The 72,089-nt window shown below is 41.6% G+C and overlaps 1 long non-coding RNA gene across 2 annotated transcripts; it reads left to right on the top strand.

The window, feature by feature from the left end:
- The first annotated feature begins 8,910 nt into the window (after positions 1 to 8,910).
- Positions 8,911 to 30,654, top strand: LOC133378373 (uncharacterized). Of its 2 annotated transcripts, none has more exons than XR_009760984.1 (5): positions 8,911 to 9,090; positions 19,897 to 20,056; positions 22,061 to 22,151; positions 25,667 to 25,740; positions 30,583 to 30,654. It is a non-coding gene; the product is annotated as an uncharacterized LOC133378373 (long non-coding RNA). The 2 variants fall into 2 exon arrangements; XR_009760983.1 differs by lacking the exon at positions 8,911 to 9,090 and adding an exon at positions 18,452 to 18,502.
- Positions 30,655 to 72,089: the final 41,435 nt, after the last annotated feature.

Genomic DNA, 72,089 nt, shown 5'->3' on the forward strand with positions numbered 1-72,089 from the left:
GGTAATATTATTATTGTTGTGGTCCTCATTGGCTTTTATTGTATTTTTACTGTGAAGTTGTACGTCGCCTAGAGTGGCCGTTAATTCGGCCAGATAGGCGACTCACAAATAAAATTTTATTATTATTATTATTATTATTATTATTATTATTAAATTGGGATATCTTAAAGGATATCTGCAAGAAGGTGGACTATGTGGCCATTCAAATCCCATCTACTTTTATGACTGTACTTTTTAAATCATATATAGATAATATACAATGACCAAAAGTAAGTTTTGTTTTTTAAACGGTAAGGTATATTTCAAAAGTGAAAGGTATATAATATATATTATAAACTGGGGATGAAGAACCTGTGGCTCCAGATGTTGTTTAGTTCCCATCAGCCCCAGCCAGCATGACCAGTGGTCAGAAATTATGGGACCCGTAGTCCAACAACATCTGGAGGACCACAGGTTCCTGTGGTAAATATTTGAATGGAGGGACTCTTCAATAGCATAACAACAAATATTTCCTTGCCATATTCTCATGAAATATGCAAGGGCAATCCAGATACATTACAATCAATAGGATTTTTCCTTTGGTGCCCATGAAATGTGGGATACATCTGATAGTAACTTATTTCTCAGTATAGATGCGAGTTATAAAAATGTCCCTCTCCCATCTGTCAAAGCAAAGCAACAACTATTTCACAGTAACCACTGAATTCTCCAGGACCCTCATCCATTCATAATGAAAATGAATTCTTCTATCAAAGTAGAGCTATAAAATTGACAGAAGTGCAACTAATTTTGTTTTCATAATGTGGCAGTAATTTTAATTGATGTCATGGCAGACTTTAAGCTAGTCGTTCCCCAGTGTGTGAAGAAAGCCAGTGCAGTCAGGGTGCCATGGGAATCTTTTCACAACTCTGCAGTCTCACATCTTAATCTGATATTCATTTCATACCATTCATCACCAACAGTGCCAGAAGCTAAGTCAGATTCTTATGGATGAAAAGTCTCTGTGTGTACAGTACCTTTTAATGAATGGCATTTGCTTTTAATACATTTATACATGGTGAACATTATTTTAACAAATTGGTAATGCTATCACCTACAACCAAGCTATGTAAAATTCAGTTGAATGGGTACTGTATGGAAACACAGTATCAATTAGTTAATTGCATGCCACACACAAACTGTGATATATGCAGGAACATATATATGAAATGTAAGGCTCAGAAAAAATGTAGAAGGGCTGTATAGATGACCTTTCACTTTTCTTTATTTATCATTTTGTCATTGGGCTAAGTAAATATTTGCCCTTATTTGGGTTGGCAGCTTAGGACCATATGCGATGGTAATCACCAGCATACATAAGAAAAATGATTACATCTCCACCTTATCCATTTCGTATACTGTCCACACAAGAAGGGGAAAAATAACTAAACAGAGAACAATAAATTTTTTGTCTTTCCCCTCTTTCTAGTGGTGTATGTTGAAGGGTGCAATGCAGTGCTAAGAGCACTTATTTGGAATTAAGTGCCTTTGAAAACTATGCAACAGAAGCAGAATTTACAACAGTGACACTTTTAGACTTCAACTTTTAATAATGTCTTCAGTTTTACATCCAGTGGCTTGGATCTTAAGACAAATTAACTTTAGGAAGTTCACAGAAGGAAAGTGTCTTCTCCTGTCCAGCCTTGGTGCCCTCTGATTTTTGTTAATTCCTCCCTCTCCCAGTAACATCACATGCCCCATCCAACATTGTATAGAAAGGATCCCTGGCCCTCCAGTCTCATTCAAGAGGAGGCAGCTCTCCCTAAAACGTACAGGGCTCAAGGGTATAGAGGTAATGATGACTAGCACTTCAGACTGAGCCAGTGCAGTTGCAACATGATAGTTCTCTGTGTTTGTGACAAAGAGCAATCACGGAATTGACTACTATAGAATGCAATGCAATCAATGGATTTATAATTTAACAGGGCATGGATGACTGAGGCTAAATGTCAGTCCTCAAGGAGCAGTCACATTTTGCTAAATATGCAAAGCTGATAAAAAGCAGTCCTTGCCACTACCTGAGACTGTATGAGCAAGGCAGGCTCCAGGAGCATCTCCAGACAATCCCAGTCAAGAACAGGGGCACCCTCACCGACAAATCTCACAAGGCCCATTTCAGTTCTGTCTGGATTCATCTGCAGCCTGTTACCCATTATTCAATCTATAGTAACATCCAGCCGCCTTGTTCAACAGCTCCTGGATTTGATGAGAAAAGAACATTGAGCATAAGAACATAAGAGCTATGCTAGATCAGCCAAAGGACCACCTGAGCATCCTGTTCACAGAGTGGCCAACCAGATGCTGATGGGAAGCCTGCAAGCAAGACATGAGCACAATAGCCCTCTTCTCATTTGTGATTCCAGCAGATGGTATCAGAGGCATACTGCCTTCTCCACTGAGAGGATTTTCTATGTAGGGTTTTATCCAAGCTTCTCTTAACAAATTTCACAGTGGAACTGAATAAAAGCAACTTGTAAAAACAGAGCTGAAAGCAAGACACGTGAGAAGAATGGGCTGGCTTGGGCCCAAGAAGCAACTTGTAAGCCAACACACAGCTCAAGGAGCAATATGCATCAACCAATGCAGTAAGGAAAGTTGTAATCACTATAAAAGTCACATTAGCATCCTTCCCTCCTACTCTTAGCAGGTGGTTTTGGTGATGGCACCCTGACTATAAAATGCCTTCCCCAATGAGGCATGCCTGGCACCAACAATTTTTTTAAGGCACCAAGTACAATCCTCCTTACTTGCCCAAACATTTTAAAGTATTGCTGACTGTTTCTATTTGTTAGTTCATTTTATTGTAGGTGTTTTCTGTACACTGTATTTCTCTTTAACAATTTTTGTAAACTGCCGCGGAATCAAATTTAACACAGGACAAAGTATAAATGTTTTAATTAATTAAAGGTTTGCCCATGGCATCTCTTTCTGACTCTTTGCTCATGGCAAATGTTGTCTGACTTGCGAGCTGTAACTAGAATTCAGAATTTTTATACCAAAATCTATAATGCATACATGATATATTGGCTGGGGAGGAAGGCAGAGAGAGGCTGGGATTCCCAACAAGATTTGTAGACGTAGGTATTCATTGAAAGAGATAAGACAGTTGGAGCACACAACAGCCATATTCAGGGAAAGGGCTGTAACACAGAGAAAAATTATGGGGCACACTCATAAATAATGGATAACTCTGGATGTCAAGCATGAATAACAGAAGCCAAAGTTGGGGTGCTGGGTGAGAGCCTCAGATTTAAAAAAACAAGCTGAAATTTCATGGCTTCTATGTTACCAAATTGTAACTTGAACCAGAGCTGAACTGGCACAACGCCCTAACTGAACCTGATAAATATCTGAACCAAATATTTTACCAGTTTAGCTCTCTGATTATCAAAGAGTTTTGTAAAAAATCTGGAAAACCAGATTTGACCAATTACACCTGCAAAAGACTGCATCCAACTCTCATGTGAACTGTGCCATTGATTTTAATTGAAAGAAGATCTTGGCCATTAATGGGGTGGAAATGTAAGACCTCTGGTTAGCTAATGTGAAAGGTCTGCAGTAATAGCTACAGTATTCTTAACAGCCAACCACACTGCAAAACCTGTATCTGCCATTAGGGAAGGATTCACAGTTACTACATACAGAGGCTTGTAGCAGCTGATGCAAAAAGCCTGTACCAGATGTGTTGAAAAGTTTTCTGCTCCTGATGGAAAGGGTTCAGACTGGCCAATGTGAGAGACATATGGTCGTGGCCTCAAGGCTGTAAAGGATATTTACAGGACAAAAACGCACAAGAGCTGGAAAGTGCAGGAAACTTTGTTCTGATCTAAATAAAACCAGTTTTACATTCATTCTCGGGTTGCAGTTACAAAAGATGACCTTCCCCAGCGCTCTCGACTCTTCGAGAAGTTGTGAATCTGCATTGTTCAGCTTTCCCATTTTGCATATGGCCTTTGGCACACCACTCTGTTGGTCCCACTCCAGCTCAGATCCCAGTAACAAGAGCCTGATTGGACATCTGTCATCAATCATTATATGAATACATTGCTTACTGTGCGCAAGAAGTTTTCATTGTATAATTGTGGGCCAGCTCCATGTAATTTTTAAGGTAGTATTTCACACAGAGAGGGAAATAACCACTCTGAGAATAAGCACACACTTTTAGCAAGGCTCAAAGAAAAGAGTTTCTTGTCACCTAATCAAGCAGTAATACCTGAATCAAACTCAAAAAACATTTCTTGTTTGTCTCAAATGTAACATTTATGCAGGTTACAATTAACATTAAGGAAAGTTGCCAGAAATCCATCACCATATATTTCCTCTGAATTTCTGGAGGGTAAAGATGATAGAAAGGGCCTTGCTGGATCAGACCAATGGTCTATATCTTGTCAACGTTCTGTTTTCCCCTGCAGCCAAGCAGATGCCTCTGTGAAGCTCACAAACGGTACATAAGTCAGTAGACTTCACTTGCTGCCCCCAGCAGCTAGCCTTTGCCTCCCATCCCGGAGATGACATGTAGGCATCATGACTAATTGACAGCCTGTTCCTCCATTAGTTTTTCTAATCCTCTTCTAAAGCCATCTATGTTGAATTTCATAAATCTATTATGTCAGTGACCAGCATGGCAGAGTGAGGTGGCATGGCGTTTCTCACCTGGCACTCCCAATGCAGATGTCACTGAAAGTAATGGAGAAGGGGAGGGGTGAAGCTACCCTCCAGCCCCTCAGCACTGTAGCCAGGGTGGGGTAAATGGATGCACATACACACACACACTGATTTTTAATTTGCAACATGACAGACAATGACAGCCTCCATTTAAAGAATGACAGCTTGTTTTAAGAATAGGAGCAATATACAGATAGGGCCCTCTGAAAAATTCAGTGAATCAGGCAGGGTGAGTGCACAGCAAAAACCTCATCTGGAAGAGCCCTCTGAAGTCTGCTCACTCACAACGTTTCCTGACTGAGGGTGGATTTTTCATGATCATAATCACCCCATCAATGATCCTGAAAAAAACAGCCTGTGTAGTAACATGACCTTCAAGAGTTAAATGTTAGAATTTTGTATGATGGGCTAGTGTTAGACTCCACCCCATGGCCTTTCCTTTCCTTTCCTTTCCTTTCCTTTCCTTTTCTGTTTCAGTTTTAGTTGAGTTTTCTACCCAGCCAGCCAGGGCCAGCACCACAGGGCAGCCAGGTCAGGCCCTGGCTGAGGGCCCCTGAACGTACCCTCCTTAGGGTGGGTGGGTAGCGCTCTCTTCTGTGATCCATAGCAGCATTGGCTCCCAACACTGCTGCGGATCACAAAGAGGGAGCTCCCAGGCACCTCCCTACTACTACACAGGCCTGGCCCACATGCTCCACCTACCTTTCCTTTGAAGTAATTGCTGCTGCAGGTACATGCCTGCCATCAACTAAGATGGCGGCAGAGGCTTCCCTAAGGGGCTGCTGCACTTGCTGCCATCTTGGTTGATGACAGGCATGTACACACAGAGTGGCTAGCATTCACTTCAAAGGAAAGGTAGGTGGGGTGTGCGGGCGGGTGCCGGGGCCCAGGGCAGGCTAGTGCCCAAGGGTCCTGGCATACCTGGCGCTGGCCCTGCAGTCAGTAACAATGACACATGCTTGTAAGCAGTAAGAGTTTATTTATCCTGCAGTTATGATGATGAGTTACCCTAACAAGTTACCCTTTACTCTAAAGCTGCCCTAATACCCTTACTCTAAACTAATTTTTGATTCTTTTGTTTTTGAGTTCTTGGTGACAAAGGATGACAACAGCCCTAGAGGAATAGAAACACTGTTGTGCACACTACAATTAGCTGACTGGCTAGCCACATAGACTGTAACTCACGCCTAATTTCTGATTCTCCCAATGTATGCAGCTCAGCACGAGGCCTTTTCAGGGTTTCTGGGGGGGGGAATCACTCCAGCAACCAGTAAAAAAAATCCAATTGCTTTCCACAGTTAGTTTACAATCTCTTAGTTTTCCTTTATGTAGCAACCAGTTTTCCCAGGGTGAGGCTCATCCATTGCACTCTGACCCCTGCAATTTCCCTAAATATGTGAAACTCAGCTGCATAATTTGTGGTAGTTTTCCCTTGAATGTCCAACAGGTAGGAAAATCTAAAGGTCAGGAACAAGACTAGAAGGAGGGACTCTCAAGTTAATACCTTTTGGTATCCCCTTTTTCACTGGATCCTTAACATCCTTTTCTCTTATCAAACAAAAAATATACCAGCCATTTACTTCCTGGTGTTCATACAAAATTTTCTGTTAACTTGACGTTTACAGACAGTTATGTATGTTAACATATTCTGTGCATGTAGGAGGAAATGGAGGGGGAAGGTCACCATCTTTCACTTCCCCTGACCTGGCCCTCACATCCTCTCCACCAGCGGGGAAAGGGATAAGCTGGCACTATGCACCTCCCCCCATGCCCCACCTAGAAATATGTCTGCCCCACCTAACAAGGAAGGCTGGCTACAGGGCTGCTGCCCCTCCCCCTCTCAGTTATTGCCAGTGACCTCCTTGTTGGGAAGCGAGGTGAGCCACACCTCCCCACTCCACTCTGCCCCACTGTCTGCTACTGAATTATATGCTGTGTGCAGGAAAGCTGGTCATATGTTTTCTGCAACCTCAAATCCAAGCTGAAACTGTGTCCCCAACAATCATATTCATACATTTTCTATCACTCAGAGACATCCTGGAGTCTATTCTGCCATCTCCTCTGCTGGCCAATCCCAGCTGGGAACAGCACAGCCAATAACTAACTTCATTATGGCCAGGTCCCACCCCTCATCTTTGTTTGGGAGTGGGAGTTGAAACTTAGGAGGAGGAGCTTCAGATAGTTGTGTGAATCTCTGATCCTCTAGTTTTCCTTTTGAACACTGTAGGGTTGACCAGGAGTCACTCAGAAATGCAGTAAAAATTGCATAGGGTTTGGCCAGGATTATCAGCTGCTCACCCCAACCAGTCAGATGCATGCATTTTGATGAGGGCCAATCAGATGTGTACATTTGCCATCTCTGGCTGTTGGACTCATCCTCAGTGTTCCCTCACTTTTAGAGCAAAAAAGTTATCAAGGCAGGAGTAGCACATCAGTTTTGAGAGCCATCCAGAAGTCTGTTTTAGGCCTAATATAGCAGGGATCAGCAACAGCTGTGAATTTATTCTCTTCATTTTATTTTATTGTAAAAAGTTTTAAGCAGAGTAGAGTGGGAGGGGAAAGACTGAAAGGTAGTTTGAAAGACTAAGAAAGCAAGAGGTAAGGATACAGAAGACCTCTTGGAGGCCGGGCCTGGCAACCAAGAAGTCTTCTGTATCTGTAAAAGGTGTGCAGGGGGTAGGGACAATTCCACCTTGTGGTTTTTCTCATTACAGTGTTGCAAGAACACCTGCACTTGGCTGACTTTCTCTTCTCTTTAAGATACAGGATCAGTCTCAGGCCATGAACCTGGCAACCCTAGCGTAGAGACACACTTGCGGTTTACTGGCTGCAATGCACCTCCACCTGTTTTCTGAATGCTGGAGACACATGACGATGCTAGGCAAACTCCATCCCCTTTTACTCCAAGACCTGAGAAGTTGCAGCTCCAGTGCGCTTTACCTCGAAGTCAGCTTCACATAGTCATCAAAACTATCAACTCCACGTCTGTCCAATTAAAACGCTTTGCTGTAGGCTCAGGTAGACACAATGATGGCCCCAATGCTTTGCTGTGAGCGGTCCTAATCAGCAGTGGGGAAGGAAATGTGTCCAGCCCTGGGCAGAGTTGTTTCAAAATGCAGCCGGAGAAAATCGTTTGGTTGCTTTTAAAGCAACTAGTGTCTGCAGCCTAAGTTTTAACAAGTTTCAAAGAAGACAAAATCACGTTGGAGGCTCTTGATTTAAGCACTTGTGCTAAAAGGAATCCCCTCTCTCCTGTTTTGCCAAAGATCAGCCTAGCCTCTGGGCTCTGATTTTGAATTTAATCCCATGCACGTTTACTTTGACCTAAGCTCACTGGGTTCAACAGTGGTCACTCCAGAGGCTGTGTAATGTGATATGGATGTGTATGTGTTTTACCCAGACAACACTGAAGCAAGACTGGCCACTAGGGCTGTGTCCAGCTTTCCTTATCCACCCTATGGCCCTGATCTGTGAGCCCTGGGGAGGACCAATCCAACCTGTTCTGAAAAGGAGGCCACCCACCCTGCCCCAGATCCATCCCTGAAGCTATTTGGGGGCAAGGCTAAGGGTTTGTTCTAAATTAAAAATATGGTTGGGGGGAAGAGATGCTACATCTCCTTCTCCCCCCCCTTCCCAACTGAGAGCAGGCAGGCACAAACAGCAGCCACGTGCAGGATGGAATTGTTTTGCGTACCTGGTAAGCAGGACAGTTCCATCCTGCGTGTTGCTGGTTGCTGCTCCTTTGCAAGCAGCTTCTCTGCATGCAGGAAAGCCACCCATGAATGAGCAGCAACCGGCACAGCAGAAGATGAATCATAGAATAGTAGAGTTGGAAGAGGCCTATAAGGCCATCAAGTCCAACTAGGGTTGCCAGGTTCAGGGCCTGAGACTGATCCTGTATCTTTAGGAGAAGAGAAAGTCAGCCAAGTGCAGGTGTTCTTGCAACCCTGTAATGGGAAAAACCACAAGGTGGAATTCTCCCTTCCGCACAACTTTTAAAGATACAGAAGACCTCTTGGAGGCTGGGCCTGGCAAACAAGAGGTCTTCTGTATCTTTAACAGTTATATCCAACCCTTCCTCTCAGCAGGAGCTCAGAAGAGTGTTATCAAATCTCTCCTCAGTCTTCTCTTCTCAAAACTAAACATGCCCAGTTCTTTCAGTCTCCCCTCATAGGGCTTTGTTTCCAGTCCCCTGATCATCCTCGTTGCCCTCCTCTGAACTTGTTCCAATTTGCCTGCGTCCTCCTTAAAGTGCAGCTGATAAGCAAGAGTTCCCTACTGTGGGGTGCTGCTGAGAGGGGATTTGGCATGTGATGTGAGGCTTGGTGAGGCCTGGTGGGAAGAAAGAGAGGACAGGCAGGAAGGGCACCTTACCTTCCCCAGCAGGTACCTCCTTTTCCCATTTTCTCTCTTCCTTCCTGTGCATGTCTACCTGTCCTTTTTGCCTGACCCCCTCCCTCCTGATAGCACCAGATCACTCTGCTGTACCCAACCCATAGAGATCTGGGGCTATCTCAAGCCAACTTGGTCAAGGCCCAAATGCCCCCATAGAGGCCCAATTTGGCTTAGGCCTCAGGCCTCAGTACTACTGTCCACCTACTCTACCGCACAGGATTGCAATAAAGATTATAGATGATGTAATTAATTATAACAATGTAAAGACTTTTAAAACAAACAACACTGTTTAGTAGTCAGTGGGAGAAATGTACAATGGGTCCCGAGTTCAGATAATTGGTCCGTTGCCTGCTTTGGATGGGGTTGTATTCCCTCTGAAAGAGCAGGTCCGTGGTCTGGGGTGCTCCTGGATCCATCTTTGTCGCTAGAGGCTCAGGTGACCTCAGTGGCTAGGAGTGCTTTTTACCAGCTTCGGCAGGTGAGACAGCTGCGGCCGTTGCTGGACCGGGATAGCCTGACCACTGTTGTCCACGCACTGGTAATCTCCAGGCTGGATTACTGTAATGCACTGTATGTGGGCCTGCCTTTGTGGTGGGTCTGGAAGCTGCAGCTGGTGCAAGATGCAGCAGCGAGACTGCTCACTGGGGCAGGGTATTGCCAACATGTCACCCGGCTGCTGAAAGAATTGCACTGGCTGCCCATTTGCTACTAGGCCATGTTCAAGGTTCTAGCTTTAGTGTACAAAGCCCTATACTGCTTTTTTAAAAAAAGTTTATTTCTACCCTGCCTTTTGGTCAAAAGGCCCTCAAAGCAGCTTACAAAAAAACACAAATATAAAATACATCAATAAAAAAATACAATTTACAATTTACAGTAAGCAATACATAAATAAATAAATGCGGGTGAGAAGAAGGATGGGCACAGGAGACGTCCAAAGGAATGGATCTTGAGGGGAAACCAGCTGGGAAACAGGATACCTGAAAGACCGTCTTATCCCTTATATACCCAGCCGATCATTGCACTGTGTAGGTGAGGGCCTCCTGCAAATACCATCTTATCCGCAAAACATAGGAAACGGACCTTTAGTATGGCGGCACCTACCCTGTGGAATTCCCTACCCTTAAATATTAGGCAGGCGCCATTTCTGTTATCTTTTCGGCGCCTATTGAAGACCTTCCTCTTTCAACAAGCCTTTTAAGTTGAGACCTTATCCCAGTCTGCATCTGTGTTGGAATTGCTTTTTAATATGTTTTTAACCACTTCTTAAAAAAAAATGTTTTGAAAGCATTTAAAAAAAAATGTTTTTAAAGGTGTTTTGTTTTAATGTATTTTAAAGTCTGTTTTTATGATGTTTTAAAGTGTTTTTAGTGCATTTGTTTGCTGCCCTGGGCTCCTGCTGGAAGGAAGGGCAGGATATAAATCAAATAATAAATAAATAAATCATTTTCTTTTTCTGTTTCTGTGAATATGTGAAGTACAGCAATGCTTTGCATAATTTACATTAAAAAACTCCAAAAACAATAATGAAATGAAATAATGGCACTAACTATTCTGCAATAGAGCCCTCAGTGGATATGAGGAGTGTCTTAGTTTGCACAAGATAAAACAGTGGTAGGTGAAATTTATTGCATCCAAGGTTTGAAATAATACACTGACACAGCAAGCTGGGCTGAACTAAGGGCCACTTTATTAACACACCCCTTAAATTAAACCTGCCGAGGGGAAACACAGGTGTGGGAGCTGTCTATAAGCAAGCAGCTGAAATACAGCTATAGGGCGACCATCCGCTGTTGGGGCAAGGGCAAGCCATTCTGCTCACCCCTTCCCCCTTCCACACCCTATAAATGAGCAAGGGAGCCTTCCCACTTCACCATCTCCTGGGGCCCTACAACTCTGGGCAGATGAGGTAAATTGGCCCCAAAAGCAGCCCATATCCTGTCCCCAGGCCCTACAGCCCTGGCTTGCAGGCTTCTGGAGCCATCAAGCACCTCCAAAGGTGCCTAGGGGGGCTACCTAGCTGTCCTTAACTACTTCCCTGCCCCTTGCCACCACCAAAGGGGCACAAATCTCTATTTAGTCCCCCTTTAGCCCACTGCCAAGAACCACATGTCGCAGACTACTCTGCAGCTCAGACAGAAAAATGTCATTCCCTGCATCCAGTTTGGAGCCGGCATGGGCTTAACTACACCCTGATGCCCCACCCCAACACAGTCACCCCTCCTCCAGTGGCTGGGGCTTCAATCTCCGGCCACAAACATGCCCCACCCACCCAGGCTGCACTTGGGAAGGCAAAGCAGGAATTCTAGGAAATTCCTTGGTGTGCTGTTATGTTTTTAATTTACCATTGCCATCCATCCTTAAATGGAGTGATTTAAGCATAGCAGGCTGAATACATGCATCTTGGGCAGGCCAATTTTGTTTTTTCCAACAGCTAGAGTCATTGCTTAAGTAGCAACATATTGTAATCAGTCTGATTTTACATCAAACTGCAGTTTCAGATTTAACTGTTAATGCACCCAAAATAGAAATAGAGCACAACCTCCAGTTTGAAACACAAAAGGCTTTCTTCACCATAACATGACACTGACCAGTAAAAAGGCTTTGAAATTATTAAAAATAAATTTGACACAGATTTCTAGAATAAATAATGAGAGAAATATAATTTTCTAGTTTAGATTCTCTGTAGAAACAGTAGTAACACAGAAAAGAAGAAAAGTAAGAATAACACCAACAAGCATATAAAAATGTAATTCTCCATCTTTGGAGATGGCAGGTGTTGCCACCACTCACCATATGCTCAGAGGCACATGCTACCAAATTATTCCAAGCTACACAGGAAGTGGATTGGATTGTGAAAGACCAACCCAAATTGTGTTTGCATCACGGGGTTGGGGTGGGTTCTTAAGGAACCATGATTTGGTGACTCTGTTCCAACATGACAGGAAGTTCTCAGAAGGTGGTGCTGGTGAAAATATTGCTATACTCAATAACCTTTGTGCTATGAATTTCCCTAATAAACTATTTTATTCCCCCCCAAGCAATTTAACATCTAATTTAGGAGGAAGGATGAGATATACATTTAATAAATAAAATAAAATAGGGTGGGGATATGAGGCATGTCAGAAAATCCCCAAATGTGGGTCATTGTTTAATTTCTGAAGTGTAGAAAATGTAGCCCCATTATTCACTTTTCCATAGATAATATATTTTCTTAGGCTACCCTGTAATCACATGACAACAGCTATGGGGTCATGGGGGCAGCAGCAGCAGCAGGCCAGCACGTGGGGGAGGGGGAGGAAAGGCAGGCAGGTAAGCAGGCAAGGGAGGCAGGCAGGCAGGCAGGCAGGCAGGCAGCAGCAGTGGGATGAGGTGGGGGTGTGTGGTGGCAGGGGGCATCTTGGGCAAGCCAAGTTTGTTTTTTACCAACAGCTAGATTCATTGCTTAAGTAGCAACATATTGTAATCAGTCTGATTTTACATCAAACTGCAGTTTCAGATTCAACTGTTAATGCGCCCAAAATAGAAATAGAACATAACCTCCATGTTGAAACATAAAAGGCTATCTTCACCATCATATGACATTGACCAATAAAAAGGTTTTGAAAATAAAAACAAAATTGATACACATTTCTAGGATGAATAATGAGTGAAATATAGTTTTCTAGGTTAGATTATCTGTAGAAACAGTAGTAACACAAGAAGGAAGCAAAGTAAGAACACCAACAAACATACAAAAATGTAATTCTCCATCTTTGGAGATGCAGTCCTGATTGCATTCACTATAGCTGCCCAATTTCCCCGCTTTTTAAAATTTGATAGAAATATCTGTTAGCTATAGGTATGTTCTTAAACCGCAAGGGTTTTCTTTTGCCTATTAATGGATTTCCCTGCCTTTTAATCCAAGAGGTAGGAAATGGAATCCTGTGCAAGTTTGCCAAGAATGGATTGATCATTTGCATGCTTATTGAGTTCAGTGAGATTTACTCCCTGCAATCAAGCTTAGGAAAGGTGAAACTGACCACATGGGTGGAGGAGGATAAGGGGGAGGGTGGGAGAGCTGGAGTGGGGAGGGAAGGAGGGGGGAAGGAGGGGAAAGGAGAGATAGGAAGGAGAAGGAGGGGCAGGGCAGGTTTGATCATTTGCACGTTTATTGAGTTCAGTGTGATTTACTGCCATGTAATCATGCTTAGGAAAAGTGAAAAGTGACCACAGGGGCAGAGGATAAAAGGGGGAGGGAGGGCTGGAGGGAAGGAGGGGTGCAGGTTTGATCATTTGCATGCTTATTCAACAGGATTTACTCCTGTGCAGTCATGCTTAGCATATGTGAAACTGACGGGGAAGGTCAGAAGAGGGAAAAGGAATTGGGTGGGCGGACACTAGGCAGAGGGAAAGGCCCTTTCCTTTCCAAAAGGAAAACATTGTAAACAGTATCATTATTTTTTGGAATTTCTCCCCTCCTGTTTATTCTACAGCAGACACATATAGTCTCCCACTCAAATTTAAACCAAAGCTGTCCCTGACCACATCCACACCAGAAATTTAGTCCACTTTAAACAATCATGGCTTCCCCCAAAGAATCCTAGGAAGTGTAGTTTGTGAAGGGTGGTGAAAGATGTTAAGAGATGCCCACTTCCCCTCACAGAGCTACAATCCCAAGAATTCTCTGAAGAGTGTCTGGTTGTTAAGCTACTCTGGCCACTAGAGCTCTGTCAGGGGAATAGGAGTCCCTTAACAACTCTCAGTGCCCTTCACAAACTACACTTCACAGGATTCTTTGAAGAAGCCATGACTATTTAAAGTGGAATAAATATGTGCTGTGGCCCCCTGATTAGTTAAACCAAAGAGCTGTTAGTCTGGCTTTTAGAACACTGACAGTTGGTTCTTACCATGCTTGTGCTATCGTAGAATACAATGTTAATTTTCTTTAAAAAATGCATGGCTGCTTTTAAATTAATTTAACTTTTAAACTGCAGAAGATGAAGCTGGAGTATAAGGCAAGGTTAGTAATAGGATTCCATACATTCTGTGAACATGGCTGATTTTTAATTAATTTCAACAAATTATGAGACCACTGACAGAAAAGAGTCAAACAGCCAGTCTGGATTATTGTACTCTTGTTTTAGACTTTGAATTCTAGATTCTTTCTGAGTGTTATGTGTATTGCCATGAAAACTTAGAGGGTTATTAAACAAGCGTTTCTGAGTTCAGGACTATATGTCTTGTAAGATTTTGTTTTGAAATGAGCTTATGGGTAGCAGCTGAATGGCATGGGAGTTATTTTCAATTTAACATGGTGGAATGTGAAAAATCCATGCGGGCTATAGTATACAGCCATTCTCATGGCTGTATAATGAATAGGAATGTTTGAAACACCCATTGAAAGGCTCAAATGGAGACTTGAGTGTCTTTGGAAGCAACTGTCTGGCAGCAAATGACACATGGCAAGTCCCATTATACTGGGAAATTGTGGGCTGGACTAAAAGTCCCATAATTCATTGACAGGAAATGATGCCCCATGCACCATTGGCCCAATAGGATTCTTCAGCCATCTACTACATCATCCCTCATCCCCATGTTCTTTTTTGTTTCTCTTGAGGAGTGAGACAGGGTAGTGGCCATAGAAGAACTACTTTGTCCTTCTAGCATTTGCACCCTCCAAGCATTGTCAAATGCTCAAGAGTATTAAGCTTTCTCAACTTGTTGTGGGGCACAAATGATTTCTGAAGCAAGTGCAAGTGTGCTCACAGTTCTCTAGTGCTCTTGCTACAATTTCTGCCACATTATGATCCTGAGATCCCTGTTACACCAAGAAGCTGGGCAGCTTCAATGGGAGAGGGTGTGTAGAAGCAGTTGTGTTTTAACTGCTTGGGTCATCTCCATATTCTAGTGAGACGCCAGAGCTTTGATAGGAAAACCGACACACTCAGCTGAAAAATATGTAAGAACTGCCATTGACTTTGTTGATCTGTAATTATACCGCATCGTGATGTAAAGTTACTGTTGTGCATCTTTCTTAGCTCTCTGTTGTATTGCAATACATCATTAACCTCTTTTACAACATGTTATTTATTATGTTATGCAAATGTGATGACTCTTAGGAAAAGCCTTCAAGGATGTATATGTTAATATTTTTGTTTAGTGTTTCATTGAAAGAGCAGTTGTTGCTTCTTATTTTATATATAATTTGGGAAAATGCTGCCTGCTGTAAAAACAGATTCCCTCAGGAATTCCAGACCATTTAACCTTCTCACCTCTCTTCACCCGTTTTGTTTCATCAGATTTTAGTCAGCTCACAGTGAGCAAAGGCTTCATAGATTAAAACTGCAGTTTTTTAAACTTGATTTTGTACTTTCTCCCTCAAATGCATTATGTATTTGCACAGAAACTAATAAATAATGAACAACAAAAACCTTAAAAGAAGATGCAAGGGGTATAATGCCCAAAGGAAACTCTTGGAAAGGTTACAATGTGTTAGAGAGAGAGAAAGAGAGAGAGAACAATCTGTATGGTTAAAGAGCCACACAGCAAGATGCTATTAATGGAGTATCTATAATGATTATTTAGCCATTGGTTGCTTATTATGTCTGTGAGGCAGCTATTCACTATGTGTTGCTTTGGAGCCTATGAGGACATGTAATTCAGTGTCGATTATGCAAAAAAATGTGTATGCAAGAGTGTAGTGTAGGACATCAAACAAACCCCTCCACTCCTTGTTCTCCTGATTTCAATCATCCTCCCCCTCCTCCCTACCCTGGAATTATCGTTGGTACTGATTGTGAGAATAAAGACTAGTTACTTCAGTGAAACCATCATAAAGTCAATCATGCGTATAAAATTACTTAGTAATTCAGCCAGCTGGTCTCTATTTGGATTCACTTTAGTTCATTAGTTTACAGGGAGAACTCCCTTCACATTTAAGGAAAGAAAGAAAAAATACATAGAAACTGGTTGATAATTAATTGCAGATTTTCAAGGAAAAAATCAAATTACAAGATGACAGAGTGCATGTTTGGTTCTGCTTTTTATACACCTTTTGCATCCTTTCTGAATAAGATCTTGATTTGTATTTGTATTTGAGCAGTGTTTTGGCTATGTACACTGAAAATTTGCACTGAAAATTAAGGTTTTTTCCTTAACATAAAATTATTCTTACAGAGCCATTAATCCATACCACCACCAAAGAGTTGCCTTTCAGCAATTTAGAAACCATTTGGGCAAATGGCAAAATGCCCTTGACATTCTATAGCTGACAGATAATTAGGGGACACTAGATGTAAGCATGCATATAGCAGTTTGCATGTATTGAAAGATCTGCACAGCTATTGTTAATTAAAGTATCATTTAATGGAACCTGTGATAATAAATACACTATTTTTATTTGGACTTCTTTAATCAAAAAGTACATAAAGGCAGTGAAGCAGCCAGGGAGTTTATAGGTTTCTAATCCCTTAAAATTATATCCATATTGAGTTCAAATAGCAACTAGACCTTTTTCACTCAACTGGAGAAACCTATCTGAATGTTGAAATTAGGTGACAAAGCAGTACACAAACCTCTGCCTAATTAGCAGTGCAAGCCTGTGTGCGTTGTCTCAGAAGTCAGTCCCACTCTGTTCAATGGGACTTACTCTGAAGTAATTATGTATAGGATTGCAGCATAAGAGCATGAGCAACAACAGGCATTGACACTACTGTAGCTCAGTGATATTGTACTCTTACCATGTATACAAAATATATTGCAGGGCAATATGGAAAGTTTATCCAGTTTTTGTTATGCAAGTGTTCACATGCATTTACATAAAAGTACAGAAAGATTACAAAATTCAGGGGATGTTTCCCTTGCACTAACTCTATATTTTGCTCAAAACGTGTGGAGACCCTGGGGCTATATGTGGGTAAAACAAAATAGCCAGAATAAATGCCTCTTCATATGTTTACACTTCACTATGAACAAACCAGCATCTGACCTCAATAGATAAAGTGTGAAGCAACTCCAAGAAGGCCATTATCTGAATGGAGTCCCAAGGGGTAATCTGAAATGCTCACATTACATATTAGAACATGTGTTCAGTCAAAAGTATACAATGTGTATAAACAACTACAAAGTAGAGATCCGATCATGTGAAAGAGGCCTTTTCAGCATCAGTCCATTATTTACTTATTTATTCCAAAACTTGTACACTAGCTAGTCCAATACCAAAGTTTAAAGCAGCCCACATAAACAAACACACCCCAGCTGTGTAGTGTTGCCAGGTCACTCTGGAATGCTATCCCATTAGTTTTTCTGGAGCCCCTCCCCCCCCTCTGTCGCCAGTGCTACAGCCAATCAGCAATCAGGATTAATCTCATTTCAGGATGATTGGTTCCCACTGTCTGTTATTGTGGGAGGTCATTACAAGGAGAGTCAAGAGAAGTTGAGGGCAACTACAGTGAGTGAGAGAAGTTTACAGCAGCCTTTCCCAACCGGTGTGCCTCCAGATGTTGTTGGACCACAACTCCCATCAGCCTCAGACATTGGCAATGTTGGCTGAGGCTGATGGGAGTTGTGGTCCAACAACATCTGGAGGCACACTGGCTGGGAAAGGCTGGTTTACAGAGAGGAAAGGGGGGTGAAGAGTCAGGCTTCTTAATTCTTTAGGCAGAGGTTCCCAAGGTGTAGTCTGTGCCTCCTTTGCACCTCAGGCTTACCTAAAAAAAACAACAACACCTGTGTTGGGGCTTAGCTGGAGAGGGAGGGGAAGCATTGCAGCCCATTCCTGTGCATGCTTACTCTGAAGTAAGTCCTACTGAGTTCAGTGGGGACTAACTCCTAAGTAAATGTGGCTTGGATTGCAGCCTTACAGCCTATTCCTATGTGTGCTTACTCAGAAGTAAGTCCCACTGTGTTCAGTGGTGCTTACTACCAAGTAAATGTGTAAATAATAATAATAGTAAATAATAAAATGTAAGTAAATAATAACAGGAGAAAGATTGTCAGAAAACTCTGACAATGCAAATGAAATCCCATGCAACTGATCTGGAAGGTGGGGGGTCCACTCTAAAGTGATAGCTAGCAACCTTCTCAGATTGCTGCCTTACTCTTTTGGAGCAATCATTCCTATATTGGGATGCAACACTCATTCATCATTTCATAGCTCTTGATTTTCAACAGCATTCTTTTTAAAAAAACAAGTTAATACCTTCTTAGCCTTTAAAATGTTCTTAAAATCACTAGCAGCACACACTTTTATGTGCCTACTCAGCAGTAAGTTCCACTGAGTTCAATGGAGCTCACTCCATTGGACGACCAGGTGTGGCAGACCAATGGGATCTGCCCTGCATGGACAAATACACAAAGGATTTGTGTGTGAGTGAGCAAGCACATAGCTCTTGTCAACACAGATCCTAACCCAGCAGCAAAAAAAGTGAGGGTGGAGCTGTGTGGTTTTGTGAAGATTGTGGTTTTGTTCCAGCCCAAAGGAGGAGTGAGGGAGGGAAAGAAAGAAAGGAAAAGAGGTTGGGGTGTGTGTGAGACTGGATGTTTCTGTTGAGGATGGAGTCTTCCTTTCACCTGCTGATCTTAGGCTGGTAATGCTACATTCAGTGCCCAATCAGGCATTGTATGTGACCAGAAAACTCCATGTTTGCAGCTGGCCTTGAGCCCTTACTATGGACGGTGCAAACAGAAAATGGGGGTAAAAACAGCATGTTTAGCACAAAGATTTAAGATTTATAGGAATTCTGTTCAGATGTGCATGCTGGGATAAACTCAAGATATAGTTAAAAAATCAAGCACTGTATTCGTTTGTTGTGGTTATTTATCATAACTATAGCATTTTTTTCCTTTTTCACTTTTTTGAGCAAAAAGTATTGGAAATCCCCATTCAGCCCTGAAGGTCACATGATGCTGTTGGGCCAGTCACTATCTCTTAGCCTAACCTACATCACAGGCTTGTTGTGAAGATATAGAAGGAGATTATAAAACGGCTGCAAAGGGGCAGTTAGAGCTCATCTACACAGGATTTTACTGTGTGTCTGTTGCTACTCACATCCCCTTTTAATTCGCATGGTTCACATGACCTTACTGACAAACAGAAGCTATCCCGCAGTTTCCCTCCTGTAAATCCATACTAACCCAATTCTCTGATAATCTGAAAAGGGAAGGAAACGTCTTCACTCTGTATCTCTCGGACTTGCCCTTTACTCCGATGCTTTTAGGTGGGTGTGTCAATCGTTCCCCTCTACACACACCCACTCCCTCTTCCTCCGTTCATTAATTTCATTTCCTATGGGCTAAAGAGAAACTTCCTCTGCTCTCTCCCATTTTGCAAGCCCTTTTTATGTCGCTGCAAACGGTGCCTTATTTTTCGTTTTGCCCTAACTTGTGCACAAAACCATAACACTGTTCAAACAAAGATTTGTATTTCATCTGTATTGTACCAGTGAAAATATGAATAATTGCACTTCTGGGTTGGTTTTTTTTTAAAAAAAATGAAATGTACTGGTAGAACAAACTGAGCATGCTTGGTTGCCAGGTAACTGGAAGAAGTGGAAATGTTAAATTAGAGGGCATGGTCTTTAGATTGATTGTGTGTGACCAGAAAACTCCATGTTTGCAGCTGGCCTTGAGCCCTTACTATGGATGGTGCAAACAGAAAACGGGGGTAAAAACAGCATGTTTAGCACAAAGTTATGCTCCCATGTGGGTAAGCTCTACGTGTTTTTATCATAGGCGTTACATTATGCTTCCTTTAACCAAAGTGATGCATCTTTATAAAGGAAGGGATGTTTTCTCTCTCTACCCCCTACACCTCCTTAGTACATCTCCAGGCTTCAGCCAATCTGGCCGATCATTGTGGGTTTAGATGGATACAACTGGGACTCATGCATGCAAGTGCGCCTACTCCTAGGCTGGTGTGCACCAAGCAGCATCCTCTGCTCCTTCCTCACAAGAAAGCCTGGGCTATAAACCTGTACCTGTGAGTAAGCCCCATTAAACACAAAGACTTATTTCTTTGTTATGTGCATATGGGATTTTGTTAACATCCACCCACACTTACTATTTAGTAGAATCTTCAGACAATAACTTATAACTAGCACTTGATCTCAAATGGAGATTACAAGCAGACAGAAGCTATTGGCCAAGTATAGGGAAGGGGAAAACATCAGCTCTTTAGGACCCCAGGAGTTCCTGCAGTCCAAGCAACTCACTTACCAATCAGAGACTGAAAGCTTATTTTTATTGTATAATCTAAGAAGGGTGTATTAATCTTAGAAAGGGGTGTGTGGGGTGACTATCATGAAGAGACCCTTCACTTCTAAATTTGCCACTATACTACTAACAACAACACAGTAACTTGAACAGGTTAGGATAAGAAAAGAGTGGGCCGTGTGGATTATGTGGCTACAGACTTGAGATGTAAAGTGCCCAGGAGATAGAGCTGTGGTCTGGACAACCCAGACATGGGTGCAGCTTGAACACCTTATAGCAGTTTTGTGAAACCCGACCATGCAGAGGTGCTTTTCCAGTGAGAACCATACAGAATTGTGTATAATAAATGATTTGGGCCACATTGTGGAAGGGAATATGAATAAAAATGAATAAGGAAGTAATCCACAGTGCACATCCAGTCTGTATTCAGTAAAGTTCAGTGCACTCAGCTTCAGCAGCAGTGCATGTAATGGGACAGAGCCACCTTACCAAGCTGAGGGAGAGGTGAGGTCAGGGTAGTGAAGGTGGACTGATGAGAGTGATGGATTGGTGGCAGTGGTCCTGCTAGTGCACCTATGAAGCCCTGACCATGTTACCTCAGCCTAGCTTATCCAAGTAAGCAGCAACAATGCCACTGTTAGGAGGGCTTTACCCCATCACACATGCCACTATTGCTCAAATTATAAGGGAGGCAGCTGTAGCTCTTGTTTTTAGTTGCAGTTGAGAGGTGAAATAAGACACTGACACTTCAGCTTGGGTTGAACAAGGGCCACTTTATTAAATTACAACATACAAACCCAATTTAAAGTGACCTGCAGAGGGAAATTCTAGGTGCGGTACTATCTCTAAGCAAGTAACCTGCCGTACAGCTCTTGGGCGACCAACCCCTGCTGGGGGAAGGGCAAGCCCATCTGCTTACCCCTTACCCCTGCCACACCTTGTAGGTGAGTAGGGGGGCCTTCCCACATCATCCCCACCCGGGGTTGAATAACCCTTGGGTAGATGAGATAAGTTAGCCCCAGAGGCAGCCCATATCCTGTCCTCGAGCCGCAAAGCCTTGCTGGACAGGCCTCTGGAACCGCCAATCACCTTCAAAGCACCTAGCTGTCCTTAACTATTCACCTTCCTGCACCTTCCCGCACCAGTGCTATAACGAAAGTGCCCCATAGGGCATTAGCCTTCAATATATAAACGTGCCAAATCAGCCAAAACCACCTATTAACAACAACGCCCCCTAACCCAATTCCCTCCCACTCCCATAGTGTGGAGCAGGCAAAAAACCTGCCTGCCAACGAGGGTGGGCAGGATAAAAATTCCTACTCGGCCCCGAAGAGACCCCTAGGCACACCATAAAAGAGGGAGGGAGGGCAGGGTGGGCGTCACGATTGAAAGAGGAAGGTAGGAGGAGCCGCTGGGCTTAAATAAGCCCTCCAGCCTCCCCCCTCCCTTCACCAAGTCACGTTTGCATCACAGGCACGACGTGTGACTTTTGCCCCTTTTTAAAGATGGGGGCAGCAACTTCGCCCCCATCTGCAACTATGCCCCGCCCATCAGCTGCGCGGCAAGCGGGGTGTCTTAAGGCTAAAATTGGAGGGAGTCGGGCAGAGCTTGGAAAAGTTACTTTTTTGAACTACAACTCCCATCAGCCCAATCCAGTGGCCATGCTGGCTGGGGCTGGTAGGAGTTGTAGTTCAAAAAAGTAACTTCCAAGCTCTGGTCAGGGGGTGGAGGTTGTGGATTTCATTAAGCCCCTCTATTTTTCCCTTTACAGTTTGAACACTTCTGAACCTGTGCCCTTAGTTTCCCTTGGAGCAACTGAGTTGAAACGTCTTCTAAGGATCAGGGACAATTGACTATTTAAGGTTTATTTATATTATTTTTTCTCTAGCATATAGATGATTTATTTGTGGAATATATAATTAACTATAACTAGCAGAGATAATGAACACCATCAAGAAGAAAATGCATCTATTTAATCTACTTTCAAAAGAGTTGAAAAGGGGAAATGACTCCTAGTTTATGAAATCTTGTGTATGATTCTCTTTAAAATTTTCATTGGAAAGTTGAACTTTAGCCTAGCTATAACTTGGAATAGAAACACACTCATTGTTCTGTTTGTTCCAGTGCGTCTCCACCCCCCTCTTCTGAAAATGGGAGCACATGATGCTAGTCAAAGCCTCGCGCCTTTTTACGGTTAAACCTGGTAGGAGCAGCTTGAATGAGTTTTTTAAAAATTTAGCTTCAAAGAGATTTTGCAACTGATTGGCAGATCAACCATTCCCCCTCCACATATGGCTAATAGAAATCCTTTGATCCGGCAACTAGTGTGTTGACAGCCTTGGGCTACAATCCAATACATGTGTACTCAGAGGTAAGCTCCATTGGGTTCAATGGGACTCACTTTCAGGTAAGTGTGTATTAGACTGCAGCCTTAGTTACAGAATCAATTATAGTTTTTCTCATTCATAGAGAAGCTTATTTTCTAGGTATAGGTCAGGTCAGGTCTAAGATCAATAATGGGTTAATGTGGTAAAAAGATTGCATTGGATAAGTAGCTGTTCTGAACATGCAGAAGTATTAAACAGACAAAATTTCTCTCAAGTGTTTTTAGATGTTAAATAGATACAAAAGACTTTAAAAATAAAAAAACACCTTTGACTAAAGGCCTGGAAACATAATTTTGGCTACAGTAAGCATAATTTAATAAATTATTAGAATATATTTTAACAGGTTTCCAATATGTTGCAATTCAGAAAAAAAATCTATGATGGTCATTTAGCTAGCAAAAAAATGTTGTGGAGCTTATTTTGCTCAAGCAAATTTATTAATAAAATGCAAGATTGCACAGGCAATTATTATTTGTTCTGAATCTCATTTAATCTGATTCCAGTTAAATGATACAAGGATTGGAGTCAGATGCTTCTATTTCTTTCTGTCCCTATCTTTACTAGAACCTTTGAAAATGAAAAGACCAGGGGGCTATTTATTTGACTTTCTGGCATACCCATTCTGGCTGAATTCTGCACGTTTTCTTTTAATTTAAAAATATTTGGAATTCAGTAGGTTTGAAGTCAGGACAAGCAGAACTGAAGAGCATGGGAAATGTCCCATGGTTATTTAGTGATATAACAAAAGCAAATTTAACTAATTTGAATATCTGTGTTCGTTTGTATGAATTTTTCAACATCACAGCTGGATAAAACAAATATCAGCACTGGAAAAGTGCACACTTCATTTTCTGGTGGTTTTTTTCTCAAGATGATATCTATCTGTCTGTCTGTCTGTCTATCAATCATCTATCTCACCAATAACTTCAGTACATCATCAGAAGCAGAAATAATCAGTTATAAGGTTCCTGCTGTGAAATTCAACTATACATCCTTCCCAGGCCTAGGCTATATATGCCTGTTATTCAAGGCCAATTGGAAACATGCATCCTCCCTCCTAGGGACCACTGACCTCTCTACTGACCCATGCAAATATTACATTGAGTAACTTGTCCTTGACTTAAAGTAGTTATGATCCTCATTAGTGACTTAAATATAAACATAGAGTTATCACTGAAATGTCCCATAATCAAAAACATTTCCCTCCATCATTAAAAAGAATGTTAAGAGTCTCTCTAAAACAGAATATGAGCTTCTTATAAATGGGATAAATAAAATATATTTAATAGGACATGTTGTACTGGCAATTATACCTATGGTAATAAAAACCTTATTGACATTGAGGGACTTTCTGTAAGACTATATCAGAGCATATGAGAAAGTGACAATCCATAAGTGAAAAAAGGGATGATAAATTCTTGGATATATAGATCCCCAAATGGATTTGTTTGCACAAACAGGAACGGACAAAGTTTGCCAATAATTTAATTCTCCCTTTCCTCCCTCCCAGTAAACACATAGGTACACAGTTATTGTTTATTGCACATTTCTTCTTCTGGGTTCCTTCCTTGTTGATGGCAGCAGTGGAAGCCGGTTTGTTTGCCTGGTGTTGCACAGCCTCCCTCTCTCTCTCTGGAATTGGCCCCTCTTTAGCCTCCTACAAAGTGGCCCTGCTTCAGGCAGCTGCCCCACAGGAGATGGCTGCAGAGGAAGGCTCTGAAAGGGAGCCTCACCACCAGCCTCTGGTTGAAATGGACGAGGAAGAGTGCTGCCTTTGAGGGTGGAGGGAAGAGAGCGACCCACTTTTGCTGCTAGACTGTCCTTCATGTTCTTGAATGGATAGATGGGCTTGTGTTCAAGGTGAACAGCTGGCCAGGCAGGAATCTCCTCCAAACTTTTTTTTAAAAAATGTGTTTTTAAATTTATATATTTGTTTTTAATGTTTTTAATTGTTGTAAACCGCCCAGAGAGCTTTGCCTATGGGGTGGTATACAAATGTAATAAATTATTATTATTATTGTTGTTATTATTATTATTATTATTATTGATGTTTGTTGTATTTGCTTTTTGTTTTTTTCTATCTTGTTTCTTTTTTCTTCTTTCTGTAAATAAAATATTAAAAATCTAATTAAAAACTATAAATAAATAAACAAACAAACAGAGCAATCAAATCAAATCAGTGCTTTATTTGCTTTTAGCCATAGGCCATTGCACAGCATACAACAAACAATTTAAAACCATACGACCATTAAAACCATACAACTTAAAATTCAACAGAGCAATCCTATTCTCAGATTATGCTGGTTGATGGATGATGAGATTTGGCAAAAAACCCACTACTACACCATGTGACAGAATATGTGATAAGCCATTGCTATGAGGGACAGATCAGCAGATATTCCATTGGAACCTTCTGTAAGCATCAAGCTAGGCCAGAAGTGTAGCTAGAACAGAGATGAGTCATGAATGGAAGGGGGTGGCACTGGAGAGGACCACAGTTATGGCAAATCCTACTGCATCCCCATCGATAGTGCACAGCAACATATATATCTAGTATATATGAGCTGCAGATGTGTTCTAAAATGGCTGTCTGGTTGAACTTTGTCCCAATATATTTTATTTTATTTGTCTTGCATTTATATCCCACCTTTCTTTCATTAACAAACTGAAAGCAGCATGCATGTCATTCCCAGGTGGTGTCCCCGCCAGGCACTGACCAGGCCCAGACCTGCTGAGCTTTAGCAAGGTGGTGGCCTCATGTGCCTTCAGACCATACCCTGGGCACATCAAATATGTTTTGTTAACTGGATGTAAATAAACAATGACTGGTCATGAAAAACCATGTAGTGGGGAATTTTGGCCAGGGAGAAAAAATAAATTCAATGATACCGTTCTCAGTCCAGACTTGAAAGAGTAGTTAGGCAAGTTCTCTCTGACTGTGTCACACTTCATTTCCTTATAATGTTTACATGGCCCATTGTTCGTTACAGTGAGCTGCTCAGTGGCTGCCATCAGTGAAAGACGCAGATTGGTTTCAGCAAGCACTCAAGACAGGCTCAATAGTGTACGTGGCAATGATATAATTACAAGAATGTTTTAGAGTTAGCACTTAACTATGCAGAGGTATTTGAGTGGCCTTCAATCTCAAAACACAGTGGTACAAGCATGGAAAGCAAGAACAACGGAACTGCTTTGCTTGTGGTCTACTTTGTTTTAGAATCTATTATTCAGTATGAATTAATTATTCAGTGTGAATTTACTTTATGATTGCAAATATTATATGGTAGCCTGATTAAGATTTCTGGCATATATTCCATCTCCTTGAGAGACAGATGTTTCAGTACTACTGGTCAATGAGAAGAAACTTTGCCTGGTGCAATTATTATGACAATGATTTGTTATAGGGTTCTCTGAATCTAACATGAGATCTGTAGAGATGTTAGTGATAACTTCTTTCTAGAATTATCTGCCACTCTGCAAGTATTAAAACTGGGCATTTTATTTTTATTATTTATTGATTGATTTATATCCCACCCTTCCTCCAGCAGGAGCCCAGGGCGGCAAACAAAAGCACTAAAAACACTTTAAAATAATAAAAACAGACTTTAAAATACATTAAAACAAAACATATTTAAAACATTTTTTAAAAAAGCTTTCAAGACATTAAAAAAAGGTTAAAAACATTTTAAAAAAATATTTAAAACATATTAAAAAGTAATTCCAACACAGATGCAGACTGGGATAAGGTCTCAACTTAAAAGGCTTGTTGAAAGACGAAAGTCTTCAACAGGCGCTGAAAAGATAACAGAGATGGCACCTGTCTAATATTTAAGGGTAGGGAGTGTTGGCGATTGCGTGAATAGGTCAAACGTGGTTTGAATCCAAGAGCCGTTTAGAACAGGAATAAGACAGGCCAGGCAAGTTTCTTGTAAGAGTCTTTACTAGGCAAAGACATAAGACACAGCTCTCTCCATTGACATTTCTTCCCCCACACTGAGTTCCTGCCAGTTTCCCACCTTATCACACTCTCAGCCAGCCACTGACCTTGATTGTCTGGCTCTCTGTTCTCACAGCTTAACCCTTCTGCTTCAGGTTTCTCTCTCTCTGCTAAAAACCTTGTCTGTGAGTCTCACAGCCTGCGTCACTGACCAACAGCCCCCACCTGAGACTTACAGACTACAAAACTTCATGTTACAATTATTACATTTCTACAACATTAACATTTCATCAGAATACATTTCAGTACATGGTTTGATTTCTTACAGTTTACATTTACAGTTCAGTTCAGTTTAGTTTCTCTTTATTCTTTATTTACACAAGTTTCACAGATTCATGTTTGTTCACTTTCATTTGATGATACATTTATATTTCATTCCTCAACACAACACTTCCACATTAGATCCATTGTTTCTTTATCTATTGGTCCCTCTTTTTCCCATTCTACTGGAATTTCATCTGTCTCATTATTCTGTTGTGTAACATTAAATGCAAATCTCTGAGGAGGTTGACCTTTCGTTTTTCTCTCTGATTTCCTGACATTATCTATTTCCATTTCTTCTTCACTTTCAATTTTATTCGGACCTGCACCACTCGTACTTGGCATTTCTGTATCATGTGTTGTTATGTCTTCACCTCTCAGCCTTTTAACAGTACGTTTGCCACCATGAATCAAATCTGTTAATGCAGTTTTTAATGGAATTTGTTGCCCGAAAGGAACATCCGCAGCTTCCTGTTTGCTTTCACTATCTAGGATCACTGTTTGACTGTCTCTCCAAGGTTTATCTATCACCTTTATGTTTCTGCTTAACACTACTTGTTGTTTCTCAGGCAACCAAACTCTATAATATGAATTCTGAAATCCCAAAATGCGTCCTGCTTGCACTCTTGACTGTTTTGCAACATGTACCCAGCATTTTGCCCCAAAACGTTCTATGTGTTTCACCCTGGGTTTTCTTCCAGTCAGTTTCTCATAGGGAGACATGCCTATTGTTCTGTGCATAAGGCGGTTCTGAATATAAACAGTGTACAGAATACATTCACCCCAATAAGTGTTATTCATATCAGCATCTGCTAGCATTGCTCTCAATGAATCCTGCAATGACCGGTTCCTCCTCTCTGCCGTTCCGTTGGAGGATGGGCTGAAGGGAGCAGTGAGATTCTGAATTATCCCCTTCTTTTCCAAATATGTTTGAAATGAATTACTGGTAAATTCACCACCTCTATCTGATCTGATATTCTTGATAACAATCCCATGTTGTGTTTCTGTTCTCTGTATGAATGCCTTTAATTTCTCTTCTGCATCACTTTTCTTTTTCAATAAGAACACATGTGTAAATCTGGAGAAATCATCCACAATCACTAAATAAAACCTTGCTCCACCTTTTGAGCACTGGAAAGGTCCAGCCAAATCCACATGTATGAGCTGATAGGGTTCAGAAGTTGTGCTTTCACAGCTCTTATTTACTGGATTTACAGTCATTTTTCTTTTATAACATACCTCACACTCATCCACATGCTCACAGTGTGTTAACTTCAAATCTTGACTATGCTTTGGGGTGTTTTGTATCTTTTGGAAATGTGCGTGTGCCAGTTTTCTGTGCCATTCATGGACACAATTATCATGTTTCTCTTTATTTACTGCTATCCAAGCACACATGTGTTTATCAAGCTTGCACTCAACCATAAACATTTTATTCTGTAATTTCCCTTGCATGCATATTTCACCATCTTTTCTCACAAAACATCTATCCCCTTCAAATGTAACTTTGCAACCTATTTGAGCCAATTTTCTCACTGATAGAATATTATATTTTAAACCAGAAATCAATAATACATCTGTTAAAATTCCCAAATTACCCATCTTCAGCGTTCCTCTCGCAGTCGCGTTCTGAGTCGATCCGTCAGCCAGATAAAGCTTCTCCTGCGTCGGCTTTGAAGTGTAAAATAAACTAGAGTCTGTGATTAGGCAATTAGATGCTCCACTGTCAAGAAGCCATTTAGAGTTAATCAGTTTATTGCCCTCCTTAGAAACAAAGTTCACGCTTGCTCTCTGACTTTCAAAGTTTCTGTTATTCCTCTTCTTTAAACAATGTCTCTGTATATGCCCACGTGATCCACAAAAATAACATGTTTTAGTCTCTTGCTTGCTTCTTTGATTTTGGTGTTGTACAGACACAGTCTCAGTCTCTTTTAATTCTATTTTCTTATTCTCTTGCCTCCTATTACACTCTTGTTGAAGTTTCTGTTCCACAAAGTCCAAAGTTAGATTCCCGTCAGGTTGGGTTTCCAGGCCAGAGACCAGCACGTCCCATTTTTGATCCAATGAAGATAACAGGAGATAAACCATCTGTAGGTCATTATGATGCACGCCTCGATCTTGCAGCTCAGCATTTAATCTACGAAATTCAGCCAAATGCTCTTCCATAGTCACATCATCTGTAAAACGCATCTGATATAGCTTCCGTGCTAAACACAGCCTGCTTCCCGCAGTTTGCTGTACATGCGCGGCTCTTAACTTTTCCCACATCTGATTAGCTGTCGGCTCATTACTCACCAGCAACAGTTGTGAATCTGATAGCCCCAGAGTAATAAAAGCCTTCGCTTTCTCGTCTTTCTTCAGCCACGCTGCTGAAGGAGCTGCCGGAGGGGTTTTTTCCACGACATCATTCAAATCCTCTTTAATCAGAACTGCTCTCATCCTCCACTTCCAGCTGGAGTAATTTACAGCATTCAGCCTCTCCATCGGCATCCCGGAAGACAGATTTACAGCCATGTTGCCCACTCTTACTTGCCTCTCACTTGCGCTTTGTTTCTCTCTGCAACAACGCCACTTCACCGGCTCTCGAACCCGCTACCACGCCTGATAAGCTGGGCCCATAACCCTTGTTGGCAATTGCGTGAATAGGTCAGACGTGGTTTGAATCCAAGAGCCGTTTAGAACAGGAATAAGACAGGCCAGGCAAGTTTATTGTAAGAGTCTTTACTAGGCAAAGACATAAGACACAGCTCTCTCCATTGACATTTCTTCCCCCACACTGAGTTCCTGCCAGTTTCCCACCTTATCACACTCTCAGCCAGCCACTGACCTTGATTGTCTGGCTCTCTGTTCTCACAGCTTAACCCTTCTGCTTCAGGTTTCTCTCTCTCTGCTAAAAACCTTATCTGTGAGTCTCACAGCCTGCGTCACTGACCAACAGGGAGTTCCACAGGGTAGGTGCCATCACACTAAAAGTCCATTTCCTATGTTGTGCGGAACGGACCTCCTGATAAGATGGTATCTGCAGGAGGCCCTCATCTGCAGAGCACAGGTTTTATGGTTGTTAAATGAATACATCCCAAGACTGATCAAACTTTCTTGTGCCTAAAGGATAATGCCAGTTTTCTAAATTGGAGACACTCACAGAGGTTTTACTGGATCAAATCTGTAATGCAGCAGTGGAGAACTTGTGGCCCTCCAAATTTTGTTGGATATCAGTTCCCATCAGCTTCAGCCATCATGGTCAAGGATGATGGGAATTGTAGTCAAATGCCATTTTGTGGGCCAAAGGCCCCTCACCATTGCCCTTTTGCTTAATTAAAATATTCATTTGGCAGGCTTCCTATACAATCAATTGTAAATGACCTAAGCATTTTTTTATGCTTAGTGCAGTCCAAAGCCGTGGAACAGTGACAATGAAACACTGAAGAATATATTTAATCATTCATTAAAATATCAGTATTTCCAAACTAGTAGGAAATACCTTTTTTTTTTGTTTAGGACAAGTTGAATACTCCCCTATTTTTATTTTTAAAAATGCTTATAAGTAAAGAATATGTGTAATTAATTACATTAATCTCTTTTTCACTTTTGTGAGAGCTTTGTATTTAAGATTTTTATTTTTGACATCTTGTATCAAATGTATTTCAGATATAATGGAAGAAGCAGAGGCAATTAAAGACTGCAAGAAAATATGAAGACAATTTATCATTGGGTGTGGGTCATATACTGTGAATTTCAGATATATATATATATTAAAAGGAATTCCATTTATGGTTCACTGTTGCCTGAAGTCTGCTTAATGAAATCTTTCTCACTCATAGAATTAACAGTGTATCTGGTTGAAAAGCATTTAAAATTCTCTGTGCATACTAAACATGCAAAAGTGGAATAAAACCTTGCATACTTAGAAGGGCTTTTTGTTGGTTTCAGTAGAGCCCAAATTAAGCAGCTCTTGTTCATTTAGCACATTTGAAAGGAGCTGAACTTTTAAGATTCTCATCTGTCAGCCCCCGTCATTTCAGTTGACAGCTGACAGTTGTAAAGTGCGATACACATAAACCATGCTAAGTGAAACACTGCTAATAAATGCGATTGTTTTTTTCTGGCTACCAAAAACACCTTAAGCAACTTCTTCCAGAAAGTAGTTTGTTTCTTAAAATTATCCTTTTGCAGTATCATTCTTAATTTATTACCTGTAGAGCAGAAAATATGTAGGAAAGAATAAAATAAACAAATTGGTAAGAGATAATGTAATTTTTCAAATGATAAATATTATTATTACTACTGCTATTATACCAGTATTACTACTGTAATTATTATGCCATCAATGTGCATAGAGCTTTACAGAGTAGAAGTGGAAAGATCCCTGCCCTGGGTAGATTACAATCCAAAATTCAACACAGGAGAAACAACAGAGGAAGTAGAGGCTTTCTACCGTGATCATTCAACATTTCTAAATAAACAATACCAATGTAGCTTTTTGTTTTTGGTAGAGAGAAAGTTTTCTGCAGTAGATCTTAATGGATTGGGAACAGAATACCTGAAAGGTTACTTTCCACCATATATACTTACTGAATATACTTCTATATATACCTACTTGAGCGCCCTATCAAATAGAAGGGAGCTGGTATTCTTGATGGAAGCATCCTGGCTTGCCCAGAGAGTGCCCACCACCTTCCTTGTAATCTTTTCAACATCTCTCTCTCTCCTGGGCCTTTTGAAAACCTATGATTTTAAGTCGTATGTGATTTTAGTGTTTTAAGCCACAGTTTATCATGAATATACTTCTGAGCTGTCTATTTTTTATTCCTTTTTCTGCTAGATAAAGTCCTTTATGCTGCAAACTGTGATTTTATATTGTATTTTAAAATTCTTTTATTGTTTTATGTGCATCGCCTACAGAACAATGTTATTGGATTATCTAATATAAATATAATGAGTACCCATAAGTAAATAAACATTTTCCCTTTACACTAGGCAGGGTGATGCCACTTTTTAAGGTTACCTCTAAGAGCAAAAAGCCTCATAAACTGATTTACAGAATAAAATGCAATACAATTAAAATTAAATTTGCAAATAAATGAATAAAAAGCAGCTATACACACCATGTAGCTAAAAATTTATCCAAGTAAACCAACTTCAGAAAAATCAACAGAAGTGAACACAAATGAGTTTTCAGGGCCCTCATGAATGCCTGGAATGATGGGGCTTGACAGATCCCAGCTGATAATATGTTCCAGGGATGTGCTATGCTATTGGTGTGTCATCAGTGTCCCTTTTATTTTCTGCCACTTCTAATTACTTGGACCCTGCTCATTCTCCCCTATCTCTTGGCAGCTTTTGCTACTGTTGATCATGTATCCTTTTGGAATGTCTCAGAGAGGTAGGGATTGGGGGCACTGTGCTTCAGTGGTACTGCTCATATCTCTAGGGCCGCTTCCAAAAAGTAGTTACAGGAAGCTACTGTTCGGCACCATGGGAGCTGTTCTGTGATTTTCTGCAGGGTTCCATCTTGTCCCCCATGCTATTTAACATCTATATGGATCTGCTGGGAGCTGTTATCAGGAGATTTGGAGTGAAGAATCATCAGTGTACAGATGACATTCAACTCTGTCTTTCTGTTCCACCTGAATTGGGAGAGACAGTTGAGCTGCTAGACCCATGCTTGGAGGCAGTGATGGATTGAATGTGGGCCAATAAATGAGGTTAAATCCTGAAAAGACAGAAGTGTTATATGTCCAGAATTCTCATATCTGAGAGGTAGGGAGATGGCTTGTTCTGGATGGTGTCATGGGCCCCATGGGAATGCTTGGCAGGATTTGGAGGTCAGAGAGTGGTTTGACTATGTTATTGAAAGGAATAAAGAAATCACAGAGGAAAGGCTTCCAGAAGCCTCTGGGACTGCTTAATGGAATTGCTGAGAAAGGTCCCAAACCTCTCCCATCAGTCAGTGAAGATTCTTCACTGATACCTAGCCTAGACTTAATTCTTAAGCAAACAGTCTGTAAAGGACTGGTCCAGAGTGATAAGGAGGATTCTCTGTCAGAAGGAGAGCTGACACATTCTCTGAGGTCATGTAGAAAAGCCAAAAGGCAGCTAACAGATAAATTCTAGCCTTGCCACAAAGGCTAGAAAATGCTAGTGTTAACCAGTACAAATAGTGTGCCCATCCTCCGCTCTTTTATAGAATGTTGGGGGTGGGTGGGAGAGAAGCCTTGTGACAACTTTCCATTGGTGCTTCCATGCCTAGTTTGCACCTGCCAGTGCTCTGTATCCTGATTCATTCCTAGAATGTTTGATGCTGTGTTCCTGTACTGACTTCTGGAACAAAACTTAATGAAAAATCCAGTCTTTGATTCCTGAGTCAAATATACAAGAAAGCTTTCTAAATGGTAGGTTCACGATACACCTTTTCAGAGAGAGAGAGAGAAATGCGTATCACCTAAAAATCATACTTTAGGAGAGTTGCAACTTTCATTTTATCCCCCTGGAATTAAAGGAATGTTAAATTTTTATCAAAACTAAGATTACCTGTCCTTTGTTTTTCAAATGCAAGAAAAACCAAATTTGCTGAATGCTTGTGAGTCATTGAACCCTGAAAAGGCCTGATATTGAGCTGCACACATTGGGAAAATTAGGCCTGAATTACAGCCTAGGTGGCCAGCCAGTCAGCTAAATGTAGTGTGCACAGCAGTGTTTCTATTTTTCTAGGGCTGTTTTCATCCTTTGCCAAGTACCCAAGAAAAAATAAAAAATAGTCACTATGATTGTGAGTATAGTGAGTGGTTTAAAAAAGTAAAGGGTAACTTAGGGTAGACATTTTTTCAGATTACTTTAAGCTATTTCTCTATTTCACTCTTTAGAAATAACCACCCAGTTCTGCTCTACTCATTATAGTAACTGCAGAATAAACAAATTCTTACTTCTTACTGCAAGCAAGCAAACATGCTTCTTTATGGCTTGCTGGATAGAGAACACAATTGAAACTGAAAATAGAGCAAAGAAATGGCCAAGGGGTGGAGTCTAACTGTAGCCCATAGTACAAAATTATAATATTTAACTTTTAAAGGGTCATGTTACTATACAGGCTGTTTTTTTCAGGATCACTTAAGTAATTATAGGGTGATTGTGATCATGAAAAATCCATACTCAGTCAGGGAAAGCCTTGAGTGAGCAGACATTTGAGGGCTCTTCCATATGAGGTTTTTGCTGTGCACTCACCCTGCCTTATTCACTGACTTTTTCAGAGTGTCTTATTGCAGCGCATAGGCGGGAAATGAAGAGGGAAGACAAGATGAGGTGTGGGTAAATCAAGGACCACGTTTATTAGAATAAAGCCAATTACATGCTTGATTGCATAGTAGAATGATCTGCAGAGACAAGTGTGGAACTTATCTCATTCCCCATCAGGTGAGGGCACCCTGCCATGGGAAAAGGGGGTGGGCCAAGCCCAAGCCCCTCTTCTGGGCCCCATCCCAGCAGGGTGGTTAGGGAGGCCTTCCTGCTCCACCCCCCCCCAGGGCCGCAGGACGTCTGAGTGGGTGTTACAGATTAGCTCCAAAGGTGAGCCTTATCCTGCCAACTGTTGGGCTGTTGACCCATAGGCATTACTGTCTCTAGTTGTTTTCCATAAAGCCTGCAAGTTTGGAGAAGTAACTGTTATCTCCTGGCCTGAGAGAGAGCAGACATCCAAGTCCAGCGGTTATGGTAATGTGAGATAGCAACTGGGAAAGTTCTAACAGAGTCTGTAAGTTGTGTCTTCTGTATATTGCCTCTGAACAGAGAGGTTGTCTTCTGTGTTTACCTTTGGAGAGAGATGTAGCAGAAGGGGGGGTGACTGAAGAAACTCTACATGTATTTACTCTTAAGCCTGTTGGCCCTAATGTCTTAATAAAGACTCTTAACCTGATCTAATGCATCTGAGAAGTTTCTTGCTCAACTTAACTCCAAAGTAACGTATGCTGTGTCACGCAAGAACCGCCACCATAACCTGGACGGCAGGTCTCAGAACCCACCAATCACCTTAAAGGGTGCCTAAGGGTGGTCACCAAACCCTACCTTGTTAAATTCCATACCTATCCGCCAAACATGACCAAATAACCTATTTACAGATTCAACTACAAGGCCTGGCGACATATCAGCCAAATCAAATTAAGCCAAATAAAGTTGAGCAAATCAGCCAAATTAGGAGAACAGCACAGGGTAGGCAAAAAACTTGCCAGCAAAGGAAGGCTGGTGAGCTAAAAATTCCTACCCGGCCCCAAAGCGACCAGTTACACTTGTACTGCCCTGAAGGGAGGGCAGGTGGGTGTTGCGTGAGGCCGAAAAGAGGCCAGGGGGAGGCGGAGCAGGGCTTAAATAGTCACCCTGCCCCGCCCCTTATGCGACAAGCGCACGTGGCTACATCGCGCCGAAAGTATGGGGTTTTGAAGCCATGCCAGGTCCTCCACAGCATGGCTGCAAAGGCCCACCCTCGCCAGAGCCTTTTGGACTGACAATGGTGGGAATTCTGAATTGCTCCTGTTCTTAAAACAAACTGTCACAAATTAAAAATACAATTTCTCCAGAAAATCCTAAAGGAGAGCATCCTCTCCCCCGCTAGAGGGCTGATAACAGAAATAGTTTCTTTCTGTTAACTGGCTATTTTATTTGAAAATATCTAAATGTTTGTTGTTATTTATTATATTAATGTAATTTATTATTGATGTAGAATATAAGGTGGATCTTAAATAAGTGATTTTGTGAAGATGGATGTATAACCTTCAACCTTGCTGGAACCTTGATGAGTATTTGTTTTGTACTTCTTAAAATACCTTTATAGCTGTGACATGAGAAATGTTTTTCATAAATATTATCTTGAAAATAATTATGTGAGAGCAGCAAAGATCTGAAGAATCCTCAACAGATTTTGCCCTACCTGCTTTAGCCTGGGGAAGAGTCCCAGGTGAGTGCAGTGCCCACTGAACCAGGTAATATGTTGGGTGGATGGTGGCCATGGGTTGCCTACACTAAAAACATGCTATTTAGTGCATGTACGCACTTGTAAACATGCTGCTGATGGCCTAATTTGTGGAACCCCAGAGTGACTGATATAAATCCTGCTTATTAAAAACATTCTTGTCAATTACCTTGTCAGTTTCAATCTAAGCACTCAATGAAAGGAGTTACTTTTATGTGTTCCCCCTTAGGGCTGCCATTGCTTGTTTATAATGTAACAACCACACCCCTAAAGCAACCGCAAGGTAATAAAAATTATCCTTATAATATACACATTATAAGAATTCCCCATAGTGCTGATTGCTTTAATGATGTAACTAAGTACTACTCAAGACTGCCAGAACTAAATGCCTTTTAAAGTAACAATGGCAAGTAAAGTATAGGCCAGTATGGAAAGGTGATAATTACCTAAATGGGCACAAAAATAGTATTGGATCGTCTTACTTAAATATATATTTTAATGAAAGAATGGCCAGTAAAATGTACAGTAAAGGTTAGGTTGGGTGCTAACAGCAAAATTCATGTTTGTTCAGAGAAAGTCACACTGTGTTTTTTGGGACTTACTCCCAGGTAGATGTAAACAGGATTATAGTCTTGCAGTGCAATCATATACATGTCTATTCAGAAGTAAGCTCCATTACATTTGATAGGAGTTACACCTAGGTGGGAATAGTATTACGCTGTCAGACAGGCTAAGCAGAGTAAAAAAAGAAAGTAAATAAATAGTGTAGTGATTAAAAGTGTAAGCTGGAAAGTTACTAGTTCAAATCTCACAGCAGCCATGAACTCATTAGGCGGCCTCAGGTTCCCTTTCTCCTACACATTTGCAATATGGAGTAAATAATACTGGTCTATTTTACAGGACTATTGAAACAATTGTGGAGATATGTGAAGTGCTTTGAAATATGCAATATAAATTTGACCTATTATAATAATTTAGAAGGGCATTGCAAAAGAAGTGCATTGTACTTTATTTTCCTACCCAAGATATTCTATACATTTTATTGTGTCAAAAGGATATAGAAATGTGATCATAGAATCATAGAGTTGTTTACACCAGGGTGAGAAGCCTTGTACCCCACCTGACTCCCATTAGCCTCAGCCAGCATGGCCAAAGGTGATGGATGATGGCAGCATGCAGTCTAGAAACATTTGCAGGATTGCAGGTTTTCATAGAATCATAGAATAGTAGAGTTGGAAGGGGCCTATAAGGCCATCAAGTCCAACCCCCTGCTCAATGCAGGAATCCAAATTAAAGCATATCTGATAGGTGACTGTCCAACTGCCTCTTGAATGCCTCTAGTGTTGGAGAGCCCACCACCTCCCTAGGTAATTGGTTCTATTCAGGAAGTTTTTCCTGATGTTGAAGCTGAAATCTGGCTTCCTGTAACTTGAGCCCATTATTCCATGTCCTGTACTCTGGGTTGATTGAGAAGAGAAACTGGCCCTCCTCTGTGTGGCAACCTTTCAAGTATTTCATATTTATCTGTCATGTCTCCCCTCAGTCTTCTCTTCTCCAGGCTAAACATGCCTAGTTCTTTCAGTCTCTCCTCACAGGGCTTTATTTCCAGTCTGCTGATCATTCTTGTTGCCCTCCTCTGAACCTCAGTTTCAGTTTGACTGCATCCTTCTTAAAATGTGGTGTCCTGAATTGGACGCTGTATTCAAGATGAGGCCTAAGCAGTGCCAAATAGAAGGGAACCAATACTTGATGCGATTTGGAAATTATACTTCTGTTAATGCAGGCTAAAATAGCATTTGCCTTCTTTGCAGCCAAATCACACTGTTGGCTCATATTCAGCTTGTGATCAACAGCAATCCCAAGATCCTTCTCACATGTAGTATTACAGTGCCAAGTATCCCATATCTTATAATTGTGCATTTGATTTCTTTTTCCCATAGGCCTCAGTTATGTGTGACTGATGTAAAGTGACTACCATCTTAGCCAGTTTCATCAGCATTTTTGCTGATCCAGTTCTTATAGTCCTGATATACCCACAAGAAGTACCTTTGGGATAAACTATAAAACAGCAAGATCATCTAGATCAAGTGATTTGGCCCGGAAACCTTCCAGCTCTTTGAAACTGTGAAATTGACATATCTTTTGTCAGAACTATTTACTTCTTTTGCTTTCTGATATGTCATTCTGATGCTGCTCACAATTTCACCAGTATTTATCTATTCATTCTTTTTGTTAACTAAGCACCAGCTATCTTTTAAACACCAGAAATCATAAGCATTGCCTCTGGTTAAAGAATGGATGAAAGACATTAAAAAGGCAACTCCATGGAAGAGATTTGCTATTATTCATAATGCTATTAAACAAACTTTGATATGCTTTATCTTTGCCTCATGTTCTCTGTAGTAAGAACTCATGTGAGCTTCCATTGCCCTGCATGGAACAAGTTATTCATGCAAGCATCATAGTGAAATTAGTTGATTCAACTGTAAAATGATATTGTAGGGAAAACAAAGGTCAGCTACAGCTTTGAAGTTTGTTATTCAATGTGTTGAAAGTTTTCTGCGCGTATAGTATTTTCAGTCTTTTGGAAAACATCAATGGGAAAACATGGCCTTTATCACGAAGCCAAATGTTAAATGAGTATTTATCTGGTGATTTTTTTAAAAAGTTGTAAAGCTTTTTGGAAACTTGGCTGATTTTTCCTTCTTATTTGGCCACATTTCACATGGCCATAAATACATTTGCAAATATTTAGGAACGAACAGAATGAGATTCATGAATTTTTGCTTTTGAGAAACATACTTGCTTTTCTTGAAAAATCTGGATCAACAATATAAGGATCAAAACCATATGCTATTCCAGGTGTGGCTGAGTGCAAGAACCACTGATGGAGTTTTATGTCAAGTGATAAAAATCTGAGCATGGGTTGTCACAAAAGGTTTGGCTGAACAAAGTCACTGTTCCTAAAGCTCTGCTGATATTCTCAAATGGGAATTGAATTAGAAACACCTGGGCAAGAACCAGAATATGACTGCAGTGTTATTCTATGCAAGACACTACATTTTAAAGTGTGTGTATTGGATGATGAGTCCAGATAGGTCACGCAATGTCATACCCAGAAGGTAATGAAGTTATATCTAAGGGACAGATAAATTAGTAAGGTTAAAACCCTAGCATGTACAGGAAGGGCTAGGGAAGACTTCCTGAAACCCTGCTGCCAGTCAGTGTAGACAATATTGAGCTAGATGGACCAATGGTCTGATTCTGTATCCTATGTTCCGATAAAATACACAAAAAATACGATGAATAGGGCAATTATATTGATTAATTTTATGGTTGATTTGTTTATTAATTAAATTTATGTCCTGCCCTTCCTCTGAGAAGGATGAAACAGTTTAGAGTATACCATACTATGTTAAGCATGGATAATATAGTTGCTACTTGATGAGGAAGTTAAACCTCTCTACATTAAAAACCTAAGATAAGGTGGGTAACAGGATTCATTTTATTAGACCATGAACTTAAGTGACCCTCAGAGAAGTTTTCTTTGTTAAAAGGTTCAGTCTCATAGATGTTGTTATAGTGTTATAGAGCACTTTTAAATCCATCCTGCTCACATACTTGATTGTCAACGGACCAGTTCACACTTTCAGCAGCCCTTAATTTAGGGCCATCGCTAACACATCACGCAAACTGCAAGGGCTTCTGGAAGAGCCCAGCATGGAAATAAAAGTTTGCACAGAGGTTTTTCTGCATGATTGTTTTATTTATTTGACAAAATTTTTATACTATTTGATTGTTGCAATTTACAAAAAACATTAAAATTATCGATAGAAACAGCTAAAAACAAATAACTGGAAACATTAAAACAGCAATAAACTGAAAGGAAATTAAAACACATCAGCATCTATGTGATTCAAAATTTGGCGAGTGGGGTATTCTAAATTTTTCATTCATTATGTGAATGGAAATACCAAAACTAGATAGGCTCTTTCTTTTTTCCAGGAGAGTGGTAATCTACATATACACTGAAGCCTTTGTGCATGGGAATTTTGGCAATTTTCACTATTGATGGCAACCTCTGCCCTCCAACCAAGCTGGGTCTCAAAGAGCCCTGTGAGAAGGTATACTGTACAACTCTGTCTGCAGCCCTTTGGATCCTAACCATTGTGTTTCAAGAGGGTGATGAATTGTGGGGGGGGATAGGTTTGGGTGCATTTATTATATGGTTTTGAAGTTGAAGTAAAAGTAAAATATGCATTGAGAGATTTCTTTTTTCTTTCAGAATTCAAGTTTACTTCCCCACCTGACTCCGTAACATGAATGAATGAATGAACGAATGAATCTTTATTTTTACCCCGCCCTATTTCTACAACTGGAACTCAGGGCGGCTTACAAATAAAAACTACACATAGTTAAAAAAACATACAAAAACATACAATTAAACTAGAATTAAACTAGAATTAAAGAGCTGGAGGTAATATATATGTACAAACAATATGTGTGTTGGGGTATCATTATTGCTGGGGGTGGGGTGAGGGGATGTGAGATTCTGTTATGCCATTCTGTTAATCTTATGGATAAAAAAGTTATTCTACTACCCTCTGTGTGTGCTTAATTCTAATGTTGTTTTAAGCTACTGAGATGTGCAGCAGCCAAGGCCAGCACCTTATAGGCAATTTTTTTTAAAAAAAGTAACTAAAATGTAATTGTAGCAATTATTTTTGAGTAAAAGTAAAGTAATCAGTTACTTTCAGAGCAATTGCAATTGTAACAGTAATTATTACTTTTTGGGGCCATGTAACTAACTGTAATTTATTACTTTTTAAAAGTAATCTTCCAAGCTCTGAAAAAGATATATTTTGAAGTGGTATTTTAAAGATGAGAGATGTCATCATGTGGGTTTTCTGAGAGGCAGCTGCAGGTCTAATAGCAGTGTGGAGTACTATGCGAAGTTTGATGTCCTTTGCTGATTCCTCCCATCCCCAAGTCCTGGCAACTCTGCCAACGTTGAAAACCTGTGGTGGGACTATTCACACTTACAGGGTACATGTCTGGGTATGTTTGTGGGGAACACAATCTCATGGGAGAAATCTAGGAGATACTGTATCTTTATATTGTTATGACTGTGCACATTTTTATTTTGTTTTTGTATAGCTTAATATCTAAATATGTTTCCTAAACTGAGTCAGATAGCTAGAAGATGCTTGCTTTAATGACCATGGATGACTTGATGGCTGGTGGCTACTAGTTACTGAATAAAAATAAACTAATTATGTGATGTTGCTTAACAGCGCACAATCATGTACAATATGTAGAGCAACCATTATGCAAAACATTCATTCTGTAAAGTCAAGAGAACAGGAGACCAGAATAATTTGTTGATTGGACAGGTAGTACTAAAAAAAGAAATCATTTCAAGTATAAAGCCAAGACACATGGCAGAGTTAAGTTCAGCAGTAACAAGCCTGACAACTGGCTTCTGTTCTGTTAGCCATGGGAGTAGTAGTAGGGAAGCAGAAATGAAATAACAGCTTGTAGAATTGCAGGAGAGTCGCTTGTAATAGTATGCCAAATTATTGCACATATATGTTAACCTTCTCTGTTCTCTTATTACCAACAACAGCATCTGTTGATTGCATAGACCCAGGCTATGGTCTGAAGGCACATAAGGCTACCGCCTTGCTGAAGCTAAGCAGCTCTGGGTCTGTTAAGTGCCTGGATGGGAGATTGCCTGGGAACCACATGTATGCCGCCTTGGGTTCTGTGATGAAAGGAAAGCAGGGTATAAATGTAAGAAATAAAATTAATTAAATAATTAAATAAAATAAATAAATATTATAACATGAGCATGTGAATGCTTTCGGACAGGGACTTGATATTGTCAATGAGTCAATCAGATATCATAAATGAGATGTTGGCAACAGGTTTATTGGATTTTCCCCAGAAAGGATAAATACTGGGTTTTTTTTTTTTTTTTGGAGGGGGGTGAGTTATGTGATGGCATTTGAAGCTAACAATGACTTGTGAACACTGCAGAAAATTTCCATGCATAGAAAGCACCCATCCCGCCATAAACACCATCTGGAAATACTCTGTGTCAGAACGGAGCTGTTATTAGAAAAAGATATGCTTCTTGGTGACATTATAACTAGATTATTTTGTTTTATGAAATGGAGCAAGAGATAAACATTTTATTAATTTAATTAGTTTGTATACCCCTTTTCAAGAAAAAGTCTTAGAGTATGTGTATACTTAAGATGATAATGGTATATTAAAAATAAATGAAAATGTGCATATAAAAGCTCTCATGTGTATAAGAAACAGGCACAAGTTCCTTCATGCAATACTCACAGGAAAGGGCTACAAGCATGGAAAGGGACAACACAGTTGAGCTGCTGCGCTTGGCCCTGATCTGCATAGTTTTCGGTTCCTGGCACCCACACGTTAAGCATGGACATCTGAGCTGGGAATTTTATGCATGTAAACCTGTATGCATGTAGGCTTTCCTGTGACCTGGAATCCTGATCATGCACATCGCTCGGATGGTTGTACCTACAGTATGAATGTTGGGAAATGCAGCTAATAGGGTCAGATGCTCAACACTGAGATGGAGCCAATGGGAGAGACCCTTTTTATGTATGCTGTTCAAGTACTTGAAAGGTTGTCACACAGAGGAGGGCCAGGATCTCTTCTTGATCATCCCAAGTTACAGGAAACCAGATTTCAACTGAACATCAGGAAAAACTTCCCACCTGTTAGAGCAGTTCGACAATGGAACCAATACCTAGGGAGGTGGTGGGCTCTCCAACACAGTGGGCACTCAAGAGGCAGCTGGACAGCCACCTGTCGGATATGCTTTAATTAGATTCCTGTGTTGAGCAGGGGATTGGACTCAGTGGCCTTATAGGCCCCTTCCAACTCTACGATTCTATGATATTTCATGTGAGAAACACATGAAGGTGTGTGTGTGTGTCAGCTTGCATTTAATCAAGTTAGTGAATTTGCATTTAATAACAGCATGGTTTTACAACTGAAATTGTATTTTACTCACTAAATCAGCCTTGTATTAATCATTAATTAAATGAGTAATGTTTTACACATATTTCTGTAACAAGCATTTTAAAATTTATTTAATGTCGCTTTTCCAGCCCCAAAACAATATGATAAAAACAAAAAGAAAAAAACTCACATGGCAACACAATGCACAAAAGAGTCAGGGGGAAAACATGCTAATTGGGCCCCCTGAAATATGACCAATAAGCATCCTATTGCACACATATTACACCTATGCCTATTTGCTACTAAGCTGAATTTAAAATTTTGTTGCTAACTTATAAGGCCCTGAACAGCTTAGGACCAGGCATCTGAGAGAGTGCATGCTTCCTTCCATATAATCCAACTTGTTGCTGAGATAGTCAGTGGAGGCCTTTCCAGTCATACTGTACCTGGAGATTTGTCTGCTGGCAACTCAAAGGAGGGCTTTCTCCACAGTGGCCCCCATCCTGTAAAATGATCTTCCCTTAGAGATATGCAGGTACCTACAGTGATAGTGTTCTGCCATCGGTTAAAGCCTACCTACTCACAAGAGAATTCCCGAGCACTGATTTTTAGTACCGTTTCTACTGGAAATTTTGGGTATTTGTGGCATTTTTGCTTTTTAGTATTTGACTGTTTTATTATATTGCCTTTATCTTATAAACTGCCTTGTTATTTTATAATGAAAGACAGTGTACACATGTGTAATAAATACATGACTAAGGATGTGGGATGGAGCTCCTGAGAAGGTCCTGTCCCATGTTCTTCTTATCTGCACATCTGATGTCAGTGGATGTGAAGCAGGACCTCTCCCTGGGTGGGTAGGATCATGGGGGGGGGGGAGATGGACCTTTATTTTATTTATATATTAAATTTATATTCTGCCCTTCTTCCTAAAGGACCCCAGGCAGCAAACACATTTACAACAAAACATTTTAACAACAACATCAAGCATTCTAAAAAGAATGGAAAACATTCTAAAAACAACTGCGGATAAAAACGTTCTTCTGTCCAGTGATTTCCAGGCTGCCAGGAATAGTCTCCTTCAGCCATCAAATGCTTGGGTAAACAAGAATGTTTTCAAATTCTTCCTAAAAGTCAGTAATAATGGAGACAGACACACCTCACCACAAATAGGGAGGTCATCACTGAAAAGGCCCTGTTAGAGGTCAATGCCAATTGGGCAGCTGCCAGTGATGGCACCACCAACAAGGCCTTTAGGGATGTTCCTGCTGTGTAGGGAAGTAAAACAGGTCACAACTTTTAAATGTTATATCTTTATGAAATAATTTGGAAACTTAAAGGGTTAGGGAACAGATGAGACTAATATCCAGCTTGAATGCTGGCCACAGAGAGGAAAGGAGGAAGACACAGAAATGGATACAGGTCATTGCTGCTACCCTCAGCCATCTCCTGTGGGCATAGTTCTAATGCCCTCCATTTGTAGGACTGGTTTCGGTCCTCACATTCCCTGAGATCTCATAAGGAGCACTCACAGCCCCCCCCTTAGCTTGCCAATGTCTAATGGAACCGTTCTGAACAAGGGGGCTGGTCAATTTTGCTGTTTAACGAGCAATGCTACTCCATAGAAATTCTGATGGGGCATAAGAAATCAGATTCCCAGTGTTGGGAAAACATGCTGCAAACAGAGTAGGCCACTGGCTTCTTCCCTCTTTATACTATGGTAGTGGCATTGTTTCTCCTTCAGTCTGCTCTGCTCAAGTCTCACCCACAAGGCAATGCCATGGTATAGAGTAGCTTTATTCATCCTGGTGCCCTCCAGATGTTTTGGACTACAACTCCCATCACCTCCAGCCAACATGGCTGTGATGATCGGGGTTGATGGGAGTTGTAGTCCAAAACACTTGGAGAGCACCAAGTTGGAGAAGGCTGGTGTTGAACCAGGCTAAATGGAAAAAATAGTGAAGAGGGCTGCGAGGGATCATGCAAGTTAAGTCAAAATTATTCAACTACTTAGGTCATCATATAACTCTGTTAGAATAGTATTGCAGTCAGTAGTATAGTGGCAAATTCAAAAATGCAGGGTCCCTTCATGATAGTGACAGCCACGCCCCTCCACCCCTTTTTGCTGCTGGATTGAGAATGTGACCCTTGCTAATGCCTTTTTCTGCAACAACAGACATCCCTAGCAACCAGAGTGTTAGCTGCTGAGAAGAGTCTTCTCAGTGTCTGACTCACCGCCTTTCACTCTTGTTGCCAATCAGCAGGAAAAGACAAGGAATCATGTTAAAAGACTCTTCTTAGTGGCTAACACTCTACTTTCATGCTGGTTGGCTCGTAGGATCCTGGAGACATAAGGACCCTGCTCCCAAAAAAGTGAGGGGTCTATGACCCCATGAGACTCCAGATGACTATACCCCTGATTGCAGCTGATTATCTGAATGGTAATATATTCTGGATCAGATAGAATTAGAAACATATAAAGGTTGTTACAAGTAACTCAAGTTCTGAGATGCCACAGCAAATTTTGCAACTCTGTAAGTAACAGATTTGTAGATGGGGGGAAAAAAAGATAATTGGTATTGAAATAATCAGCTACAATTTTTTACATTATATATCTTTGCCTTGGGTCAAATATTTTCCCCAAATCCCTTGGCTGTGTATCCTAACTCCCTACTGTGAGTGCAGCTTTCCTTCTGTGAACAGAAACTTTAAAAATGTTTGCCTTTTAAAAATCCTCTTTGCAGTGACTTGGGTAATCGTCTTACAGTGGTACATGCTGATGCCACTGAAGGCAAACCATCCCTGTTCCGGAGACAGTGTTCTTATTCTCAATAAGGAAATACGTCAACCTCATTTTGAGGCAGTACCAGAAATGAAGTACTTTTGACATGACTGAGAATACCTGCAAAAAGTGTCCTTTTCAGGTCAGCAATAAGTATTTTTGTTGTTATGTGCCTCCAAGTCGATTATGACTTATGGCGACCCTATGAATCAGCGACCTCCAAGAGCATCTGTCATGAACCACCCTGTTCAGAACTTGTAAGTTCAGGTCTGTGGCTTCCTTTATGGAATCATAGAATCATAGAGTTGGAAGGGGCCTTGTAGGCCATCGAGTCCAACCCCCTGCTCACAGCAGGAAATCCACAGCTAGAGCATCTCCCGCAGATAGCTGTCCAGCCTCTGCTTGAAGACATCCAGCGAAGGGGATCCCACCACCTCCCTAGGCAGTCGGTTCCATTGCCGAACTGCCCTTACTGTCAAGAAGTTCCTTCTAATGTCCAATCTGAATCTACGCTCCTGCAACTTAAAACCATTAGACCTAGTCCCACCCTCTGGGGCAGCAGTGAACAAATCTGTACCCTCCTCTATGTGACAGCCCTTCAGGTACTTAAAGAGTGTAATCATGTCGCCCCTCAGCCTTCTCTTCACCAGACTGAACATGCCAAGTTCCTTCAACCTTTCCTCATAAGACTTGTTCTCCATACCGGCTATCATCCTTGTCACCCTCTTCTGAACCCGCTCTAACTTGTCTATATCTTTCTTAAAATGAGGCGCCCAGAACTGAACGCAGTATTCCAGATGAGGCCTGACTAATGCAGAATATAGTGGGACTATTACTTCCCTCAATCCATCTCTTGTTTGGTCTTCCTCTTTTTCTACTCCCTTCTGTTTTTCCCAGCATTATTGTCTTTTCTAGTAAATCATGTCTTCTCGTTATGTGTCCAAAGTATGATAATCTCAGTTTCATCATTTTAGCTTCTAGTGACAGTTCTGGTTTAATTTGTTCTAACACCCAATTATTTGTCTTTTTTGCAGTCCATGGTATCCGCAAAGCTCTCCTCCAACACCACATTTCAAAGGAGTTGATTTTTCTCTTATCCGCTTTTTTCACTGTCCAACTTTAACATTCATACATAGAGATCGGGAATACCATGGTCTGAATGATCCTGACTTTGGTGTTCAGTGATACATCTTTGCATTTGAGGAACTTTTCTAGTTTTCTCATAGCTGCCCTCCCCAGTCCTAGTCTTCTTCTCATTTCTTGACTATTGTCTCCATTTTGGTTAATGACTCTGCCGAGGTATTGATAATCTTTGACAAGTTCAATGTCCTCATTGTCAACTTTAAAGTTACATAAATCTTCTGTTGTCATTACTTTAGTCTTCTTGACGTTCAGCTGTAGACCTGCTTTTGTGCTTTCCTCTTTAATTTTCATCAGCATTTGTTTCAAATCATTACTGGTTTCTGCTAGTAGTATGGTATCGTCTGCATATCTTAAATTATTGATATTTCTCCCTCCAATTTTCATAATACGTATAATCAGCAATAAGTATAATCTGCCATTTTTTCTCCTCCTCCCCTTTCATTTCTCTTTTCTTTCTTTACTACACAGCTATTTATCAGATAACAGTGGTCTGGACAATAATGCGTTTCAAAGACCGTTTGACAGTTGAACCTGCAAACAGAAGAGTCAGTTCATGCAGTTATTGTGATTGTTGATTGCTATTATTTATTAGATGTATTAGTTGGTTGGTACCTACAGGTCTCCAAGCGATTTACAACAATGTTAAAAACAAAAAAAATATCATCCTATAAAAACAATACAACACAAAACCAAAGAATAAATGCAGGATGGTTGCACCCTTTTGGACTGTTTCTTTGAATGTTTCAACAAACTCTCAGGAGTCACTTTGCTACAATCACTCCACAGGCTTATTGGATAAAACATGCACATGGAATGATAAATTGCTTCACTTGGCACTGGCTTCTGCATGAGGAAAGGGGGGAAAAACTGGACAGAAATTCATGTGGAGGGCCCCTTTCCTACATCTCTTTTCAGTAGAGGTTCTTAATAATTTAGAACTAAGAGTACTAACACAAAACACATAAAATATATCACAATTTACTCCTTTTTCTTGTCCAAATATGCCACAGGAACTAGACACTTTCTTGCTGTAAATCAGCATAATTGCACTGAGCTAATAACTTCGAGAAAGATATTCTAAAATCATCAACACCCAGACTACATATTTTGAAATGCCCTGAAAACCAACCTGAGGTATAGCATTGCATGCACTTGCATTTGGAGAAGGTGGCAATTTGGGCAGCAGGTTTTTCTCATGGGGGGGGGAGAACCAAAAATCCATATTACTAAACGAATATACATCTTTAAAGTTATTAACAAGAAGCTCGGCAAAATTCCTACTGTCAGGAAAATCTTTCATTGGTAAAAACTCTCACAACAACTTTCTAGCTAATGGGATGGATCCAGACTTCAGTTTCCACAGACAAGACATCTCCTGTCATCCACAGAAGGGTTTTGATCCTACAGAGGGAACCCAGTACAGATGGTCAAAGGACATGAAACAGCATGTTCTAGATTTCAAGACTTGACAAAGCAATGGTTCCGTAATCTCAAGATTTAAGGAAAAGCCATGGTTAGTACTAGTAGGTGGTCTAAAGCTTCAGCCACAGTGCTTAAGTTGGGGTGTCTCCTCCATGAAAGTAATCCAATAAATCAAGGTCATGGACCAACCCTCTCCCCAGCATGCAGATCCCCATTGGGCTCAATAGAGCCCTTTTCTCGTCATCATTCTAGCCAGACTTTAGCTGGGAGTGATAATGTATAGGTGGTGCTGGAGGAAGGCAGGAGAATGAATGTCTCCCTAACAAGTGATTGCCCACCTACCTGCCTTCTCTGTCTGATTGAGAAATTAATATGAATTTGGGGGGAATTATATAACATGAAGCAAATTCACCACCATCCCAGTGAGGCCATTTATATGAAACCGTGCCCATCTGCCCCAACCTGTGACGCAAGTAGAGGCACAATGACAGAATGCAGGATTGAATTCTCCATACATCAGCTGATGCCTGGAGAGTTCAATCCTGCTCGGTTTGGATGCACCAGCCACTTCCCAGTGAGAACTGGCTGGCACACCCAAATGCTGCAGAAAGCAGGACTGAGCCCCTCACACATCAGCTGATGAGCAGGGAGTTCAATCTCTCCAGCTCTGTCAAATGATTGACAAGTGAGTGGTTCCATCCATCTATCAAAGTTGGCCCACTAGGGAGGGCAGAGAGAAAAGATCAGGCTTGCTGGATCAAAAAGTTTCCCTAACTCTGGTCTATCTTGTCCCTTCTTTTGCCCACCATTTTTTCTTCTTTTTCTGGAGCTATTTTCTGACATAGTGTTGCCACCTATGGGAGGCCCTCTTTTAGGAAAAGAGCAGCAGGGCACATGCTTGGCATGCAAAAGGCACCAGTTCACTCTCTGGCATCTTAAGGTAGGGCTGGGAGAGGCGCCTCCCTGGAACCCTGGACCAATGGTCTGACTTGGCAGAAGGCAGTTTTTTATGTTTTCCTGTGTGAACTTCTCACATGCAACTCTAGTTGTTGTTGATGTGTGCGGTGTTTGCGTTGTAAGCGCTGTTACATTAGAGTATAAGTGGTCAAGAAATCCAAGAACACGACATAGTGTTAAGAGTCCATTTACTCAGGACATTAAGAGAACACACAGAAAAGCTGCTTCTTCTCCAAGAACAAACCCCCCACAAAAAAACACAGAGAAGCCTTACATTCTGTTGGTGATGGATTTTAGTCTTCCATGCAGAGAAAAATATGTCCTTCTTCCTAGGATATTCATGGCTGGTTAGGGAAATCCCGAGTCACAAAGAAGTAGCTTGCTTAGCTGGGCACTGGCTTCCCATGAGCCACTTGCAACCTTAGGTGCTTTCAGACAGGGACTTTCTGGTTTGATCCAATTTTTCTATGTGTATGATTGACACATGACTGTCTATTCGATTTTGTTGTTTTAATTTTTTCATAAGTCTTCTGCTGTTTCCCATCCATACCATTATGGTTTCCACACAATGTTCTGTGGCCCCTCACCTCAATCACTACTCTCCTGTCTCCCACTATCTTTTTGTGTACCTGTGCATGTGCCCCTTTAAACAAGTGCACAAGAGTGCACGAACAAATGTTACCAGTCCCTAGCTATCATGTTTTATAATGGGTAAAATGAAGGCTTGTGCATCCATTTCCACTTGGTGTTTGTTTTTTAAAATTAAAATAGCGGTCTGGCATAAGACTGATATTTAGCTGTACTGAAATTCTGATAAAGAGGTCTTGTGCAAAACCTCTATAGGTTATGATTTTGATTATTAAGAAGTTCCATTACTCAAAGGATTTTTGACAGTAGGAGGAATTTTGAATGAGATGTTTAAAAATTATAGGCTGGTATTTTGATGATGATGATTAAATTTATTACCCACCCTTCACCAGTAGGTTCCAGGGCAGCATGGATTCCTCAGTAAACCTCCGTCTGGAAGCCCATTAACAAGATGATGGAATATCTGGTGCCTGAGAGCTAACTCAGCTGACCTGTTTAAAAGAACCCTGAGACATGGAGGGGATTTCATTCCACATTTTTATAGAGCCAATAAATAAATAAATAAATAATTTTCTAATAATAACCTTTATCTCTCCCCTGCAAATTTCCACATAATGTTATATTTATGAAGGTGGGTGTTTATTTTAAAACCACCTCTGATCCCCCCTTTGGATACACAGGATTATATCTGATTAACCCATCATAATAATTGTGGATGAGGCGGCCGATCTGGCGTTTATTACAGAGACCTGGGTGAGCGATCTGGGAGGCATTAATCTCTCCCAGCTGTGCCCACCTGGGTACTCGGTTCAGCATCTGGGTAGATCCGAGGGTCGGGGAGGGGGAATTGCTGTGGTCTATAGAAGTTCTATCCCTCTTGTTAGGCACCCTATCCAGGTGGCTAATGGTCTGGAGTGCCTTCACATTGTGTTGGGTCAGCGAGACAGACTGGGAATACTGTTGGTGTACCGTCCACCCTGCTGCCCAACAGCCTCCCTAACTGAGCTGACGGAGGTGGTCGCGGGGTTGGTGTTGCGATCCCCCAAATTTTTGGTATTGGGGGATCTCAACATTCATACCGAGACCGCTTTGTCTGGGGCGGCTCAGGACTTCATGGCCTCCATGACAGCCATGGGGCTGTCTCAATTTGTTACTGGCCCTACGCATATTTCGGGGCACACTCTAGACTTGATTTTTGCCACTGGATTAGGGGATGGTGATCTGGGAGTGAGGGATTTTACATCTATTCCTTTGTCATGGACAGATCATCGCCTATTGAGGTTTAGACTCACAATGTTTTCTCCCCTCTGCAAGGGTGGAGGACCAATTAAGATGGTCCGTCCCTGGAGACTAATGAATCCTGAGGGTTTTCAGAAGGCTCTGGGGAGTTTTCCGGCTGATAAAACTGATGCTCCTGTCGAAACCCTGGTCAATCTGTGGAATACGGAAATGACCCGGGCAGTTTACCCCGGAGCTAAGAGTGATGAAGCAAGAAAGGAGACGGCTTTAGTGCAAATGGAGGCGAACTCCCGACAGCTGTAATCTTGCACTTGTGAAGGTCTCTACTAAGCTCTATGTGAAGGCGGTGAGGGCAGTGAAGAAGCAGTACTTTGCTGCCTCTATTCAGTCATCTTCTAACCGCCCAGCGGAACTTTATAAAGTTGTTCGGGGACTTTTACACTCTGGTCCTCAGAACGCAATAACACCATCAACAGCCCGCTGTAATGAGTTTGCGAGACACTTCCAAGATAAGATCACGAACATCTGCCGGGACCTTGACTCCAATATTGTAGCAGTTGAACCTAATGAGGTGTCCGGAGCACAGTCCTGTCCTGTTTTATTGGATGAATTTCAGTTGGTACAGCTTGAGGATGTGGACAAGGTGCTTGGACAGGTGCGTGCGACCACTTCTGCTCTGGATCCTTGCCCCTCGTGGCTAATAAAAGCTAGCAGGAATGGAACAGCCGGATGGGCCAAGGAGGTGATCAATGCCTCTTTACGAGAGGGAGTGGTACTACCCTGCCTGAAACAGGTGGTGGTGAGACCGCTCCTAAAAAAACCCTCCTTGGACCCTGAAAACCTTGACAACTATAGACTGGTAGCAAATGTTCCATTCCTGGGCAAGGTTCTAGAGCGTGTGGTCGCTAGCCAGCTCCAGGCGCTCTTGGATGAAACTGATTATCTGGACCCATTTCAATCAGGCTTTTGGCCGGGGTTTGGTACAGAAACAGCCTTGGTCGCCCTGTATGATGACCTCTGTCGGGAGAAAGACAGAGGGAGTGTAACTCTGTTGGTTCTCCTTGATCTCTCAGCGGCTTTTGATACCATCGACCATGGTATCCTTCTGGGGCGACTTGCGGATTTAGGAGTTGGAGGCACTGCTTGGCAGTGGCTGTGCTCCTACATCGAGAATCGTCTCCAGAAGTTGATGCTTGGGGAGCATTACTCGAGTCCCTGGGTACTCCAATATGGGGTCCCACAGGGTTCAGTTCTGTCCCCCATGCTCTTTAATATCTATATGAAGCCGCTGGGTGGGGTCATTAGGAGATTTGGAGTGCGTTTCCAGCAATATGCTGATGATACGCAGCTCTACTTCTCCTTTTCATCTTCTTCAGGTGAGGCTGTTAATGTACTAAACCTCTGCCTGGCCGCGATAATGGACTGGATGAGAGCTAATAAACTGAGACTCAATCCTGACAAGACTGAGATGCTGTTGGTGGAGGGGCTCTCTGCCCAGATGGTTGATGTCCGACCTGCCCTAGATGGGGTTACACTCCCCCTAAAGGACCAGGTCCGTAGTATGGGGGTCTTATTAGATCCGCTCCTGTCACTGGAGGCGCAAGTAGCGTCGGTGGCACGGAATGCGTTCTACCAGCTTCGGCTGGTAGCCCAACTACGACCCTATCTGGACAGGGAGAACCTCACCACAGTTATCCATGCTCTGGTAACCTCTAGATTAGACTACTGTAATTCACTCTACGTAGGGCTACCTTTGAAGACGGTTCGAAACTTCAGCTGGTGCAGAATGCTGCGGCCAGAGTTCTTACTTGGTCTAAAAAATCTGACCATATAACAACTGTCCTGGCCCAGCTGCACTGGCTACCAATATGTTTCCGGGCCAGATTCAAAGTGTTGGTTCTTACCTATAAAGCCCTTAACGGCATTGGACTGCAATACCTGATGGAACGCCTCTCCCGCTATGTACCTACCCGGTCGCTGCGCTCGACGTCGAAGGCCCTTCTCCGGGTTCCAACGCAGAGGGAGGCCCGGAGAGCAATAACTAGAGCTAGGGCCTTCTCAGTGGTGGCCCCTGAATTATGGAACACCCTCCCTGACGAGATACGCCTGGCGCCTTCCTTATTATCTTTTCGGCGCCAGGTAAAGACCTACCTCTTTGCCCAGGCATTTTAAATGTTAAATTTTAAATTTAATCTATTTTAATTTTAATTTTTTGTCTTAATTTTGTTTTTAAATATGTTTTCATATTGTATTGTACCCACACCTGTATTTTAATCTGTTTTTATCTTGTTGTACACCGCCCTGAGAGCTTGTTGCTAAAGGGCGGTCTAAAAGTGCAATAAATAATAATAATAATAATAATAAGAGTAGACCCAATGAAATCAATGTACTTCAGTTAGGCTGCAATTCAATACATGCCTACTCAGAAGTAAGCTCCATTGGGTTCAATGAGACTTATTCCCAGTTGTGTGTATTGGATTGCAGCCTTCGTTAAGTCCACAGATTTCAATGAGACTACTCTGAGTATGACTCAGTCAGATACAACCCATATAGTTTATTATGCATCTGGATATAACTAATTTTGCAGTAACAGTTCCACCTTTATATTCACGATGTGGCATAACCTAACCTGCTCTTGCAGGACATTATCCCAAAGTTTTTCAGAGTATATCTCTACTCTGAAAATATTCAAAGTCACTGTGCTTAATGAGAATCCATTAATGTCTATTCCCATAGACATAAGCAAATATAACAAATCCTTTTTGCTGCATCTAATTCTAGATACAGTGTTTGTATTTTGAAAGCCCTTTGCTTATTATGCTACAATTGAAAATGATTTTGACAGTTTAATTTCCTGGGTTACCTTTGTCTTGCTATAAATTAATTTTATATTAGATTGCAGAATGGTAATTTGGAAAAAAAAATTAACAGGATAAAGACTTTGGGTGCAATCCACCAGGCTCTGCTGCTGCACAATGGGTAGCTATTTTCAGGGTGGTTTTTAAAGAAAAGTTTATACAAATCTCATTGAAATGAATGGCGGCTGAGAAGCAGCAATGGTGAGCAATTTGTCCTTTTGACTTGCCATCAGCGATACCTATACAGGAGGACAGGTCAGCCCATGGAAGATGCACTTCTGAATATATATTGCAATGTAACAAGGAAGATAGATGATCACCATCCACACTTCATGGTGCAGTCAGAAATGTACGTTTCCCATTCCTCTTGCAATATGGATTCCAGCTCGCTTGCTTGGACTACTACCCAAGTCCAAGACCCCATCTGCACTATACATTTAAAGCAATGTCATACCACTTTAAACAGTCATGGCTTTCCCCCAAAGAATCCTGGGAATTGTAGGGGGCTGAGAGTTGTTAAGAGACCCCTATTCCCCTCACACAGCAACTATTCGCAGAGGGCTTTAACAATTAATCCCTCTTCCCAGGAACTCTGGAAAGTGTAGCTTTCTGAGGGGAATAGGGGTCTCCTAACAACTCTCAGCACCCTTAACAAACTATAGTTTCCAGGATACTTTGGGGGAAGCCATGATTGTTTGAAGCAGAGTGATACTGCATAAAATGTATAGTGCAGATGGGGCCCAACATGAAAATGGTGTATGATTGTCTCTGGATTGGGGTCAGATATTTTTCTTAGTTGAGAGCAACACTTTTTAGAGACTCATATAATCCTAGAGACCTTAAAGGTCATCTTGTCCATCCCCCTGCCGATGCAGGGACCCTATTGCTACAGCATCCCTGATAGGTGGCCAGTCAGCCCCTGCTTAAAAACCTCTAATGGAGATTCCAGCAACTTTCAATGTAGCCTGTTCCACTGTTGAACAACTTTTAGCCTCACTAATTTATTTATTTAATTTGTATCCCGCCCTTCCTCCCAGCAGGAGCCCAGGGTGGCAAACAAAGCACTAAAACACTTTAAAACATCATAAAAACAGATCTTAAAATATATTAAAACAAAACAGCATTAAAAACATTTATGACAAAACAAAATGACGCAGGAGCTTAAAGAAATAGGGGATCTTGTGAGAGAGGAGATTGATGAGATCAGAGATGAGAAAAGAAAAATTAAAGGGAAGATACAAGCCCTGGAGATTGGAATAAATGTGGAAGTGGAAAAAGATCTGGAGTTTATGGATATTAGAAACAAAGTTTACTGTTTGGAATTCAACGTTGTCTCTGAAGAAATTAATGAAGATATTAGAGATAAAGTTATCAATGTCTTGGATAATTTTCTGGACTGGAATGATGTGATGGAGCTTGACATAGAAAAAATCTATGGAATTAACTACAGATATGTGACAATGGAAAAACTCTCAAGAGATGAGCCAGTGCATTTTGTAAAAAAGAACAGAGATATGACTTTACAACAATATTTCAGCAACATATTCAGAATTGATGGCAAGGAAATATTTGTGATAAAGGAAATTCCCATCAGACTCTTATTATATGACTATGGCTATGACAGCAAGATTACTATGGGATACTGATAATGGAAGAATGGATACTGAAATTACTGGACTTAACAGGACTATTGAAGATGGAAGATGGAATTAATATTGATAATGGAAGAATGGCTATTGAAATTATTGGACCTAACAGATTTGATGAGATGGATTAATCGATATGTTTATTTGGACTATGGCTATGACAACAAGATTATTATGGGATACTGATAATGGAAGAATGGCTACTGAAATTACTGGACTTAACAGGATTATTGAAGATGGAAGATGGAATTGATAATGGAAGAATGGCTATTGAAATTATTGGACCGAATAGATTTGAACAAGATGGATTAATCGACATGCTTATTTGGAGAAAAATTGATAGATATATTTCTCAAAGAATTGAAACCTCTCTTTGACTTTTTGTGGAAAGAATAAAGTAATGTTTATGAGACTTGATGATTAATTAAGATAACTACTGGAGGAAAGTGATTTTATAATATAATTTTAGAGACAGGATTGTTATATATTGTAGACCTATAACTGATCTGCGACAAATCGGAAGTCAACATTTTATTTTACTGTTTAATTATTTTTGTTTTGTTTTGTTTTTTGTCTTTGAAAATTTGAATAAAAATTAATGATAAAAAAACATTTTAAAAAAACAACCTTAAAAAGGGTTAAAAACATTATTAAAAAGACTTATTAAACAATTCTGACACAGATGCAGACTGGGATAGGTCTCAACTTAAAAGGCTTGTTGAAAGAGGAAAGTCTTCAAAAGGCGCCGAAAAGATAGCAGAGGTGGTGCCTGCCTAATATTCAAAGGGAGGGAATTCCACAGGGTAGGTGCAGCCACACTAAAGGTCCACTTCCTATATTGTGCAGAACGAACATCCTGATAAGATGGTATCTGCAGGAGGCCCTCACCTGCAGAGCGCAGTGATCGACTGGGCATGTAAGGGGTAAGACGGTCTTTCAGGTATCCTGGTTCTGAGCTATATAGGGCTTTGTACACCAAAAGTAGAACCTTGAACTTGGCCCAGTAGCAAATGGGCAGCCAGTGCAATTCTTTCAGCAGTGGGGTGACATGTTGGCGATACCCTGCTCCAGTGAGCAGTCTCACTTCTGCATTTTGCATGAGCTGCAGCTTCTGGACCAACCTCAAGGGCAGCCCCACATAGAGCGCATTACAGTAATCCAGCCTAGAGGTTACCAGTGCGTGGACAACAGTGGTCAGGCTATCCTGGTCCAGAAATGGCCGCAACTGTCTCACCTGCCGAAGCTGGTAAAAGGCACTCCTAGCCACTGAGGTCACCTGGTCCTCTAGCGACAAAGATGAATCCAAGAGCACCCCTAGGCTACGGATCTGCTCTTTCAGAGGGAGTACGACCCTGTCCAAAGCAGGCAACTGACCAATTATCCGAACTCAGGAACCACCAACCCACAGTGCCTCCATCTTGCTAGGATTCAGACTCAGTTTATTGGCCCTCATCCAGCCCACCACCAAGTCCAGGCAGTGGTCCAGAGCTTGCACAGCCTCTTGCGATTGAGATGTTATGGAGAAATAGAGCAGGGTATCCTCAGCATACTGCTGACACCTCGCCCCAAAGCTTCTGATGACCGCTCCCAAGGGTTTCATATAGATGTTAAACAGCATGGGGGACAAGATGGTACCCTGCGGCACCCCACAGCACAGCTGCCAGGGGGCCAAAAGATAGTCACTCAATGCTATTTTCTGAGAATGACCCTGGAGTTAGGAACGGAACCACGGTAAAACAGTGCCTCCAATACCCATCTCACCAAGTCAGCCCAGAAGGATAGCATGGTGAATGGTATCAAAAGCCGCTGAGAGGTCAAGTGAGAACAACAGGGTTGTACTCCCCTTGCTCTTCTCCTGATAAAGGTCATCCATCAGGGTGACCAAGGCCTATTCAGTCCCATAACCAGGCCTGAACCCAGACTGGGATGGGTCAAGATAATCTGTTTCATCCAAGAGTACTTGCAGTTGCTGCGCCACAACCCTCTCAATCACCTTCCCTAAGAAGGGGGCATTTGCAACCAGTCGGTAGTTGTCACAAACCAATGGGTCCAGAGTGGGCTTTTTCAGGAGTGGTCGAATCACCGCCTCTTTCAAGGCGGCTGGAACCACTCGCTCCCACAATGATGCATTGACCACACCCTGCATCCACTTGGTTAGACCCCCTCGGCAAGCTTTAATAAGCCAAGAAGGGCAAGGGTCAAGAGGACACATTGCTGGCTGCATCATCGCAAGCACCTTGTCCACGTCATCAGGCCGCATCAACTGAAACCTTTCCCAAGAAGTTGCAGCAGACGTTGCACTGGACACCTCACTGGGGACTACAGTAGATGTGGAGGGGGCATCAAGACTGCTACGGAGGCAAGCAACTTTACCCTCAAAGTGCCTTGCAAACAATTCACAGTGGGCCTCCGAAGGGTCTAAGGCTCTATTTCCTGGAGTTGATGTCAACAGACCCCTGAAAATACGGAAAAGCTCCACCGGACGGCTACTTGAGGATGTGATGGAGGCAGAGAAGTGGGCCTTCTTTGCTGCCCTCACCGCCACACAGTAGGCATGGTTATGATGTTTTACTTGTGCCCGATCAGCCTCACAGCACATCTTTCGCCACTTGCGCTCTAGCCGTCGTCCAGCCTGTTTCATTGCCCTTAGCTCACTGGTGTACCAAGGTGCAAGCCAGGCTCCACAATGCTGGAGAGGGCGCTCGGAGGCAACCGTGTCAAGAGCCTGACGAGCCTCACTGTTCCACAGCGTGACAAGGGCTTCAACAGGGTCACCTGCTCTATCTACTGGGAACTCCCCCAGGGCATTCAGGAATCCAGTGGATTCCATTAGGGTCCATTAGTAATCCTCTTCTCATTCATTGAACCCACTAGTTCAGCTCCTATCCTCTAAGGCAGCCTTTCCCAACCAGTGTGCCTCCAGATGTTGTTGGACCACAACTCCCATCAGCCTCAGCCAGCATTGCCAATGGTCAGGAAAGATGGGAATTGTGGTCCAACAACATATGGAGGCACACTGGTTGGGAAAGGCTGCTCTAAGGCAACAGATGTGGGTTCAACTACTGCCACAGCATCAATGCAGAGCTATGTGCTTTTGAATTCTTGGATAGGCATGCTAGGTGGTTCTTCAAGTGTGAATACTGTCAAAGTGAATGATAGGGTACGAGGATCCTTCTGGCTTCTACCCTTTTCCTCCAAGCAGGAGTGCTGCCAACAGTGAGGATAGCTTGGACTCACTTAAAAGAGGAGCAGTAACTCTCCTCAATTCAAGCATAACACAAGTGCATCAGCAGTATGGGGTGCAGCAAAGGGAACTGTCTGTTCTGTTAAAGAAGGGAAAGCAAGAAGAGCTGGTATTTTCTTATAATTATGCTTCCCTATGCATGGGTTTAGGTCTTTAGATCCTCAGAAACAACATCCTCACCAAATGCCCGATTGTCTGAATACTGAGATGACTGTGTTAGTGTATAGAATGTTTGTGTATGACCATCTGTGTAGATGTCTCCAATGCTTGTTGGATGGTGTGTTGGGTGGTTTGCAGTATGTGTGTGTGGAAGTGGGATAAGGAAAGAGTGGGTGTATCCAATGATTGTGCAAGGGTCAGGAGGCTCTGCTGAATGGAGGGGGGAGAGTTCTGTTGTACAGGCCTTCAGTGAGAGCGAGGATTTGCCTGGCATCAGGTGGAAGCTCCTTGCACTAGAGCAGCCTTTCCCAACCAGTGTGCCTCCAGATGTTGTTGGACCACAACTCCCATCAGCCTCAGCCAGCGCTGCCAATGGTCAGGAAAGATGGGAATTGTGGTCCAACAACATCTGGAGGCACACTGGTTGGGAAAGGCTGCACTAGAGGCACTCTGCTGGTGCAAGATTCCTCTGCCCAATTTCAGGTCATTCCCTGCTTTCACTGCAACCCTGTGCAATACACCCCACCTTGTTCAGGAGAGCCCTTATCCCTCTGGAGAGGCTTTTAGAGGGCACGAGGGCTGCAGAAGGGGAGGAGGGAGAGGAAGATTAAAGTTGTTTGGGCAAGCTGCCTTCCACTCATGGAACCTATTGGATAAAACTTGGTAAGTTTAGAACAGGGACTTGAGTTCAGTAAATAGAGAAACACACATTTAAGAGCAATACATTCTTTTTTCATAAGAACATCAGGCCAGCGGCCCATCTAGTCCAGCAATCTGTTTTCACAGTGGCCAACCAGATGCCTGTGGGAAGCAGGACCAGAGTGCCACAGCATTCTGCTCTCCTGCAGTTTCTAGCATCTGGTATTCAGAAGCACACCACCTCTGACAGTGGAGGTAAAACATAACCACCAGGTTTACCAGCCATGGATAGCCTTTTAAAGCCATCCAAGTTGGTGACTATTGCTGCCTCGTGTAGGAGCAAATTCCATAATTTAACTATGCACTTTTTTAAAAAGTGTCAATATTTGGGTAAGGATGGATAAACCTGTTGATTTCAGTTTCTCTCAGCTTCTCATTTTTCAGTCTGCGGTTCAGTTCTCCACATTTTCATCAGTTTGCAATACACACACACATTAAAAAGTCCTAATGAAAAATTGTCAGCATTGTAGTGTGCATTTCTCCTAACGTACTAATTTTCTATGCATTTTCCCCAACATACATCTTTTTGCAAGCCATTTCCCCTCCTATAATGCATTGGTCCCCTCCCCCCATCCCAATGAAATTTGGCTTGAAACAAGCATTCAAGTGTAGCAGTGTGCTCTTGGTTGCGGGATGGGCATGTTGGCTGTGGGGATGGTATCTGCAACAGTTTCTTTGGATTGCAAATGTGCTCACAGGCCTAATGAGGTTGGTGACCCTTGCACCAGAATGTTTATGATGATGGGTGCTGCTGGACTAATGACTTGCAGACCTTTTTCGCTCATGCTGCCCCTACATGGCTATAAAGCTTGAATAGGGCTTAAGTGGAGGGTCAGTATTGTGGGTGCCTGCAGAACATGACACAGTGTTTATTTCATACATAAATCGTGCTAAGGCAGTCTCTTATATTAGCATTTCCTTCTTCCTATTTTCCTTTTCTTTTCAAATCACTGAAGGAGGGGAATAAACCAAGGAAGAGAAGTCAGACAATTGGCCCTGGAATAGTACAGAGAACAGGAATTCATACTGGTTAAAAAAGAGAGACCCAGAGCCAAAAAGATTGCTGGTTTGAGCTTCTAATTCTAGTGATCAAGTTGCAAATTATGTGATTTGGGGCAAGTCACTAAACCTCCTTAAAGCTTCAGCAACCCTGCAGGACTTCACTATAAGCCAGATGTGGTTACATTAGCACTGATTTTTCCTGTGTAAATAAACAGCCGCCTGCACTTTCGCTTCTTCATGCTTTCCTCAGCAGTGTGCTGGCACTTGTAATACATGGAAAAGACCTATTAGATTTGAAAAGACAAATGAAATTTGAAAGTTGTTTGAAGAAAAGAATTCGGCCATAGAGCTTGAATAAAACAGGAGAGGGCAAGAAGGCAATGAAATAAAGTTAATTTTGAAAGTCCATCTGCAACCAAATTGAAGAATAGAAGGAAACAAAATTGGGAAGATGTAGAAGCATACATATTAAGAAAAAATCCAGTATGTGTTTGCAGCCAGAACACAATTCAAAATAAGTACAATACTAATAAATATAAAATAAAAAGCTATTTGTTGACAAAATGAAAGCATTCGGGAATAATGATCCTTGTTGGCTGTGCTATTTTTAAATGTCCTATTATTTTAAATTACTTTTATTATTTTATGGATATTTTTACTATTGTAAACCACCAATTGAGGTGAATAATCTCATGGCTGCTCACACCTGAACTATTTTTTCAACAAAAAATCTGAATGCAAATAGAAAAATAGCTAGATCCATTTCCCTGACATGCTAGCTTTCTACAAATAGGAGATTTCTATCACAGAAGATCATTCAAACACGGTTCCCATACCTGTAAAAAGAAAACCTGTCCTAGTCTCCTGGCTTTTATGGCTTGAGGCCAAAGGAAAAGAAGCTGGGAGGCATATGGAGATTGGAACATGACCATCAGGTGTGGTCATACTTCTGCTTCCACACACTGAGTATACAGTTCAAGCCCTGGACCGATGCCTGGACTCAGTGGTGGGCTGGATGAGGGCCAATAAACTGACTCTGAATCCTACAAGACGGAGGGACTGTGGGTTGGTGGTTCCTAAGTTCAGATAATTGGTCTGTTGCCTGCTTTGGATGGGGTTGTGCTCCCTCTGAAAGAGCAGATCCATAGTCTGGGGTGCTCCTGGATCCATCTTTGTCACTAGAGGCCCAAGTGATCTCAATGGCCAGGAGTGCCTTTTACCAGGTTTGGCTGGTAAGATAGCTACAGCTTTTTCTGGACCGGGATAGCCTGACTACTGTTGTCCATGCACTGGTAACCTTCAGGCTGGATTACTGCAATGCACTCTATGTGGGGCTGCCCTTGAGGTGGGTCTGGAAGCTGCAGCTGGTGCAAACTGTGGTGGCGAGACTGCTCACTGGCGTGGGATACCACCAACATGTCACCTTGCTGCTGAAAGAATTGTACTGGCTACCTATTAGCTACTGGGCTAAGTTCAAGGTTTTGGTTTTGGTGTACAAAGCCCTATACAACTTGGGACCAGGATACCTGAAAGACTATCTTACCCCTTATATACCTAGTTGATCCCTACACTCTGCAGGTGAGGGCCTCCTGCAGACACCATCTTATCAGGAGGTCCATTCACAACATAGGAAGCGGACCTTTAGTGTAGTGGCACCCACCCCTTGGAAGTCCCTCCCCTCAAATATTAGAAGGCGCCATCTCTGTTATCTTTTCGGTGCCTTCTGAAGACCTTTCTCTTTCAACAAGCCTTTTAAGTAGAGATCTTATCCCAGTCTGTATCTGTGATGGATTTGTTTTTTAATATGTTTTTAAAGCTTTTTTAAAAAAAGATGTTTTTAATGCTTTTTGTTTTTAAAGATGTTTTTGAAGATATTTTGTTTTAATATATTTTTAAGGATGTTTTGTAGTCATATATTCTAAAGTCTGTTCTTATGATGTTTTAGAGTCTTTTTAGTGCTTTTGTTTGCTGCCCTGGGCTCCTACTGGGAGGAAGGGAGGGATATAAAATAAATAAATAATAAATTATGATGATTGGGTCGCTTTTCTCACCAGGTGACCCCAAGCAACTTACATAACCAATTAAAAACAACATAATGCATTAAGCCTAAAAACACCTCTGACAATTAAAAACCAAACTAAAACAAACACAACCAATTCAAATAAAGGGCAGGTATACAAGTCCTGTCCCACTAAAAGAGGTCATGAAGGGCCGAAGGCCTGGGTGTAGAGGAAGGTCTTTGTCTGGTGTCTAATGATGGATAAAGATGGTGCCAGGCATGCCTTCCTGGGGAGAGTGTTCCATAGCCAGGGGCCTCCACTGAAAATGCTCTTTCTTGTGTTGTCACTCTCCAAGCCTCCCATCATCACTAGCTTTTCTTCAATGAATTTGTCTAATCTCCCATTAAAGCCATCCACATTGGTTGACATCTCCACATCTTGTGGTAGTGAATTTCATAGTTTAACTTTGTACTGTGTGAAAGACTTCCGCTGGTTCTGAATCTTCCATCATTCAGTATCATTGGATAACCTAGGTTCTAGTATTATGAGAGAGGGAGGGGAAGCCTCTTTCTCTCTCTCAATCCACTTTCTCCACACCATGCAAAAACCTCTATCATGTCTCTTCTTACCTTATTTCCAAACTATCTAGACCCAAATGTCATAACTGCGCTTTGCAGCAGAGTTGCTCTGAGGAAAAAGACGCTTCTTCATAGCATCCTGCAATGCACTCCTTTACTTTCTCTTCTGTTAAGGTCGCCACTAGCTCCTGTGAAGACAAAAGGTGCTGCCCTTGGGGAACAGTATTATCATGAGAGGCCATACCTGATACCACCCTAACACTGGTCCGCCTGGCCATCATTGGAAGGGATCCTGTGGAGATGGCTGGGTGCAATGTGCCCATGCAAACTCCCTCTTTCCACATGCCTTGTCCATCCGGATTTCGTGTATTTTCCTAGTAAGAAATATAGCTCAACTTATGATATTTTATATATAGCTGCTGCAGCGTGATCAGTCAGGCAGAAAGGATCCATGCCAATGGTGCAGGATGGCATTAATTATATTACTAGGCATCAGTGTTGGTTACTGAAAGCAAAAACAAAGGCGACAATCTCCATCACTAACAATAAAGGTAATAATAATTGTACTAAAAAGAAGAAGAAGCTAAAGTGATTATCCTAGTTTCCTGGCTTTATGGCTTGAGCGTAGTAGGGAGTGAAGCATGGATTTGAAATGCCTTTGGATCAGGTTCAAGCAGAGCAGCTGACTAATCTCCCCTTCTGTTAGGAGATAATAGGTTGCCTATGAAACATTATCCTTTTGCTAGATTACCTTATTGTTAATTTCATGTTTTATGAGGGCGTTTCACCACAAAGAGACAAGAGAAATGCCCACTCCTGGGTGTTGTTAAAGCTGGAGGGGAAATGAATTGTGATACACACACACTCCACAGGTTTATCAAGACAATGAAACTTTGACCCATATTATTTGGTCTATTTTTGAGGATCCAAATAGCACACAGTCCTGGATGACAGTCAGTGGAGATATGGAAAGGTCTGCAGCACTGTAGGGTTAGAAAGCTATGATCCTAACAATGAAGATTTTGAAAATGATACAGAACAAGGAATAAAATAATATATTACTTGTATTCAGAAAGCAACATCCTTTTGTTGCATTCTGGGTTTGCAAATTAAGAGTTCTTTTAAAAGTTAACCCAAGGCACAAAAAAATATCCAGCCACTGCCTCACCACTTTCAGAACAAAAATCCTTTGTCTTTGATTTTAAATTTGATTTCTCTCTCTTTCTCTGCTGGTTGCCATACAAAAAAAGATATAGCTCAATAAAATGAAAGATCCACTCTACTATTATTGGCCTGAAGGAATTCTTAGTCAGGTTAATGGATCTGATGGTTTCCTCTTCACTGATTTTCAGGATGATTATATTTTATTTATAGGAGAGTAAATAATAGTTAATCTTAGATATATTGAAAATGTGTTGTAAGGATGCAGGCACTGGTAATAATAACAATATAATTATGGAACAAATCTTGCTTTGCCTTTGATCACCTTAGTGCTGATGTTCTGCAAATCTATTGACTTGAAATTAATTGTGCTCTTACTGCTGTATCAATAGCAGAAGCTATTTGTCTATCTATCTATCTTGCTTGCTTGCTTGCTTGCTTTTTATGAAAGATTTCATTACATGTTACACAGGATGCTGTTACATCTGAGGTGCTACTGTTGTTTAAAAACAAAAACAAAATAAAACTGTGTGTGAAATATCCAAGAGCTGAAATCTCATGGATAGCAAACAAGTTGTCCTCTGGAGGCTATAAGATCTGATTTCGAAGTCAGCCAAGTCATTTGCCAGCTGACTGGTCAACTATAATTGTGTCCAGAGGTTTGAATCTTTAACCATAAAATGTGGCTTGCAAATTTGCTGAGGAATGTGGGACACTGCATGAAGAGTAGCTTGATGTAAAACAAAACCCCAGTGCCTTGAGATCTGTATCATATTGTTGCAGTGTGTATGTGTGGGTGTGTATATATATTGAGGTTTTGTATTTGGTCTGGTGCATGGTGATAGATGGTAACAAAACAAGTACTGTAATTTTACACTGTAAAGGCCTAAATGGAGGCATTACATTTGCAATAGCATTGAATTACAGCATTCCACTCATCTTACTGTAGTTTACTGAGTTGGGTGGTGGAAGGTGGGGAGGTGCTGAATCAAAGTTAGTCCTCAGGCAACCAGAAATGCTTGTTACATGAGTCCCTAACGTGTGGTGAAAGATCGACTGTGGTGTTGCATTTTGCCAAAAAATAAAAGAGAAGCTTCTCAGCAGTTCCATTAGTCATAATGATCAAGATCCATTGCATTACTGTGGGGTAGAACAGCAGACAGACCATTTTGGGAATGCGTAGCAGAATAAAAAAAGGGGGGAGGGAGAAAAGAAAGAGACCAGCAGATAGCAATTACTGCTGAATTTTTCATGCTTACAATGCGTTATTATCTCAACTCAGCACTCCCACTAATGGCTATCTATGGCCTTTGACTGGACACCAACATTAATTTTAGAGCCCTTCTATTGTTTTGCTTGCAGCAAAATTTGACACAAATGCAATGTTTCACCTCAGGTTGAACTTGGTGGGGAAATAACATGAAAGTCAATTAATACCCCAACTCACTTTCCACTATTTTTTCAAATTGTTGTTGTTGTTGTTGTTATTAATTTCATACCCAAAGGTCCTTGAAAGACCTCTGGATTGCAGTTGCCAAAGCAAAAGGCACTCAGTTGCAGTTCCTTTTGCTAAGATATACGAGAAGCAAGATTTCAAATAATTGGGGAAGGGGGATTAATGTTAAGTTCACATGGATCCAAATATTTGTTTCACAAGGGAAAGAAGTGAGATGCTAGAAACTAATGTAGTACAGCAGTTAAAATTGTAAGATATGAACCAGAGGTCTGCAGTTCACATTGCATTATTTGGCAAACCACCATGCGTATCCCACACAGGGCCTATCTCATAAGATGGTTTCAATATTTCATTTTCTCAAACACTGGAAGTATTTGGAAAAAGAACTATATAAATACTAATAGCCTGATCCTATGTATATTTTCTTAAAAATGAATCCCACTAAATGCAGTGGTGTTTACTACCAAGTAAGTGTCATAGGACTACAGCCTAGCAGTCCAATTGAGTTTAATGGGACATACCGCTAGGTATGTGGGTGCAAGACTGTAGCCTATTATTGTGATATAAGGGAACTGTAACGGTAGAGATGCTTTAATGTACTCAATTTACTCAATAAATGGACCATTTTCTAGTTTAGAAAAAGAAACAGCTGTATAAATAGATTCAAGTCCACACCATTAATAATTTGAAAGTGTGAGTCAAGAAGAATAGTTGAGGTTGAATGAAAACAAGCAGAAAAACTAGTCAGGAGGATGGGGGGGGGCTGCTTTTAATTTGACCAGAGAAAGAGAAGCAATGTTAAGTTTTTAGAGATTCTCCCACACCAAGACAGAGGCAGCATCCGAGAGAGACAAATTAGACATATCATCAAACGCATGAATGCAATTAACATGCACTTTAAAAAACAATAATGTAAAGATCAGCTACAGGAGGAGCCTTAACAGTGGCAAGTCTGCAAGGGGTGGTGAGGGTATAACTCTTTCCATCCCTGCCATGGTCCTGAAAACAATCCCCTCTACCCCAGCCATATTTGCTTCATGGGCCTCTATTGGTACCAATGAAAGCTTCCCTCCTGGTGCCAATAGGAGCATTAGGAAAGGGGATTTCATCAGGACCATGGCAGGGGGAAAAGAGATAAAACACTTCCTCCACATTCCCTACAGACAAGATGCAGCTCAAGCTCCCCATTGTTTCCATTTAGATTTTTAACGTGTGCATGCTAGTTGTATTCATGCAGTTAATGTTGGGTAGCTTGGCCCATAGAGACTGAGTTAAAGATTAGGTGACATCCTGGCCCCAACAAAGGACAACTGCTGCCTATGTAAATTTTAGCATCCATTTGGCCTCAGTAACTGGTCAGAGACCTAGTCATAATCTGCTCCAAAAACTTTAAGGCACTGCCTATTTAGGAAGGAGACATGGATCTTCTCTGTTTTTAATGGTAGTTATGTTTTGGACAGTAAATGAAAGAATATATATCTATTAGTGTGTGTGTGTGTGTGTGTGTGTGTGTGTGTGTGTGTGTGTGTGTGTGTGTGTGTGTGTGTGTGTGAATGACAGAATATATATAGAAAAAGTAGTTTGACCCAAATGGTAGAGAAAGTCTTATTAAGTCAACACATGCATGGGAAGATGTCCTTTGTGAACTCCAGGATTCTTTTCAATCACCCTTGAGACATATATACTCAGCACAGGGACTCTGGATTGTTCAAGCCAAGTATTCAAATTATACAGCCATGAGAGTGGCTGTATACTATAGCCAGAGTGGATTTTTCACATTCTGCAATGTTAAATTGAAAATACCCCCCTTCCCATTCTGATGCTTCCCATAAGCCCATTTGAAAACAAAACCTTACAAAACTTAGTCCTGAACTCAGAAATGCTTGCTTAACAACCCTGTAAATTTTCATGGCAAAACAGTCAGAAAGAATCAAGAGTTCAAAGTCTGAAAAGAGAGAAAAAAAACCCTACAGCTATTTTGGACTTTTTTCTCTGAGAGTTCTCATAATCTGTTGAAATTCATTAAAAATCAGCTATGGCTACAGAGTACCCGTAATCCTGTTACTGACCTTGCCCCATATGTTGACCTTCATCTTCTGCAGTTTAAAAGTTAAAAAAAAAAAGTCTGGCTCATTTTTAATTAATTTAATAAATTTTGGCTTGAACTCAATGATAATGTCGGGCATGCTCAGTAAGAACCAACTGTCAATGTTCTAAAAGCCAGACTCACAGGTGCTTGGCTTGGCAAATCAGGGAGCCACACCCACACCAGACTTTGATTTCACGTGAGACAGTCCTGGCTTCCCTCAGAGAATCCTGGGAAGTGTAGTTTGTGAAGGGTGCTGAGAGGAGACTCCTATTCCACTGACAGAGCTCCAGTGGCCAGAGTGGTTTAACAGTCAGCCACTCTGATTGAAGGTCTGTGAGGGGAACAGGGCATCTCCTAGCAATTCTCAGCACCCTTCACTAACTACACTTCCCAGGATTCTTTGAGAGAAGCCATGACTGTCAAAAGTGAAATAAATCCCTGGTGTGGATGTGGCCAGGGACAGCTTTGGTTTAAATTTGTGTGGGAAGCTACATGTGCCTGCTGTAGAATAAAAAGGTGGGGGAAACCCTGAAAAGCAATGATACTGTTCACAATGTTTTTCTTTTGGAAAGGAAAGGGGCTTCCCCTCTGCCCACTGCTAACCCACCCAATCTCATCTCCTCCCCCTCCTCCTCCCTTCCCTGCCCCTCCCCCTGGTCAGTGATGGACTACGACCTGGGAGACCAGGGTTTGAATCCCCACACAGCAATGAAGCTCACTGGGTGACCTTGGGCCAGTCACTGCCTCTCAGCCCCAGAGGAAGGCAATGGTAAAACCACCTCTGAATACCGTTTACCATGAAAACCCTATTCATAGGGTCACCATAAGTCGAGATCAACTTGAAGCCAGTCCATTTCCATTTTCAAACATGATTGCACAGAAATAAATCCCGTTGAACTCAAAAAGTATGCAACTGATCAAACCCACCCTCCGTTCTCCTTCCTATCTCCTCCCCCTTGCCCCTTCCTTCCCCTCCAATCCCCTCCCCCTCCAATCCCCTCCTCCTCCTCCTCCCTATGGTCAGTTTTACTATCTTAAGCATGATTGCATGGGAGTAAATATCATTGAACTCAATAAGCATGCAAATTATTAAACCTGCCCTCCCCTGTCCCTCCACCCCCCTCCTTCTCCACCCCCCTCCTTCCACTCCCCTCTCCCCTCCCTTTCTCCTTCCGTCTCCTCTCCCTTCCCTCTGCTCCTCCCCCATGGTCAGTTTTACCTATCCTAACCATGATTACATAGGAGTAAATCCCATTGAACTCCGTAAGCATGCTAATGATCAGACTTGGCTTTCTCCTCCTTCCCTCTCCTCTCCCCTCTTCCTTCTTCCTCATGATTGCACGGGAGTAAATCCCACTGAACTCAACAAACATGCAAATGATCAAACCTGTCCTTCTCCTCCACTCATCCTCCTTCCTACTCCCATCTCCCTCCTCCTCCCCCTTCCTCCCCTCCCTCCTCCCCTCCTCCCCATCCCCTGTGGTCAGTTTCACCTATCCTAAGCATGATTGCAGGGGAGTCAATCCCACTGAACTCAATAAGCATGCAAATGATCAATCCATTCTCAGCAAGCTTGCACAGGATCCCACTTCTTACCTCCCAGATTAAAAAGCAGAGAAATTCACTAATCGGCAAAAAACTTTGCGGTTTAAGAATGTACCTATAGCCCACAGATAATTCTATCAAACTTTAGAAAGCAGGGAAATTGGGCAACTTTAGAAAGCAGGGAAATCTGCTAACTAAAATATGTAACTTGTCCCTTGGGTCCTCCTCCGTGACTGAGGACTGGAAAGTGGCAAATGTAACGCCAATATTCAAAAAGGGATCCAGGGGGGATCCTGGAAATTACAGGCCAGTTAGCTTAACTTCTGTCCCTGGAAAACTGGTAGAAAGTATGGTTAAAGCTAGATTAACTAAGCACATAGAAGAACAAGCCTTGCTGAAGCAGAGCCAGCATGGCTTCTGCAAAGGAAAGTCCTGTCTCAGTAACCTACTAGAATTCTTTGAGAGTGTCAACAAGCATATAGATAGAGGTGATCCAGTGGACATAGTGTACTTAGACTTTCAAAAAGCGTTTGACAAGGTACCTAACCAAAGACTTCTGAGGAAGCTTAGCAGTCATGGAATAAGAGGAGAGGTCCTCTTGTGGATAAGGAATTGGTTAAGAAGCAGAAAGCAGAGAGTAGGAATAAACAGGCAGTTCTCCCAATGGAGGGCTGTAGAAAGTGGAGTCCCTCAAGGATCGGTATTGGGACCTGTACTTTTCAACTTGTTCATTAATGACCTAGAATTAGGAGTGAGCAGTGACAACACCAAATTGTTCAGGGTTGTTAAAACAAAAAGGGATTGCAAAGAGCTCCAAAAAGACCTCTCCAAACTGAGTGAATGGGTGGAAAAATGGCAAATGCAATTCAATATAAACAAGTGTAAAATTATGCATATTGGAGCAAAAAACCTTAATTTCACATATACGCTCATGGGGTCTGAACTGGCGGTGACCGACCAGGAGAGAGACCTCGGGGTTGTAGTGGACAGCATGATGAAAATGTCGACCCAGTGTGCGGCAGCTGTGAAAAAGGCAAATTCCATGCTAGAGATAATTAGGAAAGGTATTGAAAATAAAACAGCCGATATCATAATGCCGTTGTATAAATCTATGGTGCGGCCGCATTTGGAATACTGTGTACAGTTCTGGTCGCCTCATCTCAAAAAGATATTATAGAGTTGGAAAAGGTTCAGAAGAGGGCAACCAGAATGATCAAGGGGATGGAGTGACTCCCTTATGAAGAAAGGTTGCAGCATTTGGGGCTTTTTAGTTTAGAGAAAAGGCGGGTCAGAGGAGACATGATAGAAGTGTATAAAATTATGCACGGCATTGAGAAAGTGGATAGAGAAAAGTTCTTCTCCCTCTCTCATAATACTAGAACTTGTGGACATTCAAAGAAGCTAAATGTTGGAAGATTCAGGACAGACAAAAGGAAGTGTAGCGCACTGCGTGTGTAGGTGAGACGTGGTATGGATCCAAGAGATTCAAATATTGTTTAGTTGGCAAACTGCATCACAAAATTCTGATAAATGTGAATTTCTAAGGATGGCTGTGTTTCAGTTCTCACACTTATTTGGAAAGTGCGAATTTGATAAATTTTGCTTAAAATGTGAACTGTATTGAAATTCTCACCCATCGCAACCTCTCACTTTGAGTTATTCTAGGAGACTTTTTTGGTGAACTTACCAGCTGCAGTCTACAAGATTATTTCTAATTATTAACATGCAGACGCCACCCTTTGCTGTAATCTCTATCATTTATGTACTTCTGGTTCTGCTTTCCCACTGTGACACAACCATGCCATTTCATTTATCACTCAAATCAATGCTACAACAATGAACTATTTTTTTTCATACTGTTATGGCATTTGCTACTTGATCTGCTCATTCTTTCATGAGAGGAAACATGTTTCCTATATAATAGGTACAGATTTGTGGGGAAATGTTCCCCTGTTCATTCATCCAAAAGTATGTGTGAGGGTCCTGCCCTGCCCTCAACATCCCTGCCCCTGCCTGCTCCATCCCGATCTTCTTCATACTGAAAGGGAAATTCTGGAGGAGGCTTCTAAGAACATTTGGCTGACCATGCTTAGAAGTCTTCCCACAACTGAGAACCTTCAGTTGCAAAAAGCCTTTTAAGCATATTCAGCTGATTGCAGTTAGAATCTCCATTCAGACCTTTCTGCTCAATGTGTGTGTGTGTGGGAAGGGGCTGGTGGCAAGGGTGTATCTTGTACACATGACAAACCGACTCAAGGCATGTGTGCATGCCCCCCATTCCCTTAAACATTTTATGTCCATTATGTGCCCTTTTGATCACATCAAGTGTGGTTGTGTGGCGTACTCTTTGGAAACATGTTTCTCCATATGGTCTCATTGCGATTAGGGCTGTGCACCAGATTCACCTGAGGCCCAAACCAAATTGGGCCCTTTTGGATGTTTTTGGGCCTCAGCTGAGTCAGCTTCTGCCAGACAGATTGCTACAGGTCAGATTGGATGACAGAAAGAAGAGGTAGCTGTGGCTCTCCTTCCTGCCTTTGAGCAGAGGCAGCAATTACCCCAGGGGTGTGGGCACTACTTTCCTGCAGGAAATCCATTTACAAAACAACATCGCATAAGATTGCTC

Source organism: Rhineura floridana, chromosome 2 (genome assembly GCF_030035675.1).
Source record: "Rhineura floridana isolate rRhiFlo1 chromosome 2, rRhiFlo1.hap2, whole genome shotgun sequence".
In the NCBI taxonomy this organism is placed as follows: Eukaryota; Metazoa; Chordata; class Lepidosauria; order Squamata; family Rhineuridae; genus Rhineura; species Rhineura floridana.